We start from the raw sequence: 72,089 nt of genomic DNA on the forward strand, positions 1-72,089 counted from the left end.
TTCCAATTACATGCCGGAGCCATTGTTGGAGAAAGCTTGTCTAGAGAGTGTTAGTCTTCTTTTAGCTTTTTTCAGTGGCTTTCCATTAACTGGAGTGCTTGGGGGTAGATATTTACACTCCAATGTTCTGGACTCAACTGCATTGGCATTCTTCCAAATCGATTTACGTCTTTAACCCACTGACTATTCTTGTTTTTCGCCGTTTTATCAAAATTTGCCAATTCTGAAGGTGTGTTAACATGTTTCAAACATAAACATTTCTGTTCTGAACACGGCACACAGTCTTTGCTTAATTTGACAGCACTGTTTGGGAAACCGTGGCTGTTCCATGTGAGTTTTATTTTAGACTGCGTCATTGAGTTATAGAATCAAAGAAAATGGACACAGACCCTTTGGTCCAACTCATCCATGTGTCCCAAACTGAAAAAGTCCCATTTACTTGCATTTGGCACGTACCCCTCTAAACCTTTCCTGTTCATATATCTGTCCCTGCTTCTACCATTTCTTCTGGCAGGTCATTCCACATATGAGCCATCCTCTGTGTGAAAGTGTTGACAAGATGCTGTCAGCACTCGGTACAACTTGTCACAGACTGTAAGGATTAATGTGGTGACTGTCAACATCCAGTTAATTATTAGTGAAACCATCAGAGTTAGGTAAGGCTCACTATTTAATTTTAAACCAAAGCTTAATTTTGAGCAGGTTGTGCCTGGCTCATCTACACACTGAGCAGACAGTTTTAACAGACAAGTCTGAAGTGGGTCAATAATTTTCATCGCTATATTAAAAAAGAAGCCTATTGTTGTCTCAGGGAGCCACTAGGGTAATCTAAAACGAAATAGCCCTAATGAATGCAGCAAAAGCCCTGTCACTCACACAAGATAGGCATAGTTTAAAGTCTGATTTGATGGTACTGAAGACATTAGAAGTTCTTGTCCTTTTTTTGTACCTTGTTGCTTTCATTTCAAGTTACTTAGTTTTTTTTTGATCTGAAGTAAACTCTCACCAAATGAACAAGTAAACCAGACGACAAATAACAAACTGTGCCCATCAGGAACAGAGTGACAATAACCAAAACGGGTGAAAATAAGGTGGGGTGGTAGGGTGAACTAAAGAGTGTTGGAGGGTGAGGTAGCACAGACCAGCCCACAAGGTGCCCACCTATTGTTGAAAAGCTTTAAGATAATTGACATCATTGTGTACAACCTGTTCCAAAGGATGACTGGGCACACAAGAAACACAGCAAAAAAACTTTATGCCTTAGTCATTAGAAAAGTACCAACATGTAGGTGAATGCTCGCAAATGATTGCAGGCATTTGAATACACATTTACAGGCAGTTAAAAATTACAACCCCACCACTGCCCAAGGCCTACACCTAACGATTTGATGGTTTTTTTAGGTAGGCCCTGGAACAGGCCCATAAGGAGGTCATAGAGTCATACAACACAGAAACAGGCACTTCAATCCAACTGGTCCATGCTGACCTTAATCTCAAACTGAGCTAGCCCCACCTGCTTGTTCTTGGCCCATATCCCTCCAAACATTTCTTATCTAACTTTCTTTTAAATGTTGCAACTGTACTCACATCCACTACTTCCTCAATTCATACATGAACCATACTCTGTGTAAGATAAAGGCTGTATGCTATTTTTAAATCTTTCTTCTCCCACCTTAAAAATATGCTCCGTAGCTTTGAACTCGCCCACTCTAGGGAAAATATCTTCGCTATTCACCTTAGCTGTGCCATTCACGATTCTATAAGCCTCTATAAGGTCACCCTCAACTCCCTACACTCCAGTGAAAAAAGTCCTAACCCATTTTTATCACTCAAACCCTCCATTCATGGCAACATCCTGGTAAATCTCTTCTGGACCATCCCCAGCTTAATAATATCCTTCATGTAACAGGGTGACGAGAACTAGGCGCAGTACCCCAGCAGAGGTCTCACCAATGTCCTGTGCAACCTCAACAGATGTCCCGACTCCAATACTCAAAGGTCTGAACAATGAAGGCATGCATGCCGAAGGCCCTCTGATTTTCCCACTCTCCTCTGCACCACCAAAGATCAGTGAAACTTGGCTGAGGTGGTGTAAGCAAAGGATAACAATAGGCTCCTGATCTAAGAAAACCGAGGGTGTAACTTCCATTGACCGACGTACGTTGGCCTCCAGCAGAACAAAGAAAGTTGATCTGAGTGCGCATGAACGGGTTTAGCAGCAATGCCCAGCCTAGGCCTCTGCCACCTAGTTGGACGAGGTGTGGATTCATGAGCAATTGTTCGCTGATAAAAAAAAACTATTCCTGATATTAGGAAGGTCCAGAATGAGTCAGCCATGTTCAAGACATTGATCAAGTTCTGGTGAAAGACAGGCAGCATCCTAAGGGAGACCTGAAGGACTGTCCCCAGGGGGAGCTGTGTCTTGTCATTCACATCATGCATCCAGTCCACCATCCAGTAAAGGCATTGCCGCAGGGTCTGAAAGGGAAATGCTATCACCTGGGTGGGGAAGTACATCAACGACTGACCAGCAACCAACACTGCCCCCCCCCCCCCCCGCCTTCAATGGGGAGGCTCAGAACCTCATGGTGACCCAGCGCATCTTCATTGCAGAACAGCACCATCTTATGCATTTTCTGTGACAAAGTTCAGGAGGAAAGTTCAAAGGGACCAGCGGGTACTGCAACCATCAGCCGATTTCTGACCAGAGCTTGACTCCTGCAAGATATCACTCAGAGCCGCCCTTTCCAAGCCAAGACTGTGGCTTCCAGCTCCAGCCTGACCAAGGTAGATCCCTGGATACAGGAGATGTGTGTTGATCCAGGAAAACACTGTAACTCTACCAGCGAGGAATCCACATGCAGTAGGTTGGCCAGGAGTCCAGTTGATCCAGGTGAAAGGTTCAGCCCAGTGCACTTCCTGTCCTTTGTGCTTCCTAGTCAGGTCAGCTAAATGAGTGAATGTGAGGAGCACATCATTGCCTTAAGCTAAAAAGACTGTCCTCGCACCCGCAAAAAGAGAGCCCATCCCCCATCCCCAAAGGTTGCAGGAAAGGCTTTTTTCACTCAGAATGTAGTAGAGCCGACACAGGCCTTCCCCAGTGCATTCCGCTCCCAAAGGGAATGGGCACTATTGGGGCCCGTTAACTTTAATAATGGAATCTGAGGTTGTGTGCAGAAGTCAGATCTGGGCAACAGACTGTACCTGAATCAGTCCTGTCTAAAACCTTCTCCTGATTAAGGGGAATGAAGGCTCTAGATACCCCAATCCTTCAGGGAACTTGGGTTAGGCCCCGATCAGATGGTGGTGAGGTTGAGTTTTTTCCAGCCTTGGATCAGCTAGGACTGTTTAGGATGGATAGAAACATTAAAAAAAATAGGATCGGGAGTAGGCCATTTAGCCCTGTGAGCACACTGTCATTCAATGTGGTTATGACTGATTTTCTAATGATTCCCTTTGCTCGATTTCTCCCCATTTCATTTGATCCATTTAGCCCTAAATACACCTCTTGCAAACATTCAATGTTTTGGCCTCAACCACGTTCTGTGTCAGAGACTTCCATACATTTATCACTCTCTGGGTGAAGAAATTTCTCCTCACCTTAGTCTTAAATCACCTACCTCATATCCTTATCCTATCATTACATGGCCCAGCATGAATCCAAGGTGGGATGGCGACATGATAATTAATATAAATAAAAACTGCAGATGTTGGGGATCTGACACACAAAAAAACAAAAATTGCTGGAGAAACTCAGCAGGACTGGCAGCAAATGTGGGGAAAACAAAAAACGGAGTTAACGTTTCGAGTCTGGTGAAGTAACTGGATCCAAAATATTGTCTCTGCTTTCCTCCCATAGATGATGCCAGACCTGCAGAATTTCTCCAGGAATTTCTGTTTTTGTTTGTGTGGGACGCCCAACACCTTGGCAAAGGTTTCCTACAAATTACTGAGGAGGTAGATCAGATGCCAACTCTTTAACACGTGAAATATTCTGGTTGTGGAAGTAGCAGGATGATGCCTGCCCTGCACAACAAAGGGACATCTACCTAGCCATGAAATATTCCCCAGGAACACCGTGCATAGTCAGTCCTCAAGACTTCCCAGAAAGGCCTGACAAACTCTACAGTCATCCCCAGGAATTGCCCCTTGAGAGTTGGGTGAGAGAACTAGTCAGGTCTTCAAAGATTATCTGGGCTGACTTTTAGCAGGCCCTCCCCTGGAGTTCATGAACTCCCTACAGTGTGGAAACAGGCCCTTCAGCCCAACAAGTTCACACTGACCCTGAGCGCATCCTACCCAGACCCGTCTTCCCGTAATCCACACACCCCTGAACACTACAGGCAATTTAGCATGACCAATCAACCTAGGCTGCACATCTTTGGACAGTGGGAGGAAACTGGAACACCAGGAGGAAACCCACGCAGGCTCGGGGAGAACATGCAAACTCCACACAGACGGTTGCCCGTGGGTGGAATCGAAATCAGGTTCCTGATGCTGCGCTAACCTGAGCACCAACCGCTGAGCCAGTGTGCCACAGGTATCCTCAGTGGATGTTTCCAGAGAGAACAGGGTTGTGTAATAGGCTGAAGGCTGAGGACTGATACACTCCAGATAATGGGCCAAATCATGGCAAACACACACAGAGCAGTTACTGATATATTCATTGAAGCATTCCTGTAATATTGCCAACCCCTAAACATCAGCTGCCTCCCCATTGCTCAGTTTTTCAGTATGTTGTAGAAGTCACAAAAATTATGTTCCAGCACTGGCTATAAACCTGCCAGCATAGATGAGAATTCAGCTTCTTCAGGAATTAACTGCAATACCTGGGAGCATTCACTGATCCAGGTCCTCTAATCTCAGAGGCTGCTACATGAGACCCCTCGCTAGGGAACACAGACTGTATCCCTTGCACCATTTCCACAGGTGAAAACAGAAGTATTCTCAGCCCAGCTGTGCCAGCACGAAATTTGCTTGCTCAAGACCAATTAGCTTATGGGATAGTGCCACTGAATATCAAGTCTAGATTCATCCACTGGAACACTAGGGATTAGCCGCGAACTAAGCTGCTGGTAAAAAAACAAAAAACAGATGCCTACTTGCCCTTGGATCACAGATGCCTTTCCCAAAATATTGGCAGGAATCAGATGCTGCCCACAACAATAATAAAATAAACAGAACAACATTTGGCACTGAGCATGTATTAGTGCCACAAATGTGTAGAATGAAATCCCGACACCCTTCACATGTAATAAATGGAAGGCATGATTTTCTACAACTTTGTTCCCAGGAAGCACTTGCAATTCAGTTCAACAAGTCTGGGGAGTCAGAACTTTGTCTTTATCAGTACAAGCTTAAAGCAAAGCTACTGGGGCAGGACCCTGAGGTGTGAAATCTCTCACTGCATACAGATGTTTGAGTATATATTCAATGTCGGAATCTTCTCCCCTAGGACGTAAACAGCTGCTGTAATAAACACTGTGGGGAATGAGACTGGTGGGGAAATGATGATATTGCTGGATTAATAATCCAGGAACTGTCATTAATCCTCTGGAGATATCATAGCAACCGATAGATTTTATGTCAAGTAATACTCTCTCACCACGAAAAATCTCCTTAACACGTCAATCATGTGGATCTTGGGAAATCAGTTTCATAAATGTGTTAAGATCAGCAAAAATGAGAGTGTTGATGTCAAGGAAAATCAAGTTTGATACTGGAATTATGCTTTAAAATTTGAGGCAAAAATGTCATGAGTGAGTGGCAATGGAGCTATTAGGAAGTCATTAGTACCTCATTGATATGCAATTTCATTTGTCCAACACACCAGAGAGAAACGAGACGGTGGCAATTCCTGACATGGAAATCAGAGTGAGAAATTCCAGCTAACTGCCTGCCCCTCCTGGTCTCCATCTTGGACACCAGTTACCAACTCAGGCCACACTCCATGAGCAGTGGCCACCCACATCTCCTTCTCCACTGAAGGTTGGCATCAGGTATGTGCCAAACTCCCTGCATCATTGTGACTCATCTCCAACCCACTAACGATAAAGTTCTACACTTCAGTCCTGCACATTGGATTTCATTGGAACCTTTCATTGTAACGTTGCTGCCAGAACACATTGTGTAGGTTCAAATACCCATGTTTGGGTTTGAAGGAGGGTGTATCTCAGGGTACCTATCTCATTATTTCAGTACTCAATGAATTTTCACCTATATAAATGTGCATAATATCTCTGCCTTGCCTTTTTGTGCTTTCCTCCATCACCCAGAACTTAAAGGTTCACAATGTTTCTCTGTTGCCTTGCCTTTTAGAACAGATGAAAGGCAAAGCAACTTGTCACGGTTGTCTGTAGAAACCACTCAATGGGAGGTCATGTTACTGTCCGGTGTCATGCTCCATCAATGTTACATTTGTATAATGTGCCAGTATAAATGGTCAGAACGCTGCACAAGCATCAACCAATCGATCATGTCTTAACCAATAATGGGAGTAGTCCTCAGTCCGGGCAAAGGAGGCAGTCTTCAGTTAGGAGGGGTCATGGCACAGCAAATCAAGGGCAGTGTACGATACTAGTCCAGGAACTTGGATACAGTAAGTCAGCTGCTCAGAGCACTCAGTTTCTTGGGATCCCTACCTCTGCAGTCGGGGATTGGGTATGGTCAGTTCTGCAATTCAGTTCAACAAGTCTGGGGAGTCAGAACTTTGTATTTATCAGTCAGGGATCTGATCATTTATCAGCTGAGACTGCCTCTCAAAGTTGGTCAGGGTGAGTAACCTACAGTTAATCTTGGAAGACTGTCCACTGAATGTCAATGCAAGATTATCATGGGTTAGGAAGACTGGCTGAGTCAGTTGTAAGGACGGAAGGGAGCATGCTGGGATGTGGAGGAAATAATAATTGTCAAGGAGAAAAACTCAACATATAAGGGGGTGGAAACAATACAGTTTGGGAGGGAAAGGGGTTCCAGAGAGGGTCATTAACAATCAGCACCAGCCTGCCTTCAATGGTTGATTACTATGTCTGACATGATTACATAGTATGCCTGGAATAAATCAGGGGAAGGAACAGTTAAATAAATTTAAACCAAAGCAGAAAAAGCTGGAGAAACTCAGCAGATGCTCAAAGCATATGTGAAGAGGAATCAGAGTTGATGTTTTGAGTCTGATTACCCTTCCTCAGAAACTTTCACTGCACTTGAAATGTTAACTCTTTTTATCTCTTCACAGATGCTGCCAGACCTACTGAGAGTTTCTCCAGCACTTCCTGGTTTTGTTTCAGATCTCTAGCATCTACCTTTTTCATTTTAGTTAACAGGGTTGGGTAAAAACGTGGATCAAAACTGGTGGAGTTGGTCAGGAATGTGAGAAGGAAGGGGATGTGGAGATTTGTGGGTGTCACCTAGACTGAGAAGCTGATCCTGTGACTCACTCTGTAATACATGGCCGCTGTTACTCTACATTGTCATCCAAAGTACTGGCACAATGGGAATAAAATTTGCCTCCACCATGCCAGGAGTAGGCAGAGTAAATGTTGGATTCTGTGAGGGAGTTGAAACAATGTTCATATGATGGGAAGCCTTTCAAAGGACAAATGCATTAAACAGGCACCCCCACAGTATTGGTGAAAACCATTTGTGATCACAAAGTACTGCATGTAAAGTTTACACATTGACTGATAGTCAACTAAAATTCCTGATCTGGTTTGCTCTCAACCACATTTTAAATCAATCCCACTAACTTTTATGAGGCACAAGCAATGTATGACAGCCTGGATAGATTCACCTTGTTGTTAAAGCAGCAATTACCTTCCAAGGTTCCATAGCCTGCATAAAATACGAGAGCTATTCGCTTCACACTTTGGATCATAAGACATTCAGATCTTTATCCCATTTGCAATGCTGCTTTTCCTGGATAATGTTGGGGTTGGAGGTGGAGGGAGTGGCTCCTCATTATATATAGAATCCCCAACAGTACTTGCACCAAGAATTAACAGAAGTTAGGAACAGAATCTGGGCCATGATATGTCATCACCACTTGGAAGCATCCGACTGACCACCTTGTCAAGGAGCTCCAAATCTCCAGCATTTAGAGGACACTGGTGAAATGTTATTTCGGTGTGACTGTATCTGTTGAATGGTCACATTATTGGGGAGCTACTTTGTTTTGGATATCGCCCAGACGGGCTCATTGGAACCATTCCTAATGGATTCAGGCACAGAAGCTGTGGTCACCTCTGTGTCTGTTGAACTAAGAGCTGCCACACACAAGGATGAGGGACACATGCATCTACAAGCCGAGCTGACCAGAATCAACTTCCAGCTGATGTTCAATTGGCCCCTACCGTGGGCCTTCCAGCCCTTGCAATATAGTAAAGATAACGGAAAACCACGTTCAATAGAATGCAATGTGGATGAGATAGAGGAATAGTGGAATTTTACTCTGCCTCGAGTTGGAGGCCAGAACACCAGATCATAAAACATAGCGCATAGAACAGTACAGCATAGGAAACTATCCTTTTGCCCCCTATGTCTGAGCCAACTGTGATGCCATTCTAAAACTAATCCTATCTGCCTGCACAGGGCCTATATTCATCATGTTGTCCAGTGTATCTGCAAAGCAACACTCTCTTCCACTGGGACCACACAGACCCATAGCATGGCCCTTCCACATCAGGTTCCCACTAAAGTTATATCTGGGGCTTCATTCTAATGGATGACATTGACCCTTGGAATCTCTGTCCCTAACATCTGGAAGATGATGGGTTAAACAACGGAGATTGTTGAGAGCCACAGCATTGTGATGATTAGAAGATTTTTCAGGTGGAATAATACCTTCAGCATTCCATAGAATTGCAGTATTGGCCAAAGCAATGCAGGGCTCTTTGTGGGATGTGATTCAATGCTTTAATGCTGCTGAGGCCAGCATCCCCTATATAATCCCAACTGCAAATGCAACTTAACAGTTTGATCTTTCCATGTGGTTCATATGCTGTTCAATAAAATTTGAGGTTACAAATGGATAGAAGCATGATGCTAAGGATGTCTCAACTCTCCACCTACATTTTTGCATTGTGGCTAAAGTGATGCCCTCTCACACAGTTCATGATCTAAAGTATACAGACATTTACAAGTGTAATAATGTGTTTATAACAAAGCATGATTTGTGATACCTATCTTCCCTCAGATGCTCTTCCCATCCTTTTCCTTCCATCACATCTCAGTGCTGTCCTGGCATCTGCAATTGGAGTAGAGGAAGCCTGACCTATAATGGAGCTTTGGGTGGGGGCATTGCAGCTAAAGGGTTCAAGCATGCAGAATGTGTCCTGCTCAGATGATGGCCCATTCTCCTCAATTTGAACTGGTGCAGGGTTGAGGGTGATGGAAGTGGATTCCTGGGTACCTCAGAAGAAATATTTCTAGGGGAGGGCTGGGTGAGGTTCTTCCTCCCGCTGGATTCCAACAGGCACCACTCAGTCGCCTTGTGAGGACAGAATTGCTGGAATATGGTCATGGTCCCTCGAGCCCTGTTGCCTTACAGTTGATCCTAGGCACTAATGGCTAGAGTGATAGAGTACAGTCCTGTGCACACATCCAGTGGGTTCAGAGTGTTCTGGACCTGGCACTCCATGGCAGCTACCAACCTGTCCATGGAAGAATGGGAAAAGCAGAATTGGTAGAGTCTTACCGCTTCACATCATTTTGCCCAGTGCCTCTGAGAAATCTTTCTTTGCCTGTCCGTGCATTTGGATGGAGTTGTTAGTGGCAGAGACCAGAGAATTATCTCCTGCCTGGGGTTGAGCAGGTACCAGGTCTCTGGCAGTCCTCCAAGTGCCAACAATTAGGGTTCTCTCTCCCTCAAACAGCTGCAGAGACATGGCGTTGACTCTACACTTGCGCCCACTAAGGCATCAGAATGTGAGCTGGGGGAGGGTGCAGGAGGCAGCACTGATGAATCTGCGGCTTTCCCCTCTGTGATATTGAAGGAGATGTCTGGCGAGACTGCCCTCTTGTGGGGGGACACTGTGCAAACACCCTTCATACTTGCAGGACATACAAGGGAGAATGACTTGTGAAATAGGAGTAGATGGTCATGTTAACAGTGCTTTCACAGTGGCATTCATGCGACGGCAACCCATCAGTAGTCAATCATTGTTATTTAGTAGCTTGGACATGATGATTTCAGCATCACCATGAGTCGTCTTCTCCTGCTGAAACAAGGATGCAGTTCTCATAGGGAGTGAGTTGGTATCCATGACTTATGTTGGTTCTTTCCGCCCTTTTCTCACAGAATCAAACAAAGAGAGGGATTGAATGAGGTGAAAGTTAGCGTTGGCCCAGGTACGCTGCCCCAAGAGAGCGGGTAGGCTATACAAAGAGCATCTAGAGCTAGGAGTCTGGGGTGGGTGAGAGCAGGTGAGGGAGCAAATTGCATGTATTACTGAGAGTGGTAAACCATGAGCCTTGGTGGACGGTGGGCAGCAGAGATAGAGTGAGTGTGAGGGTGCAGAGAGAAGATGGTGACAGGCACCCTGGCAGAATGCAGAAATTTCCCTTGGCATTCATCCAGACTGTGTAATGGCATTACTGTATGTGACAACCTGGGACCATTTTGGCAGGATTGGGTGGTGTGCTATCCTCCGACAGCCAGAGGGAAGAGGAAGACCTTCCTTTATATTCACTTGATGAGGGTCTTGGGTTTTCTCTCGGCATATTGGAGAGCTGACTTGCTGATGTCTGACATCTCCAGGGAGATTCTTGACAAACAGGAACGATGTTCTTCAGCTCTGGGCCAACAGTGCTTGTCCTGGTGTGCAACTGCATTTTACATATGGCACTGATGCCAGGCATCTCTGGCGGTGCTGGAAGTGATGGATTCTCCTGCTGCCTGTGAGCAGAATGTAGCTCAATCAGGGCAGGATGGATAGCTATTGTTACCAGCTGCAGAGAATGGCAGAATAAAGGGACAGAAATAGCCCCCACGAAACTCATCGATATTGACATTGAGCCAATATCTTGACAAATTCACCACATACTTTTGGTTATGGTGACTACCAAATTAATGACAATAGTTGCAAAAATCCAAACTAGCCTGCTCATTTTTTTTAGCGAGAAAAACCTGTCACCCTTACCCACTCTAGACTACATGTGACTCTAGTCCCACGGCAGAGTGTTGACTCTTATCTGCTCTTTAAATGACCAAGAAACCCATTCAGTTTGGAAGAAACAGATGCTGACATTTTTGGTGATACCCACACTCCATTGAAGAATAATGCAAAACTAATACCCTCCGTTTTTAAAATTTAATGTTCCCAATGGCACTGGGTAGCTCAGTGGTTAGCACTGCAGCCTCACAGCGCCAGGGACCCGGGTTTGATTCCACCCTCAGGTGTCTGTGTGTGTGGAGTTTGCACATTCGCCCCATGTCTGTGTGGGTTTCCTCCGGGTGCTCCAGTTTCCTCCGACAGTCCAAAGATGTGCAGGCTCGGGGGATTGGCCATGCTAAGTTGCCCGTAGTGTTCAGGGATGTGAGAATTAGGTGGGTGAGACATGGGGAAATGCTGAGATAGGGGAATGAGCCAGGGTGTGATGCTCTTTGGAGGGGCAGTGTGGAATTGTTGAGTTGATGTCCCTATAATTACCAGCCTTTACTGCTCATAGCTAACCATCTGGGCACAAACTTCTGACAATGAGTATAAAATAGACTCAAAACATCAAACTACCATTTTTGCTTGGGGGTCACTAGACCTACTGGTGGAATTGAAGATTGATGGTTGTTTTCAAGCCCTGTCTTTTTGCAACCCAATCCTGTTGAATGGTTAGTTAGAGGAATGTTGGGATTAAAGGCTGGTGAACCAAAATGAGGCAAGTTAAGATCAGGCCAGGGAAATTTACTATTTACCCCAACAAGTTGAACTAAATTCACAAAAAACTACTGAATTTGATGACTTAGGAGTAAATTGGTAATTGCATAAAGATAGCTGCGCCATCACGATGGCTAGTGTTCGGTCCACAGAATCCAACTGCTCCAGGCCAGCTACATCTTTCGCTCTTTCTACTTTACCGTATTTTTCTTTCTCTTTTTTTCTTTTCTTCATCTTCTGACATTGTGGGAGAAGCCAGGATGGTGCTCAGCAGATCATCATCTGTGGCATTAGTGGTGCGCAGAGCAGAAATTTTTAGCAGTGTGGTCTTGGATTGCTGAATGCTTGAAGCATAGACTCATGCAAGGGTTGTTGTTGCTATATCCAGAGTGGAGACTCCCTGAGTCCTGGATCACCTTGTGGAGACCCTGCAGATGTCCTGGAGCTGTTTGAAGACTCTTTGTACAGAGGATAAACTCCATGTCATTTCTTTTTATTCTTTTTATAAGTCCGAATGGCCCTGGATCATGGTGACAAAACACTTGCCCTGTGTGTTTCCAGATGTATATGACAATAAATAACTCATGACTCATAAATTATAACTCATAACTCAAAATTGGATTTTATTTTCCTCTATGTTAATCCACCTCCCTTTATCCTGTTTTTGATCCTGAATTTCCATATTATTTATGCCAAGGAATATATGTAACCAGGGTGGCAATCAAATACATAGTGTGAACAATCACAGAATTTTGGGACGTTTAGTTATCCGTGGCCAAATCCCCTTGGTTATTTATTGAAATTACTTGCATCATCATATCTTCATATCTTAAAATTGACATCATTCCAAACTAACAAATCTCACTGAACCAGTGCAATTGCAGGACAGAGACCAGCCTCAAAACGCAAGCAGATATTAAAACACAACAGGAAACAAAGCACTTATTGTGCAATTACAATGGCATTTACCATTCCCTTCAAAGAAAGATGCACATAAATAGCTAGCAACCTTGTCTAGAATTTCCTTTCTTTTCTTACGTTAGTTTGAAATTGTGCCAAAACATCCAGTTATTTGCTACGTAGCCAATCAGGTTGAATTATTCTCACTGGCAGCAGGATGAAATACTGATGATCCTTCCGTTTCAGTAAATTCTGCAGTGTGAAATAAATGATTGGGACATAGACTTTAGATTAATATAGAAGTTAAAAAAGCATAAACCTTTATTTTAAAACTATGGATTTCTTTTGTTACTATGGAAAAATTTGTTATTTCACGAACTTAATTTTATTTTAGGACCAGTGAGGTCATTTATCAACAGTGATATACCTAGTATATCATTGAAAAACTTATTATTCCCCAGTCAGTGAAGTGTAACTCTAGCAAGGATATTTGCTGTGAGATTAATAGTGTAAAAGGACATTAATTTAGTGATTTGCATTTGATTTCACAGAAAGAGTCTTCAACAGCAGAGCCTACAGTGAAATGCGAGATTATTGACAGCAGCTGCTCCCTTCTGCATTCCCATGTTTAACTGTGCATGTACGTTCCCAATTTCAGAGGCACAGCAGCGAATGCTCTCAACTTTGCCAAAATTGCAGTGCAAATCCACATAAAAGTATTTTTCTATGGGCTTTGATTTATATTCTTGACAGCCTTTTTTTACAACTTTATCCTTATTGGTGGTTGCTCTGTATCTCCTGCTTCCTTGAATTTATCTTTATGGAACAATCATGTTTAAAAAATGGAACTGCTTCGTCCCTTGCAAGTTCTTAAGCATTCTGCAATTAAATCATGGCTTTGTATTCAAACTTACGGGGAAATGTATGCTGTGAATTTGGTGCTTTTCTTTGGGGCTGAGATGGAGGGAATTCTCAATCATAAGCTTCATGACAATCATTTGGATGAAATATGCTCAGACAGTTCACCACGCTACCCATGACTTTGTGAAATAAATACTTCCTGCAGCTAGAACTGCAAAGAATAAGGCTGGATACTTCACAGCAAGATTAATGGAAAGACAATAAAAAAACCAAAGACAGGGAAAATCCCATTAAATAAGACAAAATTCAAAACTGCTTCAGAAATGACAAGCTACATTTAGATACAAATGTGCTCCTAAAGGATAAGCATGCATTTAAACATTAGCCTCTGAAAAGGGTAATCTTCGCACTAAATAAACTCTGCATTTGAAAGGCCTCTCATGATCCAGGCTCACCACAAAAAGGCATCTGGTTCCAGCAGGATATTTCTTGACATTTTCTTCCACACATTAGTTTTAAGAAAAGTGTTTACTAACAGTGCCTTTATGAATTCATTAAAAGCAATGCACCGGGGGCTATCTTGGGATGTATTCCACAAGAACAGTACACTGTAGAACATCTCATGTTCAATTCTGGCTTGTAAACTGATGCCCAGTCCTTTGTTATTCATCAGCATGTTCTAATGTGGTATCCTGCAACAACAAATCATTGTCAATAATCTTCCATCAGAGGGCTATCAAAATTTTAACGTGTCAGATTAATATAAATAGTTTAAACTTTATTTATCAGTTATCAGTACATTTATGCCCACAGTTGGTGCCAGGGTGGTTACCTCAGCATTGGTATCAATTTATTCATGAATGGCCTGGAGTTCAATGGAAAAATTACACACAGGTTTAAGTTGACATGATTTACCAAGAGCTTGCACTGACTACATATGACATGCAGCTACAGTAATCAGGTATATCTATAACATACCAAAACATTCCTTATATAAAGTAATAAGATCAAAATTGCCAGTTAAACTCTTCAATGTGGTGCAGATATGAAATTATTTTATTCTTCTGTTCATTCTGCTTTTGTACACTTCTATGCCAATGCCTTTGTAATAAAGGCTAACATATTGTTACAGTCCCTGTAGAGAAGGTTAACCTTTAAAAAGAACTTCAAACACTAAGCAATTTCCTGTAAGAAAGAAGCCTCAAGATTCCATAGTCTGGAACAAATGAATTTTAAAGCAAACTAGTAAAGCAAGCAATGGTAAGTACAGGAACAAGTACAGAAATGGTAAGTTGCAGGAACAGCAACTCATATTCCGCCTGGGAACCCTGCAGCCATATGGTATCAATGTGGACTTCACCAGTTTCAAAATCTCCCCTTCCCCCACTGCATCCCTAAACCAGCCCAGTTCATCCCCTCCCCCCACTGCACCACACAACCAGCCCAGCTCTTCCCCCCCACCCACTGCATCCCAAAACCAGTCCAACCTGTCTCTGCCTCCCTAACCGGTTCTTCCTCTCACCCATCCCTTCCTCCCACCCCAAGCCGCACCCCCAGCTACCTACTAACCTCATCCCACCTCCTTGACCTGTCCGTCTTCCCTGGACTGACCTATCCCCTCCCTACCTCCCCACCCACACCTTCTCCACCTATCTTCTTTACTCTCCATCTTCGGTCCGCCTCCCCCTCTCTCCCTATTTATTCCAGTTCCCTCCCCCCATCCCCCTCTCTGATGAAGGGTCTAGGCCCGAAACGTCAGCTTTTGTGCTCCTGAGATGCTGCTTGGCCTGCTGTGTTCATCCAGCCTCACATTTTATTATCTTGGAATCTCCAGCATCTGCAGTTCCCATTATCTCCAATGGTAAGTACAAGCTGGTTGGGATTTTAAAAGCCCCCGAACAATGCAATAATGCTGAATCAGTTGGCAAAATGTAGCAGGATCGGAAAGATGAGCTTCTGGATGTTGAGTAGATGATTGTGATTTTCTGCCCAAGGTTTGAACAGTGAGATGAGAATCTCACTCGAAAACCATGAGATGCTGATAACCTCACATCATTTGTGTGCAGTTTCCACTTCTCTAATGGACGAGGTGGTGATAATTCCTGAGTTAAAAGACAGAGTGAGTACCTGGGGACTGCAGCTTGCTGCCTGCTCCACCAGACCTCCATCGCAGATGGCTGTCATTAACATCTCAGGGCAATGTCCATGGGCCCAGGGAGGCTGACATCAGACATGCACAAGCCCCACTACATCATCAGCGTGCATCCCCTACTCACTTGGTTCTCCACTACAACTCCGCACATTGGAGTGCACTGACTTTATAGAATCCCTACAGTGTGGAAGCGCCACACCAACTCTCTGAACAGCATCCCACCCAGACACACCCCGCTGCCTCCCCCAACCCTACCCCCGTAAGCCTGCATTTCCCATACCAGTCCACCAAACCTTCATATCTTTGCACTGTAACAGGAAACCAGAGCTGGCAGAGAACATAGGGAGAATGTGCAAACTCCACACAGTCACCCAAGGCTGGAATGGGACCCTGGTCCCTGGTGCTGTAAGGCAGCAGTGCTAAACACTTGACTGAGCCACCGTGCCACCCATTTCTCATTATACTGTTCCTCCAGGCCACTTTTATCACAGGGACATGCACTAATCTCATGGATTCACCCAGAGCACACCTCAGGGCTCCTCAGTTGCTCTCTCAGTGCTCACTCTCTTTGTGCTTCTTTGGATGATTACAGCATTTTGACCTTTTTGCATTTTGCCCCCTCAATCTGCTTGTAACTGCTCAGAGCACTTCTGCATTGCCTTGCCATTCATCATATACAGAAAGCCAGACAGATTGACATGGCTGTCAGAAGTAATTATTTAAGGGAATGCACTTGTTACTGTACAGTCCTGTGCCACGTCAAATATGCACCGACAACATATGCCAGCAGCTTAACCCTGTTGTGCACTGTATGTGCTTCAACCAAATAGCCAGGTCTTATATGTAGCCCTCAGTCAGGTTAAGTGGGGGCGGGGGGGGTCCAACCATAATCTACAAAGGCAGCTGTTGATTGCTGCCTTGGGGTGTGGACATAATCAGTTGGTCATTAGGGACAGTCAGTATCACAGCAGTTTGTTAAAAGGGCCGCAGTCAGGCCAGTAGGTCCAGTGCAACCAGCAGGAATTGGCAGTAAGTCAGTGAGGGAGCTGCAGTCAGCGAGTAGACTACGGCCAGTTCTGGGGTGTCTACTCTATGAAAGGCAAAGTGAGTTATGAGAGGCTACTGCTATGCTGAGGAAGCTGGAGAATTATGGGGATTGGAGGCAGGGTGCTGAGACACAAAGAGGACAATGATTGTGAGTGGGGAATCTCATCCTATGTGGGTAAGAGACAATGATAGATTGGAGGAGATGGATTAGTGCAGGACAGAAGCCACTACTCATCACAAGCAGCCTGCTTTTGACAGTAGGGCAGTGCAGCACAGCAGTTGGAAAGATTAATATAGAGCGAGGCTCAGGAGGTAATGTTGGGAGAGGAAGCCTTAAATAAAGAGTTGGTGGGAATTTGTGGGATCTCATTATGATGGGACCAACATGGAGTGCAAGGAGAAAAGGAACTTGAAGGTTTGGCAGGGAGACCTTGATGACCATGTTCAGCCTGTGAATCATCCTGCTAAGCATTACCAATGCTGCCTTTCAGCTTCATTTAAATCACAAATGTTCATGGAAATGGAAATTGTGATCAATCCCCTTCTTTCTTTCTGAACATGTAGTCTCTGCGCATGAACAATGTAAAGCCCTTCTAAGTGCAATTGCATAATCAGATAGTTACACAATATAATTCAAAGGTATCGCTAAGCATAGTATCCTGCATCGATCCTGGTTCGAGGCAGCTTGATCATGTCATTGATCATTGATCATCTGTACAAAACAGAAGCAATCAGAGAATAAAATAGCTCCTGCCGGTCATAAAACACAAAGATGACCCAAAACCTCACACGTTAAGCAAAGGCACAGAGCTGCTTTCCTCTCACTTGTAACTCTAAGAATCTGACAATGTGCTCTTATTTGTCTTGCTGCCTTTCCTGGATGATGTAGGGTTGGAGTTGAGAGCAGAAAGTTCCACTAATCCTGCCTTACTTAAAATTTACCACTCTAGTTTCATGATATGACCTCTTCTGCATGCATCAGAATAAGGTTCTTTATGTCAAAGGTCCACATTGAGGCATTCCATGGCCCTCCTTGTCAGAGGCCTTAAAGTTCCACTGCTGTGACCCCATCGTCCAAACATGTATGAAAGAGCTGAGTTCCAGATTTAGGATGTGAATGACTGCCCTTGACATCAAGGTCACATTTGAATGACTGTGGCATGAAAGAGCCCCAGTAAAACTGGAATCAATGGAAATCAGGGGGAAAGTCCTCAGCTGGGTGGAGTCATATGCCACATAGGAAGACGGCAGTGATTGTCAAAGGTCAATCACCTCAGCTCCAGGGCATCTCGACAGGAGTTCCTCAGAGTAGAGACCTAGGCCCTACCACCTTCATTTGCCTCATCAATGCCGCACTTCCACCATAAGCTTGGAAGTGGGGATGTTCACTGATGATTGTACAACGTTCAGCGTTGGTCATGACTATTCAGAAAGCAAGTCAGTTTATGTTCAAATGTAGCCAAAACTGGAGAATATCCTGTTGTAGCTCCAACAGCGTTTGAGAAGTGTGGCAGCATCCAAGACAAATCAGACCACATGATTGGTATCACATCCACAAATATCCACTCCCTTCACCACTGACACTCAGTAGCAGCAGTGTGTACTATATGCAAGATGTACTACAGAAATCCACTAAAGATCCTCAGAAAGCACCTTCCAAACCCACGACCTTTGCCATCCGGAAGGGCAAGTGCAGCAAATACATAGAACTCTACCACCTGCAAGTTCATCTTCAAGCCATACATCGTTGTCATTTGGAATTATCTCTTTGCTTTTCAATGTTGCTGGGTCAAAATCTTGGAGTGCATCTGTAATAATAGTGGGGATATTAACGCCAAATGGACTGCAATAGTTTGAGAAATCAGATCTCCATCACCAGGGAAAAATTAGAGATATAAAAATTGACCTAACTCCTGGCTAATTTAATTAATAAATTTTCTTTTATTCTTTCAAAGGGTGTAAACACCCTTGACTGGGCCAACAATTACTCTCCATTGTCTCTTACCCACATAGGATGAGATTCTCCATTCACAATCATTGTCCTCTTACAAGGGTGACTAGTGATAGTTGGAGAGTAATTGCTGGCCCAGTCAAGGGTGTTTACACCCTTTGAAAGAATAAAAGAAAATGTAATAATTAAATTAGCCAGGAGTTAGGTCAATTTTTATATCTCTAATTTTTCCTGACTAACTATTACATATAAACTTTTTGGAACCATCAAAAGTCTGCAGCCTGAAGTCAGGGTGGGGGATTTTTTCAAAGGGCTCTAGAATCTGGTTAATTGCCCATCAGAAGATTCAATTGATGGGCAATTTAATGGAGTTATTTTTTTTAGATCTTTGGACAAATCCACACATGCAACTCCAGTCTACCCAGTTGAAATAACTAAGCTCTTATTCGAAGATTTAAGTCAGATGTTTGGATTTTCAGAAGGCAAGCAAAAGGTCACTACTCAACATTAAGGCTCATTACATTTGGGATTATAGACATAACATTCAAGATGAGCACTTGAAGTGTTACAATATTCTAGGCAATGGGCCTAGTGTGGGAAAGTGGGACTAGCTTGGCATGCAGTGTATTTTGACAGTACAGACTCAAAGTGCCTCTTCTGTTCTGTATAAGGGCTTTGCCATTTAGGACTGAAATTAAAAAAAAACTTCACCCAGCATATTGTGAATCTTTTGTATTCACTATGCCAGAATGTTGTTAATATGCAATAACTGAGTATATTCAAGAATGAGATCAAAACAATTGTGTAAAATAATGACTAGAAAGTGAAATTCAGCTATAATCTTATTGATTGAAAGCATTGGCTTTAAGGGTCATATGGTCTCTTACTGTTCCTATGTGTTCCATCGTTAATTTTGCCGTCAGGACCCAATAGCCAGTTGGCAAGTTGTCTAATCAATTTTCACACTTGCCACCTCTGGTAAAATGAGATCAAAATCTGCTCCATTGATTTTAAGTGAATAAAATCTACCTGTCATTTACCTCCATTCAAAACATATTTATTGAGAATAAAGGTAATTGTGTTACGACATTATGGGGAGTGGTATCTCACCAACAAATCTGAGACATAATCAAAAGAAGAGTGAAGTATATGGCTTATAGGAACATTAAGCTGAATTAAAAGTGAGCTTTAAAGTTGGCAGCAAGATTACTTTGAGTTAAAACGCGTGAGTACTTTGGGAAAGAAAATTTCAAACTGAAAATTCAGTCTGGATACAGACAAGATACAGATCCAACAAGATAAAATTGGTCAAACCTTCAGGCACATGCCTAAATTGGAAAACAGCCCAAAACCTGTATTGACTTTTTTTTATAATCCCTAAAGTGTGGAAGTAGGCCATTCAGCCCAACAAGTCCACACTGCACCTTCGACGAGATCCCATCCAGACCCATTCCCTTCATTTCCCCATGTCTAACCCACCTAACCTAAACATCCCTGGGCACCAAGGGCAATTTAACATAGCCAACCCACCTAACCTGCACATATTTTCACTGTGGGAGGAAACCCACGCAGACACAGGGAGATTGTGCAAACTCCACATAGACAGTCACCCGAGGCTGGAATTGAAACCGAGTAGCTGACTTGAAAGCAATTAAAATGTGACTGAACAAATAGACCTTGCAGGTAGACAGGGCGCTGAAGAAGGCATTTAGCATGCTTGCCTTCATTGGTCAGAGCACTGAGTATAGGAGTTAGGATGTCATGTTGTGACTGTACCAGACTTTGGTGAGACCCACTTTTGGAATATTGCAAAATATTCTGGTCGCCTTTCTATAGGGACAATGTTGTTTAACTTGAGAGGGTGCAGAAAAAATGTATAAGGATGTTGCCAGGATTTGTGGTGGGGGGGTGTGTTTGAGTTATTGGGAGAGGCTGAATAGGCTAGGACTTTTCTCATTGGCATATCAGAGGCTTACACAGATTTGTAACATCATGAGGGGCATAGATAGGGTGAATAGCCAAGGTCTTTTTCCTAGGATTGGGGAATCCTAAACTAGAAGGCATTGGTTTAAGGTAAAAGGTGAAAGGTATAAAAAGGACCTGAAGAGTAACGTTTTAACGCAGAGTATGGCGTATGTAAGGAATGAGGTGACAGAAGAGGTGATGGAGGTAGGTACAACATTTAAAAGGCATCGAGATGGCTATGAAAATTGGAAGGATTTAAAGGGATATGGGCCAAACACTGGCAAATGGGATGAGGTCAGATTGGGACGTCTGGTCAGCACAGACAAGTTGACTGAAGGGTCTGTTTCCATGTTGTTTAACTTAAGGACATAATTGAGTGTGCGCAAATTCCTCTCCTAGCTGCACACCACCTTTACTTGGAACTATACCACTATTCCTTCACTGTTGCTGGGTCAAAATCCTGAAAATCCCTTCCCACAGCAATGTGGAAGTATCAACAAACCTGAATGTTGCAGCAGTTCAAATAGGCAGTCCATCGCCATCTTCACAAAGGCCGTTAAGGACAGGCAATAAAGACTGACCTTGCCAGTGAGGCTCAACATTAGTCAATGTATTTTTTAAAATATGCTAGGAAAGGCAAAGGCTGAGATCAGAGCAGAGCACTAAATATGGAAAAGTTTGTTTAACTGTTCAATGTGTTGCCTCGAGAATAAGAATCTTTAATAGTAAAGTTACCGAATAGTCATTAAGGTGATAATCAGTGGGTGGAACTTTCCTCCCCTCAGAGGTGGCAGGAATGAGGAAAGCTATAAATGCTGGAAATAATAAGCAAATCAGACGCATGTTTGGGGATAGATAGAATTAAAGTTTCATGTTGTGCTGACCTTGCATCAGAACTGAAGTGGAAATGTGATAGGTCTTGTGTTGGTGAAAGGTGGAAGTCTCATAGAGTGGATAGCAGCAAAGATTAGTAACGGTAGATAAAGTAAACTCCAATTTTACCCACAGATGCTGCCTGACCTGTTGAGTAATACTAGCTTTTTAAAAATTTGATTTGATTTCCTTCACTCACAATAGTTTGCTTTCACACTTGCATTTATGAAATACAGTCCATAGCCTCAGGATATTATGTGTGTACTTTTGCAGGGTAATCATTACTGAATCTTAGGAAACGTAGCAGTCACATTGTGTAAAACGTTATGCATACAGCAGCATCTGGATAAAATGTTTTCTTTCTGTTGTGGAGTTAATATTAGCCATGACAATTGACAGAACTCTCCTCTTCTATAGTACAGTTGGATGATATCTTCTACATCCTAAGAAAGTGGAGAGGGCTTTGATTTAATTTCTCAGATGAAAGGTAGCATGTCTGTCAACACAACTTGCTCACTTGGATCATCAGACCATACTTTGTGCTCAAGGCTCGAAAGTGGAATTTGAACCCATCACCAATCAGCCATAAAAGAAGAGAACTTGCAACTAAGCCATACAGCACAAAGATTACAAAACAGGAACTAACCCAGTAATGGCTCATACTTTATTTCATCCACATTGTTCTACCCTGTTCCACTCATTTTCCAAAAGACCACAACAGCAGCTCAAAAATAAACCAACAGCTAAACAGAATTATTTAAGAATTGTAAAGGAACAAAGAAAAAGAAATTCTTACTCATACAAAAGAAAACCAAACTGATATTCAATGATGTGTAAAATCATAATAGCAATTTGTTGACAGTAGCTGATTGGAGGTTGCATAAGCAAAAAGCTTATTTGCTTATATATTAAACAGGGGAACTGTTTAATAGAAACTAGCTGCTTTAATTTAGAAATTTTGGAAATGATCAGGAGTACGTTGACCATGACACCTCCTGACAAGTCAGGTCTCAAATGGATTATAAATCTAATTAAAATCCATCAGGCACCTAATAGGACATGTTTGTCACCAGTGACATTGTCAATAGAGGATTCTGTTATTGACTTCATTGTCCAAAGTTTACCTGCAAGGCATCTTGGAGAATATTGTGTGAAGGTCCCTGTGCTGACCGTCTCTAGGAATTGTCACTCCGATAAAATTGAGTCAGTTATTGTGTAGTTAGTTCTATAAATGCAAGAGGAACTCTGAGAAAGTAAGGGAGCATCTTCCTGAAATTTTCAGAACAAGTATTCCACTGTGAGATAGTAAGAGCTGCCAATGATGGAGTCTGAGATAATATAGTGTAGAGCTGGAGGAACACAGCAGGCCAGGCAGCATCTGAGAAGCAGAAAAGCTGACGTTTCGGAACTAGTCCGGACCCGAAACGTCAGTTTTGCTGCTCCTGTAATGCTGCCTGGTCTGCTGTGATCCTGTAGCTCCACACTGTGTTATCTAAATGTGAATTGGCCATCCGTCAAGCATCAAAAGTCAGGAAAAGATTTGAACCAATTTTTATATAAGAGGCAGATGTTTATTTCGTGCCACTGATGCCATCATAACAGACACTATGTATGGAATAAAATTAATGGAAATTTATAAAATAGAAGGTGACCATTAAGTTTATCACGCTGAAGCTGGCTTTTTGAAAGACAATATCTGACTAATCTAATTTCTCACTTCCACATTTTTGTCAGGTCCTCTTTTATTTTGACTCTCAAGTATTCATCCAATTCCTTTTAAAAAATTTACTATTTAACCCATCCAGCAATTCACTGTATAGAAAAAAACCTCCTTATCTCTCTGTTTTGTTGTTTTGATAAGAATCTTAAGTTTTGCCCTCTGTGCATTGAACCTTCTGCCAGAGGAAATGGTTTCCTATTACTTATGCTTTCAAAACTACTCATAGTTTTGATCACCTCTTAATGAACCTCCCCCTATACCTTTTCTGTTCAAAAGAGAGCATTGCTAGTTTATTTAGTCTCTCTGCCTATCTGAGGTCTTTTAAGCCCTAGATCCAATTCATCAGCATTAGGCCGATATCCTTGTGTTTTATGAACTTTTATTACAGGGTAGGGAAAAGTTCTACATGAGTTTATCCATTTGAAAATGTTGCTCGTGTTTATTCATGTCACCCGTGAGACTATGCAAGATCGGTACCGTACTGAGCTACATATGGTGTTAAATAGAAAATAAATAATAGACTGAATGGCCTTATCTAAGCACATACTCATTCCCATTCTAATACCCTGAAGGCTTAACTGTGTTTTATAAAAGCATCAAGTGTTTAATAATGAAGACCACAGCAGTATTTTCATGGAACATATCAGTCACTGGATAATAATGACAGTCCTTGTCTTAATGTAGCGGAAGGAATTTCTCAATTCTCAAAGTATGTTAGGGAGTACAGTTCAACTTCTCAATTGAAAAGATACATTTCAGAATTGAACCTTAGCCAAGAGCACAGTGTTAGCTTATTTATTCAAGTACTTGAAGAAATTTGTGGATGACAAACCCAAAAATAATCTTTGTCGGTTATACCTTTCATAGTGAATGGAAGATTGCCAATGTCATCGCACTTCTAAACTTAGACATCAAAATTAAGACAATCTGCTACAGTCCAGTTCCTGGATCAGATGTTTGCACGTACAAGTTGATGAGAAAATTGGCTGCACTTCTGCAGTGGCTTAACACTGTGTCATTGACAACACTAACACCATGGGGAAAGGGGTAATGGAGACGAATATAAATTCTGATTGCTATTCCTATCTTAAACCGAAGAGAGTGAGTTATCACTTGATTTGCTGCTTTCACTTTTTACTCATGTCCTTACCAGGTAAGATAAAGCCTGTCTCCATACCCCGTTTTCTTCACATATTTTAAACTTCAAACATTTTATTTTTACGATTAAATCAAAGAGGGAGGGTTTATTTAACAAAACATGCAAAACATTGGAAGTTATTTCATGATTTCATTTATCCACAAGCAAACAGGGTCGAAAGAAAGAGAAAGGGAATGAAGGAGTCAGTCACAGCTTGTGAATTTCACAAAAAAGTACAAAAATGTTGGGAGGTGTATATATGACTGAGAATCCAGTGAGTCACTGTCTAATTGGAAGTCTGTCAGCTAGCAATTTTATGCCCATTCTTTGCCTGGGAGCTGGAATGCAGGTGGATGGCTGTCAAAGGTGCAACAGTATTCCATGTATTCAGGAAGCTAGTCCTGTTTGACAGGCAAAGTCTAAAATTCTTTCTGAACATAAGCCTTCTAAGTGAGAGAGAAAGAGATGGTGGGCCGTGGGGTGCAGGGCTTAAGGGGTCAGGTTTTCGAACTGCTGAGGCCTGGAGCTGCTTTAGTCATGATGTTAAGACAGCAACTGATCTCTGAAGTCAAAACTGTATGTCTCAACAATTCAATAAGTGTCTGGCTTCTCCTGGGCTATCAGGAGAAGCAAGGTACTTTGAACGCCCTGATCAAAATGGGCATTGTGAGGTGAAGAGAGTTGATGGTTTTGGTGGTTAATTGGAACACCGTTATCATCTTCGTATTACACAATAATAAACTGCAATGAAAGCAAAAATTGCTGGAGAAGCTCAGCAGGCCTGGAAGTATCCATGGAGAGAAGGCAGAGTTTTGAATCCTTTGAACAGACAGCAGCTAGGAAAACACATGTTTGCAGACGGGGTGTTGGAGAGAAAGGGACTGAATGACTAGGTAGACATGGTGCCCAAGGGAGAGAAAGATAGTTAGGCAGACAAAGGAAAGGTTGATAGTAAGCCAGGGAACGAGAAAAGCTGATAATGGGAACAATGAGTAGGTGAAAATGAGTTGGCTGTGCTGATGGCAGTCCATGTCATGACAGGACCTGGGCTGTGGTGCTGGCTAACGGACATGGAAGGAGGTGTTCAGGCTCTAAATTATTGAATTTGATATTGAAGGTTGCAGGGTCCCCAAGTGGGAAATGAGATGCTGTTCTTCCAGTTTGCGCTGAGCCTCGCTGGAGCATTGCAGCAGGCCCAAGACAGAAATGTTGGCCGGGGAACATAGTGGGATTGAAGTTGCAGGCAACTGGAAGCTTGGGGCCACTCTGTCCATGATAGCAGAACTGCCGAGTTTTTCCAGCAAAGTCTGTCTTTATTTAAGATCTTCAGTGCCTGTAGTTCTTTGTTCTATAACAGTAACTTTCAATTTCATTTTGTCATGGTTTCCAAGACAGCCACAACATCTCTGGACAGCTTACGTTTACAATAATGTTCAGGCTGTTGTGGTGTAGTGAGTGTTAGCATCCCTACCTCTGGGTCAAAAGGCCTGGGTTTAAGTCCCAGCTGCTCTGGAGACGCAGTATGACATATCTGAGCAGGCTGATTAAACCGACCCATAATCACAATAGGTAGCAAAGCAAGATTTCAGGAACTAAAGGCGATGTTAATAGACTAGCTGTCTCAGACTTGCACAAAGTTCTAGCTAATCTGTCCAATGACTATAGCAGCTATCTTAAAAATCCAAACAGGAATGACTACCTACTTTTTAAAGAAAAGGTTTAAACAGGAGAACATGGAACGTTTTATGCACAGGTTTCCACTTCTGAAGAATTAATGACAAAGGCAAGCAGGGGAAGTGGAAAACAGTTGCGCCTTCAAGAGGTTCCCCTTAATTGTTCACATAAATCAATTACTATTTTGTGTATTGAATCGCCAAAATGTTGAGAAATGGTCACATGATCAGAGTTCCATGGAAGTGCAGTGTGTACTGCCATCCATCATCCAACTTCTAAATGTTATTTTTATTTAGGGGCCCATGTAATTGATGTTTCAGGGATTTACATGATCTGATTTTTTTGAAGCTTACATGATGCTATCTTTAGGGTCTATGTGGCCACCTTCTGCTATAATGAGAAGAGTCTTGGAGAGTAAAACAAGATGTAGTTTATAGTATCTCTGCAACCACTGAGTAGATGGTTGCTTATAAGAGCAGCTCTACATTATTGCAGAGTCTGTTGGGCAGACACTTGCCTTAGGTTTGTCTCCCGTGGCAACCTACCTTATTCTCCCACCAAGATTTCACAGCATTATCATAAGGAGAGGCTTACATTGCACTATCCTTTCAGATCTATATACAACAGGTAGGGCAAAGAAAATGCTCTCACGCTCTCAAGATTCCCTTTGTAAGTCGTAGATTTAGCATTAGTGACTGGCAAGGCCTTGCTAAAAATCATTCAGATTGCTGCTACCTTGTCCAAATGTATCAATGATGAGGGAGAGTGATGGCAGAGAATAAAGGAAAAAGAAGCAAATTTTGCACTCTGGATCCCACTACTTTATCGAAAGCCCTACCCATATGCCCAAAGGTCAGCAGATCAAGAATCGGCCTGTTCGGTCACACACAAAAGCACACGACAAAAATTCACGACCCAGAGCAGACATCATCTCAAATCAAGGGACACCACCGGAGCATTTGAAATTCACAGCTGATTTTCAGCGATATTTGTTGCTGAAAACATTGTGATGCTAGGGTCAACAGGAAGGACTGGGCTTTGTTACAGCGAAAGGGAGTAGAAAATCTGAAAATTATCTGGATGAGATTTGAGAATCACATTGCTAGAAGAGTTCTAGGACTCAATCAACAACCCTAAAATGATTGTGAATCACATAGTTTGGAAAATAGGAAATAACTCTAGGGATAAAAGAGGCCTTCAGACAAATGTTATGGAAAAGACCAGACCTCTCAAAACTGTTTTAAGGAAGTAGCCTAGACCTTAATTATTTTCTTATTTTAAAGGTAGATTTGAAGTACCTATTCCAGATGTGATGCAACTGGTCAAACTATTCTAAGTTAAATAAAACACGATTTATTTAAACACTATAGTTAAAGTATAAACAAAAACAAGAGTTATTTAGAATACTTTAACTGTTGGAAAACTTAACCAAACAACAGATATAGTATGTTTTACTAATTAACTGCTCCGTGATAGTAACCATCCCATAAACACAACACTTGGCATAAAGGTGAATTCAGACACAGATTCTTACATGCAGTTCTCTAATCCAGGAGGAAACAACATCAAGAGGGATTTCTGAGAAAATAGCAGCTAGGAATCATTTACTGAAGCTCCAAATCTTGGTGTTCCCAAACAGCTTCTGATTGCAAAAGCTAAAACAAAATTAGAAAGCCTGGTCTGTGAGAGCTGGCCACTCCCCTTCCATTGTTACAACTGTTTTAACAAAAGACGTAAAGCCCTCCTCCATTATTTACTTAAGCTGTTTTCGTGGCCAGTTCAACACCTCTGCCTTTGCAACCTCTTTTCAAAAAATCCCAGGACAAAATAATTTTTTTAAAGTAACAGCATTGTCACACAAAACACATGGTAAGGAATGTTATAAAGAATTCAAAAGATTTTGTTGGAGGTCTTAACATTATCTCCACTTAGAAATTACATGTTCAATAGGCTCACTGAAGTTCTCAGCATAGAATGAGGCCATTCAGTCTACTGTGTTCACTGTTGTCACATTGTCAATGGACTGAATATCTCTCCAAGTTTTAAATACAGGGCTGTCTATTTCTAGACCAACTATCAACAGAGACTTGAGAAATGGGAGTATTTGGAAATAGTAACATCACTCGCCTTGCAAAGTGATTGGACCGAAATTTATTTCCTTGCTCGAAAAGGTAATTTGGTAATTTCTAAGACTTAGGTTTGTAAACAGGGATCTCTTTCAAAAACTATTGCAAAACAATCTGCTCTGTGCAAATGATTACACATCACATTCTGGTTCAAGGCGCTGCTACTGAACTTTTAAATTGATTTGTGGAATTGTTTTATTCGATATATAACACTGTGCAGCAAACATAATTATAAACCAGAAGCAAAACAAAATTCTTTTCTTTACCTGTGATAAGCAGAAAACAGTGCTCTTCTAATAACAACTGAAACATCTACCAAGCTATGCGCTTACAATGGATCATTCACAACATGTCATGAGATTAAAGAAACACCACAGGAAACATGAGCAACAGTTTCCCAATTATTGAGACACATACTGTTCATTTTTTCTTTAGGTTTGGAGAGTTGTTTCTCCAGATGCATATTTTAATGAAACAATACTTGTACGGGCTGACAAGTAATTATCAATATGCTTCACAATGCTGGCCCCTAAATTATTTGTAGAGAACTGACCTCCAAATTTCAAAGATTCAGTTCAATTTCAAATGGAGATGATAATGAGGGCTTACAAAAATATATACTTTGGGAAAGGATAATCTTGATTATGCTCAGACTAGAAGCATCTCTATTCTAGTTGTGGATAAAATGGTGCAAATAGTTCAATAAAATAAATGCACTTTAGTGGCCTATAAAAAGCAAGTTACCAATTAGTACAGTAACACAGATATTGCATGCTGTGCTGGAAGCTACGGCAACAATATACGTTGCTAGAATTATTTAAGTAAGTTTTAACGTTCATACAGCTATTCCTCTTTCATTCATCATAACAACTTAAGTTACTGGCAAAGCTATTTTTTTATTATTGAGGTGGCCTCTTACTAAACCTGCTTTCAACATGCATTTCAGAATCTAAAACTACATTGCAGGTCCCTGATATTAACATCCACTTCAGGCTTCCTAACAGCTCGACAGTTAGACAGCTGGACTCCAAGGAGTGCAAATATTCCTGATGTCCTCCTGTTCCTTTAGGATTTCTGTTACTCGCCAAGTGGAATTATGGTTGGAGCTTATTCCGGCTCTACTAATGTTCTTTTTGTTTTACTTATTCATGGGATGTGGGCCTCACTGGCTAGGCCAGCAATTATTACCCATCCCTAATTACCCAGAGGGCATTTAAGTATCAAACACATTACTGTGGGCCTGGAGTCATGTGTATGTCATACTAGGTAAGGATGATAGTTTCCTTCCCGAAAGAATATTAGTGAACCAGATTGCTTTCGCCCCCAATTAACAATGGCTTCATGGCCTTCATTAGACTTTTAATTCCGATATTTATTGAATTCAACTTCCATCATCTGGATTTGAACCCAAGCCCCCAGAGCATTATCTCCAAGCTAATAGCCTAGTGATAATACCACTAGGCCATCACCTCAAACCCAGCAACAGGGAAGAGGTCTGCAGTGATTGTAATGAGGTCAGCTGGGTGGACCTCATACAGTATGAACTTCCTGATTGGGGTTGTTAACCTGGTCCAGTCAGGGAGCCCTGGCTGACAGACATAAACAGGAGTTCAGGGATTTTGTCCGCTGTAGGACCCAGCTTTGTGCTAGCTGGGCCACTGTCATGTACTATGCACATGCAAATAAAGGGTGATTTGGTGATGGGATACTGGCCTTCATGGAGTTATTTCAAGGCCAAAAAATGAGACCTTTCAGTTCAGAACGAAGCATGGCTGCTTTTAGGGGCCACCCCACAGCTGAATGGTAATGTGTAAAATACAGCTGATTTTTTTTTTGTTCTAGATTCCTAGTCCAGCAGACTGTTTTTTTTACCAGAGTTTCCAGAATCTTGAAGCAACTCATTGGTGAAGTATGTGGAAAGATTGTTCAGCCATGAAGCAGTTAGCAAGTAGATAGTTAATGGGACTAATGGGATTTAACTGGGGAAAGAAGGTGATCAATTCAGGAGAAATGAAAGGCTGAGCGTAGACATTGCATTTGTGATCAGAGTCCGGGCACTGTAACAGCTGACAGCAGCGCGTGCATGTGACTATCAAGGGTCTCATTTGCTTCACTGACTCCGCATTTGGAAAAGCACATCGTGGAAACAAATAGTATCAGAGATAATGGGAACTGCAGATGCTGGAGAATTCCAAGATAATCAAATGTGAGGCTGGATGAACACAGCAGGCCAAGCAGCATCTCAGGAGCACAAAAGCTGACGTTTCGGGCCGAGACCCTTCATCAGAGAGGGGGATGGAGAGAGGGAGCTGGAATAAATAGGGAGAGAGGGGGAGGCGGACCGAAGATGGAGAGTAAAGAAGATAGGTGGAGAGAGTATAGGTGGGGAGGTAGGGAGGGGATAGGTCAGTCCAGGGAAGACGGACAGGTCAAGGAGGTGGGATGAGGTTAGTAGGTAGCTGGGGGTGCGGCTTGGTGTGGGAGGAAGGGATGGGTGAGAGGAAGAACCGGTTAGGGAGGCAGAGAACAGGTTGGACTGGTTTTGGGATGCAGTGGGTGGGGGGGAAGAGCTGGGCTGGTTGTGTGGTGCAGTGGGGGGAGGGGAAGAACTAGGCTGGTTGAGGGATGCAGTAGGGGAAGGGGAGATTTTGAAACTGGTGAAGTCCACATTGATACCATATGGCTGCAGGGTTCCCAGGCGGAATATGAGTTGCTGTTCCTGCAACCTTCGGGTGGCATCATTGTGGCAGTGCAGGAGGCCTCCTGCACTGCCACAATGATGCCACCCGAAGGTTGCAGGAACAGCAACTCATATTCCGCCTGGGAACCCTGCAACCATATGGTATCAATGTGGACTTCACCAGCTTCAAAATCTCCCCTTCCCCTACTGCATCCCTCAACCAGCCTAGTTCTTCCCCTCCCCCCACTGCACCACACAACCAGCCCAGCTCTTCCCCCACACCCACTGCATCCCAAAACCAGTCCAACCTGTCTCTGCCTCCCTAACCGGTTCTTCCTCTCACCCATCCCTTCCTCCCACACCAAGCCGCACCCCCAGCTACCTACTAACCTCATCCCACCTCCTTGACCTGTCCGTCTTCCCTGGACTGACCTATCCCCTCCCTACCTCCCCACCTATACTCTCTCCACCTATCTTCTTTACTCTCCATCTTCGGTCCGCCTCCCCCTCTCTCCCTATTTATTCCAGCTCCCTCTCCCCATCCCGCTCTCTGATGAAGGGTCTAGGCCCGAAACGTCAGCTTTTGTGCTCCTGAGATGCTGCTTGGCCTGCTGTGTTCATCCAGCCTCACATTTGATTATCGTGGAAACAAATATTGCTTTATCAGCATTTTATCGGCTCACTGTCAAGAAAACACAGAACTGGCACAAGCTTTCTCAAGCATAACAAAGCTACAGAGGGCACCCAAACTGGCACCCAGTGCCTAATGTCTGCTTCTAATACGGCCAACAGAAGCGGTTTATTGTGGGCATTACAGGATGGTGGGCAGTACACCACTGACTCATAAAGAGCATGCAGTTCTCATTCGCTGTACACCTAGGTTGAAGTGTTTGAAAGTCCAGTCCTGTTAAATAAGCTTGACTGCAATCAGAGACCATGTGAAGGCGATCCTGTCTCCCAGTATCAAGATTGTCTTCCCAGATCAATCATATTAGCCATCTTGGGGGGAAGATCAGGTCCAAAGGGCAGGAGCCCAGATCTTCTGTGCTCATTTATCTCTTCCAACAAATAGAAATGTATGTATGGTTTAGCTCAATCAACTTCAGAGTGATAGGATGGCAAAGTTAATTCCAATAGAGAGATCGAGAGCTACAATGGCAAAAGAAGAGAGAGAAACAGATAACTGTTCTCGAACTGACAGGCAATCAATGTCTGCAGATAGCTTGGTTGTCAAACAAGAAACTTGACTGGGACTTGATAGCTGACGTGGAAACAAGAAGCCTTGCCGAATGCAGCGATAGGAGACTGCTCGTCTCAGTTTCTTCTCTTCTGTCCACTTTCATCTCAAATTGAGGGGACTACAAACCCCAATCAGTAAACATACCTGTGCATATAACCCAGATGCACTTTTGAGAGTAAAACTTCTTCATCTCTGTTTGCCAGTACAATGCAGCAGAGGTAGAAAATTCGGTGGGGCTTTTTTGAAATTTTGCAATTGAGTTCCCAGGACTGCATCAACTTGTACCCCAAGGTCTCTTTGTTTGGCCATACTCCGCAAGACCCTACCATTAAGTGTATAAGTCCTACACTGATTTGCCTTTCAAAAAGTCTTTGTAAATATGACCACCTCCTGTGAGAAAGATTACTCAAAATACATCTAGATGTGAGGGCTTACTTATCTGATATGTTTCCCTTAATCTCAGTCGAGGAACATTGAGTGTTGGTAATGCGTCGGTGGTGGAGGGATTGGATGCTTATGGATGTAGTGACAGTGAAGCAGGTTGCTTTAGCCTGGATGGCATCAAGTTCCTTGAGTGTTGTCAGAGCTGCACCTATCCAGGCAAGTGGAGAATATTCCATCACACTCCTGACTTGTGCCTTAAAGGTGATCCTCCGCAAGGTTCCGCGTGGTAGACTAGTTGATAAGATTAGACCCAGGGAGGTGTAACCGGCTGGGTACAAAATTGGCTGATGGTAGGAGATAGAGGCAGTGGAGGGATGTTACTCAAACTGAAGCCGGTGACCAACAGTATGCTGCAAGGGTCAGTGCTTGTTCCACTGCTGTTTGCCATTTATATAAACAATTTGAATGAGAATATAGGAGGAATAGTTAGTACGTTTGTGGATGAAAATGAAGAACTGTGGAGAATGAATGAAAGAAGTCAAAGTCACATGACACCATGTTATAGTCCAACAGGTTTATTTGAAAGTAAGATAATAAAATGTGAGGCTGGATGAACACAGCAGGCCAAGCAGCATCTCAGGAGCACAAAAGCTGACGTTTCGGGCCTAGACCCTTCATCAGAGAGGGGGATGGGGAGAGGGAACTGGAATAAATAGGGAGAGAGGGGGAGGCGGACCGAAGATGGAGAGAAAAGAAGATAGTTGGAGAGGAGTGTATAGGCGGGGAGGTAGGGAGGGGATAGGTCAGTCCAGGGAAGACGGACAGGTCAAGGAGGTGGGATGAGGTTAGTAGGTAGGAGATGGAGGTGCGGCTTGGGGTGGGAGAAAGGGATGGGTGAGAGGAAGAACAGGTTAGGGAGGCAGAGACAGGTTGGACTGGTTTTGGGATGCAGTGGGTGGAGGGGAAGAGCTGGGCTGGTTGTTTGGTGCAGTGGGGGGAGGGTATGAACTGGGCTGGTTTTGGGATATGGTGGGGGTAGGGGAGATTTTGAAGCTGGTGTAGTCCACATTGATACCATATGGCTGCAGGGTTCCCAAGCAGAATATGAGTTGCTGTTCTTGCAACCTTCGGGTGGCATCATTGTGGCACTGCAGGAGGCCCGTGATGGACATGTCATCTAAAGAATGGGAGGGGGAGTGGAAATGGTTTGCGACTGGGAGGTGTAGTTGTTTATTGCGAACTGAGCAGAGGTGTTCTGCAAAGCGATCCCCAAGCCTCCGCTTGGTTTCCCCAATGTAGAGGAAGCCATACCGGGTACAGTGGATGCAGTATACCACATTGGCAGATGTGCAGGTGAACCTCTGCTTAATGTGGAAAGTCATCTTGGGGCCTGGGATAGGGGTGAGGGAGGAGGTGTGGGGGCAAGTGTAGCATTTCCTGCAGTTGCAGGGGAAGGTGCCGGGTGTGGTGGGGTTGGAGAGCAGTGTGGAGCAAACAAGAGAGTCACGGAGAGAATGGTCTCTCCGGAAAGCAGACAAGGGTGGGGATGGAAAAATGGCTTGGGTGGTGGGGTCGGATTGTAGATGACGGAAGTGTCGGAGGATGATGCGTTGTATCCGGAGGTTGGTGGGGTGGTGTGTGAGAACGAGGGGGATCCTCTTTGGGCGGTTGTGGCGGGGGCAGGGTGTGAGGGATGTGTTGCGGGAAATGCAGGAGATGCGGTCAAGGGCGTTCTCGACAACTGTCGGGGGAAAGTTGCGGTCCTTGAAGAACTTGGACATCTGGGATGTGTGGGAGTAGAATGCCTCATCGTGGGAGCAGATGCGGCGGAGGCGGAGGAATTGGGAATAGGGGATGGAATTTTTGCAGGAGGGTGGGTGGGAGGAGGTGTATTCTAGGTAGCTGTGGGAGTCGGTGGGCTTGAAATGGACATCAGTTACAAGCTGGTTGCCTGAGATGGAGACTGAGAGGTCCAGGAAGGTGAGGGATGTGCTGGAGATGGCCCAGGTGAACTGAAGGTTGGGGTGGAATGTGTTGGTGAAGTGGATGAACTGTTCGAGCTCCTCTGGGGAGCAAGAGGCGGCGCCGATAGAGTCATCAACGTAACGGAGGAAGAGGTGGGGTTTGGGGCCTGTGTAGGTGCGGAAAAGGGACTGAAAGTACAAACTTTCATAGCATTGCTCATGTGAAGTCACCTGACAAAGGGGCAGTGCTTAGAAAGCTTGTGATTTCAAATAAACCTGTTGGTCTAAAACAAAGGAACGATGTTACTGATGACTGGGGAACTCATAACCACAATGACTCTTACCAATGTTAATAAATGCACCATAGACAGCATCCTGTCTGGATGCACCACAGCATGGTATGGCAGCTTCTGCGCTCAAGATCACAAAAAATTACAGACAGCTGTGAACACAGCCCATTCCATCATGAAAACCAGCTTTCCTTCCATTGACTCCGTCTATACTTCCCACTGCCTTCCGAAAGCAACATAATCAAGGACCCCTCCCACCCTGGTTATACTCTCTTCCAGCCTCTTCTATCAGGCAGAAGACACATACTTTTGAAAATATGTACCGACAGATTAAAGAACAGTTTCTTCCCTGCTGTTATCAGACTTATGAGTTGACCTCTCATATATTAGAGCTGATCTTTCTCTGCACCTTCTCTGTAGCTGTAACACTATATTATGAATTCTGTTCTATTACCCTGGCATACTCGTGTAAGATATGATTTGTCTGGTTGGCATGCAATACAATATTTTACACTGTATCTCGATACACGTGGTAATAATAAATCAAACCAAGTCAAACCACAGTCATAGCCTAAGGGTATGGGGTAGGGCATTTAGGACTGAAACGAAGGGAACCTGTGGCAGTCTCTACCACAGAAAGTAGTTGAGGCCAAAACATTGAACGTTTTCAAGGATGTAGACATTGCTCTTAAGGCTGAAGGGACCAAAGGGAAAGGGGAGAAATTGGGAACGTGGCACTGAGTTGGATGATAATCCATGATCAAACTAAATGCTCAAGTAGACTCGAAGACCCTAGTCTTGTTCCTGTTTCTTAAGTTTGTATGACTCTTCTTTAAAACTTTTAATTTGTCTCACCTAATTTTGTTTGCTGTCAAAATATCACATTCTCTGAATTTGGTATTATAGGAACATATAAGGTGAAGGAGCAACTCAGATTTATACAATGGGCAGAGTGAGCATGTCAAAGATTTTCTGAAACATTTGTTTTAGGTTAGGAACTGGGCAGTATGGACTAGGGCTCAGGTTATCTTTTGAGAACCTTTCAAAATAAGCCTGGAGACTGGAGTAATGGCTTGAGTGTTAATGTCAGTGGGTGAGTGGGATTGAGGAACTTGTATCATGCTGGGGTGTCATTTTTATTTAATTATCTCTATTACCAATTCTAAATAATATTATTCTCCTAGGCACTATAGGGAACTTACCATGGGCAATCGGCCTACGCTGCATACCTTTAAACTGTGGGAGAAAACCGATGAAGAGACAAACAGTATGCAAACGCCAGAGCAAAAACAAAGTTGCTGGAAAAGCTCAGCAGGCCTGGCGGCATCTATCCTGAGGAAGGGTCATCGGACCTGAAATGTTAACTCTGTTTTCTCCTCCACAGATGCTGCCAGACCTGCTGTGCTTTTCCAGCAACTTTGTTTTTTGTTCCTGATTGATAGCATCACAGTTCATTTGGATTTTATTTAGCATGCAAACTCCACACAGATCGCTGCCCCAGACAGAATTGAACCCAGGTCCCTAGCACTGTGAGGCAGTTATGTTAACCATTGAGCCACTGTGGCAACCCATAGGCTGGATAGGCTGGGGCTTTTTTCCTTGGAGCGTAGAAAGCTGGGGGTGACGTTATAGAGGTTTATAAAAAAACTGAAGGCATATAGGGTGAATAGCCAAGGCCTGTTTACCATGGTAGGGGAGTCCAAATCTAGACAGCACAGGTTTAAAGTGAGAGGGAAAAGATTTAAAAGGGACTGGAGGGGTAACTTTTCCACACAGAAGGTGGTGTATATATAGAATGAGCTTGAAGTAGTGAAGGCAAATACAATGTCATTTGAAAGACATTTGGACAGATATATGGACAGGAAATGTTTAGGGAGATAGGGGCCAAATGCAGGCCACTGGCACTAGTTCAACACATTGGTTGGTATGGGCGAGTTGGCTCAAAGGGTCCGTCTCTGTGCTATATGACCCTATGACAATCTTTGGTGTGTCAAGAAGTGAGTTATTTGCTCCAGTATGCCTGGCCTCTGACCTGCTCTTGTAACTATTGGATTTATGTGGCAAGTTCAGTCCGCATTTGTGGCCAACAGTAACGCCAGGATGTTGATATTGTTTATAATCTAAAGATTAAACTGTCCAGGTGAATCAACTCCTAAGGTTAAAGGTAGCTACAAGTAACATTGCAACTCAAACAGCATAAAAGAGATTGAAATATACATATAGTTCGTAATTGGCAATCTTCACTTTTGAGTCTGCATGCATGCCTGAACTGCAAAATTCCTGTGGCAACTGGTAAACTTTGATTAGTTCGCTGCAAGTAACTGTTTCAAGGACAAATCATTACCAACCGACCAGTCAAGGAATGTCTGGCCTTGGAGGCCCAACAGAATAAAGCATCTATTGAGATCATCAATGTGCCAGTAAATAATTGTTTCATCATGTCAACAGGGAGAAAGGTAGTGATTTTGCATGACTGTTGGAAATGTTTCCCATTGCTATCCTATTGAAGAACATTTCAATAATTTGTCTTTGACAGCAGAATTCTTATCACAGTGACAAGGACAATGTTGAATGAACAGCAATATCCCAGCAACAGATCTAAGACTGTCAAACTATCTCAATGCCTTGTATACTAGAAAGACATCCACAGAGGGCAAGTTTAGATGTCCAACCCAAATCAACACATTGAAGTAAGGAGCTTATATAACACACTTAAGATGTACCAGGAAAATCAAATTGAGGATTTTGCTTAAACAAATTGGAGGTGAGCTGCTTACAACTCTAAGGAATGCAGGCCAAAGTTCATAATCCAGCACATGGTCAAAAAGAAGAAATCCAACATCTAGGCACCAAAAAAGCTATTGCCTGATCAAGAAATCCTACTCCAAGGGAGAAAGTATTTGTTTGACGAGAGCAACCACCTTCAAAAACAGACATTCATGAGTATAAGTGTTTCCCAGATAAGTTTAAGGGAGTGATTGCCTGAATTAGAAAGGAAGAGTTTACCTGTGAATGAAATTTGGGAGATTAAGTGTCCTCCAGATATGGGACTGGACCAAATGTCAGGCTGAGTATGGAAAACATCCTTCGTGATGACATCCAAGGGATTAAAAAAATTTCCACCAGCGGAGAATGTTTTACAGCTAGTATAAAACAAGATAATCGTTCTTAAGATACAAGCTCAACAGTTTTCCATCTCAGAAGGGATGCAGTCTGGAAGAATTGTGAGAACTCTAGACTGCCTGTAATTGTGATAGCAGAGACTTGGTAGAAAATAGAGACGTGGTAAATATAAAAGCAGTTATATATGTGAATGCATAGTTGTTAACTATATGAAAAATTGGTGGGTAGCATTGTGGAAATGTTCTACAACATAATGTCTTTAATATTGAAGTTCCTTTCACTCTCTCCAACCTGATGATGCCACACAGACTTTGTTTGGACAAATAGGCAGTCTTGCACAAGATCCTGATAGAAACTGACTTGATCTATCTGACTTCTAATAATTTTAATTATGTTTAACAAATTATTATTAGTAACATAAATTGTTATCATGCAAACAACTGCACTTTGTTAAGGAAGTAACAAGTATTTCTTCTTGCTAAGACTTATGAGTAGTCTATTCTCCAGCACTGATAATTGGACAAACCCTTAGACTCAGAATAGTTTGGAGCATTATTGGCAAAGAATTACTCCAACCACCAGTCATTAGGTTCATACCAGAGCCCAAAAGGATGTAATGCAGATTTCATTGATTCTGTCTCAGATTGTTCCTTTCAGTTTCGGGGTCAGTAAATGGTTCAGTGATCGCATTCTAAAATCTCGGGCATTTATAGTGAGACCGTTGGAAAGAAAATATGGCTAACCATCTGTTCAAACTAATTTATGGAGTGCCAAGGATGGACCATGGAAGATATGAGGAGGCATGGGGTAAATGGTGGGTTGATGGAATAGGAGGGGTGAGATCTAGAGCATCTAATAACTGTGAATATGACTAAATCATATCTCAGTAAATTAAAGCATGACTTCTAACCTGAAGACCTTGCTATATGTCTGTCTCTGTTGCCACCTTCGGCTTGCATCTGGAGGTAGAGAGCCCATCTCCAGCCTACACCCAACTCGCAGTATCAAGATAGGGTGAGTAGGATCCTCCAGAATTAGAAAACCATTATGAGGTGAGAAAAATGGGCAACTCCCAATATCTACCTCTTTGATTAAAATCTGGAGCTCAGTCTGTCCTCTCATTATTTCACAGAAGAGCAAAAAATTCTGTTCAGTGTCTGACCAACACTTATTTCTCAATCAACATCAATGAAACAGATTATTAAAACATCCCAAAGCATTTCACTGAGATGTGGTAAAATCAATATTTGTTGCTCTAAATTTAGGAAGCGTCACATTGTATTTTTATATTTAAAGGCTGCCTATGAAGTGAATGGCAATTATCTGGCAATTACTCCCTTCTCTAGTTCCCACAACAACAGGCTGTTCATGTTTAATTAGCCCTTGGATATGTGGGACATGATTCAGATGCTGTCACCCATCATTGTGTCTGGTCATCCTCTGCATCAGCTGTGAGGTGGGAGCCCCCCCTGCTGACCAAAAACATGTTACAGCCTCATTTCAAATGACGAGGAATGTTCGTTCCGTATCTTACTGAGAAAATAGCAGTGGCTTCTAGAGCAAATTTACACACGAGCCCAGCATAACAGGACGGATACATCCTCATAACATTTACATCTGTTGTGTAGGTTTTATTGGACTGCTGTTGTGTGATTGTCATAGAGCTGAGTGCTTCGAGACATGACTTATTTGAGAAACAGTCTTCTTTTGCCTTCTTTATTCAATATACTGTTCTTCTTGAGGCCTTTAAGTTCTTAAGGGATTAATAAACGACAAATATATGATTGCTGATTTACCTAAACTATTGAGAAAAAAATACCGTAACTGAAAATGTTTGAAGCAATGTTTTGAAGACTTTTTTCAAGGTCTTCCATTCTCTAACAACCTGTAAAACAGAAGGATGTCGAAGTTAAAGATTCCAGTTATGCTGGTAATACAGAGAAAGATTACATGAATGCCTTTGCTTCTTTTGTCAAAACCATTGAGAGTTTCATGGATGCATTTCTTCACCTTGTTTGTTGAAGCTATTGTATTCAGTTGTCAAAATTTGTTTTCCAAACCAATGACTCAAACTCTCCCCATCTAAGCCTGACTAAATATAATGTTTCCAACCTCTAGGCCATCAAAGACATCTCCATGATATCCAAGGCAATATCATACACCTCTTCACTGCCTAACTCTGGACCACAAGACAAATGAAAATTCTGTGGGCATTATCCATTGCTCAGGCAGTGTTTTCTAACCATATAAAAGGGCTATTGCTGCAGTGTCTTTAAAACAAATACTATTTTAACCTTGCTAACAAAGTGTGTGGCTGGATGAACACAGCAGGTCAAGCAGCATCTCAGGAGCACAAAAGCTGATGTTTCGGGCCTACACCCTTCATCAGAGAGGGGGATGGGAGAGGGCTCTGAAATAAATAGGGAGAGAGGGGGAGGCGGATCGAATATGGAGAGAAAAGAAGATAGGTGGAGAGGAGAGTATAGGTGGGGAGGTAGGGAGGGGATAGGTCAGTCCAGGGAAGACGGACAGGCCAAGGAGGTGGGGTGAGGTTAGTAGGTAGGAAATTGAGGTGCAGCTTGAGGTGGGAGGAAGGGATGGGTGAGAGGAAGAACAGGTTAGGGAGGTGGAGACAGGCTGGGCTGGTTTTGGGATGCAGTGGGTGGAGGGGAGATTTTGAAGCTGATGAAGTCCAAATTGATACCATTGGGCTCCAGGGTTCCCAAGCAGAATATGAGTTGCTGTTCCTGCAACCTTCGGGTGGCATCATTGTGGCACTGCAGGAGGCCCATGATGGACATGTCGTCTGAGAAATGGGAGGGGTAGTTAAAATGGTTCGCACTGGGAGGTGCTGTTGTTTATTGCGAACCGAGCGGAGGTGTTCTGCAAAGTGGTCCTCAAGCCTCCGCTTGGTTTCCCCAATGTAGAGGAAGCCACACCGGGTACAGTGGATACAGTGTACCACATTGGCAGATGTGCAGGTGAACATCTGTTGAATGTGGAAAGTCATCTTGGGGCTTGGGATGGGGGTGAGGCAGGAGGTGTGGGGGCAAGTGTAGCACTTCCTGCAGTTGCAGGGGAAGGTGCCGGGTGTGGTGGGGTTGGAGGGGAGTGTGGAGCGGACAAGGGAGTCAAGGAGAGAGTGGTCTCTCCAGAAGACAGACATGGGTGGGGATGGAAAAATGTCTTGGGTGGTGGGGTTGGATTGTAGATGGTGGAAGTGTCGGAGGATGTTGCGTTGTATCCAGAGGTTGGTGGGGTGGTATATGCGAACGCGGGGGATCCACTTGGGGCGGCTGTGGCGGGGGCGGGGTGTGAGGGATGTATCTCCCGCATTTCCCGCAACACATACCTCACACCCCCCTCCCGCCACAATTGCCCCAAGACAATCCCATCTAGAATCCGACCCCACCTCCCAAGACATTTTTCCATCCCACCCTTGTCTGCCTTCCGGAGAGCCCACTCTCTCCTTGATTCCCTTGTCCGCTCCACACTCCCCTCCAACCCCACCACACCCGGCACCTTCCCCTGCAACCGCAGGAAGTGCTACACTTGCCCCCACACCTCCTCCCTCACCCCCATCCCAGGCCCCAAGATGACTTTCCACATTCAGCAGATGTTCACCTGCACATCTGCCAATGTGATATACTGTATCCACTGGACCCGGTGTGGCTCCCTCTACATTGGGGAAACCAAGCGGAGGCTTGAGGACCGCTTTGCAGAACACCTCCACTCGGTTCGTAATAAACAACTGCACCTCCCAGTCGCGAACCATTTTAACTACCCCTCCCATTCCTCAGACGACATGTCCATCCTGGGCCTCCTGCAGTGCCACAATGATGCCACCCAAAGGTTGCAGGAACAGCAACTCATATTCCGCTTGGGAACCCTACAGCCCAATGGTATCAATGTGGACTTCACAAGCTTCAAACTCTCCCCTTCCCCCACTGCATCCCAAAACCAGCCCAGCTCGTCCCCTCCCACCACTGCATCCCAAAACCAGCCCAGCCTGTCCCCGCCTCCCTAACCTGTTCTTCCTCTCACCTATCACTTCCTCCCACCTCAAGCTGCACCTCAATTTTCTACATACTAACCTCACCCCGCCTCCTTGGCCTGTCCGTCTTCCCTGGACTGACCTATCCCCTCCCTACCTCCGCACCTATGCTCTCCTCTCCACCTATCTACTTTTCTCTCCATCTTCGGTCCGCCTCCCCCTCTCTCCCTATTTATTCCAGAACCCTCACCCCATCCCCCTCTCTGATGAAGGGTCTAGGCCCGAAACGTCAGCTTTTGTGCTCCTGAGATGCACCCTGGCCTGCTGTGTTCATCCAGCTTCACCCTTTGTTATCTTGGATTCTCCAGCATCTGCAGTTCCCATTATTTCTATTTTAACCTTAATATCTTTCTCACTTAGAGAGCCTTCAAAGCACCACGTTGTACTATTTTGTTAATTCACCATCATACCTAATTGAATATCTGTAAAATAATTGATGGTTATGGGCAATGCTTTATACTGCAAGCTAACCCAATTTGACTGCTCAATACAACCTTAAACATCTGTGATCAACAAAATGCTTTGATACCACTGTTAATCACTAGTTTTACAACCACCAGCACTAATCCAATCAATACCTCCCAAGCACTGGCTTCTCTTACCACTCATATAGATTCACCCCCTTCTTATTTTTATTTGATTATTACTTGAATGGTAAAAAGTTGCAGCCTGATGCTATGCAGAGGGACCTGGGTGTCCTTGTGCAGGAACCACAGAAGGTTGGTCTGCAGGCACAACAAGTAATTAGGATACCAAATGGAATTTTTTCCTTCATTGCTAAAGGGATTGAGTTTAGAAGCAGACAGGTCATGTTGCAGCTGTGCAAGGTGCTGGTGAGGCCATATCTGGAGTACTGTGTGCAGTTTTGGACTCCTTACTTGAGGAAGGATGTACTGGCACTGGAGGGGGTGCAGAGGAGGTTCATTAGGTTGATTCCGGAGTTGAGGGAGATGGCTTATGAGGAGAGACTGAGTAAATTCGGATTCTCGTCAATGGAATTCAGAAGATTGAGAGGGGATCTTGTGGAAACGTATAAAATTATGGAAGGAATAGATAAGATAGAAGTAGAAAGAAGGTTCCCACTGGCAGGTGAAGCTAGGACAAGAGGGCCCTGCCTCAAGATTAGAGGGAGCAGATTTAGGACTGAATTGAGAAAGAACTTATTCACTCAGAGAGTTGTTAATCTATGGAATTCCTTGCCTGGTGAAGTAGTTGACGTTACTTCAGTAAACGATTTTAAAGCTATGGTAGATTTTTTTTGAACAATAAGGGAATTAAGGGATATGGTGAGAATGTGGGTAAGTAGATCTGAGCCCACGAAAAGATCAGCCATGATATTATTGAATGATGGAGCAGGCTCAAAGGGCCGAATGGCCTACTCCTGTTCTTAGTTCTTATGCTTAATATATATACTCTGGGGACATCACCCAAGGTCACAAGGCACAGGGTCAGTCTTTTTAGAAATCAACATGATAAATTGCCTTATGCCAAATAATAATGCTTAATGTACAAACTGGAAACTGGAACAGAACTTTTAATCATGGACCTACTTTAAAAAAAAACACTTAAAAATGAACAAGATGATCAGCTCATTGCCATTTGTGGTACTCATCTGTGTATAAATTGATTCCCTTTAATTTCCAGCTTATCAGTACTGAATGCACTTCAAAAGCAATTCATTTTTGGTAAAGTCATCAAGTGATACTTGGTTTTGCAGCTCAGTAACAGGCCATTCAGGCCCATATATAGATGCTAATATTAATCTTCTACATGAACTTGCCTTTTACCTCTGCTTCATTGAGCTATTCATGTGCTCCCCTGTAGCTTTACTTTCAATGGATCTGTAAATTTATCAACTGCTCCTTGTGGTAGCATATTCTGCATTTGAACTTCTGTCTCTTTATAGAGTTTGGTCCTGAATTCATACTAATTAATCTACCCATTTTGTGTGTTTCTCCACATTTGGACATGTTGTCCCTCGACAATCTATATGATTGAACTCATTTCTTGATCACCATCTTATATTCTATTCTCAGGTCAAAACCCCCTCAGCCTTCTCTTTGTGGCCCGGTCTGCCAAATCCTCCTGGATGGTTATGATTTCTTACTTCTGGTATCAGTGATTTAACCTACCATGTCCACTCCTTCTACGTGGAGTGGAATGACTAAATTGTTCACTTCCAGTATCGAACAGTTTATTGATGTTACATTGAAAGGAAGAAACCTCATAGGGTCCAGTAACTTCTTTTCTGTACAAAGGAAAGACATAAAAGCTTTATGTATCTCTTTTCAGCCTGCCTTAGCAATAACAAACCAATTGCAAAACAGTCATGTTATTGATTGATTACATGTACATTCAAACAGGTCATATGACTACATGATCAGTTGATGGACAGTTATACTTCTTCTCTTGGATACAATGAGCTGAATGGCCTGTAGGGAGTCTGTGATTAATTAATGCAAGTCAACCTTTGCCCATTCTATCACATATTAAAAGGCAAACTTTGAATTAGCTTCCAAGAGGAGCTTCTATCTGTTCTTCTCATGGATGCCCCTCATCAAAACTGTCTCTGTGTAAGCAATAGCTGCATTCTTATTTCTTCTTAATAAGGTCTTGTTGTGTGATTTTTACAAGATACTTTATATCTTATGAATGCCATGAGTACAAAGGCCAGGATTCTGACCTTAAATTGCTGCTTCAGCTAACAATTTTCTTTGGCCACTTCCACGTCAACTCAAAACTGTAGGCAGCCATTTTTGGTTAACTAATAACTATGGGCAGCACTAACAATTGTAACAAAAAGAATAAGAGGGTCACTAAAGAGGGAGATGTTTTTGTCTGTGGTGGAATGTAAGGTGTGGCTCTAAACTTTCAGAATGACAGCAATCTCCTCATTTAAGTCTATTCTTCATAGTTTTTAATTTGGTTTTTACCCTTAGATTCTATACACGCTCAAGTGGGTTCTATTATCAGTGTGTTGTCCTCCCGTTCTGATTTACCTCCATGGGATAATAAGCCGTAGATAGTACAGACGAATATATTCTCTCTAATCATAGTATTACAAAATTGTAATGGGCAGCAGGAAACCATTCTGCCCATCAGGAGCTTAGCTGCTCTCTGAGCATTTTGATTTAGCACCAAGCTCTGCTTTCAAATCAATTAAACTTTTTCCTGATTGAATTTTATAAAAGCATTCATTCCTGTTTGCCTGCTGGAATTAGTCTAAGGCTCACATTTTTTTTGCTGAGCACCCACTAAAAAAATAAGTTTAGAGCCTTTAGTGTCAGTGTTTATTTAGTTTGTGGAAACATTGAATCAATATTAATCATTGAACAATTTCAAACAGTGCTGACTATTTACTGCAACTGCAGTTGAACTCCCCATAATCTGCTGTCATTCAACCAGTCAGTTATGCTCAATGCTCAGCATTCTAACCTACTGATGGAGCTTTCCTTCCACAGCAAACATATTACTTAAAAATAATCCCAGTTACTTTTCTGTTTCACAATTTTATAATGCAATGTTTTCCTAACACTCCTGTGGTCAGTGTTCTGGAAAAGTACAGCGAAAGTCACTCAGGCTGTCATTCTTTCTTTGGCTATTATTTCCTCAATGATGTAAGTTGCTGAATAGAAATTTAACACCGTTTAGGTCTTGCTGCAATCTGATGAACAGACCATTGTTACACAGTTATAGAGTCACACAGCGTGGAAACAGTCCCTTTGGTCCCACTTGTCAACACCGACCAGATATCCTAGATTAATCTAGTCCCATTTGCCAGCATTTGGCCCATATCGCTCTGAATCTTTCCTATTCATATACCCATCCAGATACCTTTTATGTGTTGTAATTGTACCTGCTTCAATCATCTCTTCTGGTAGCTCGCTCCATACATGCGCCAGCCTCTGCATGGAAAAAAATTAACCCTCAGCTCCTTTTTAAATCATTCCCTTCTCACCTCAAACCTATGCCCTTTAGGTTTGCCCTGGGAAAAAAAGATCTTGGCTATTCATCCGATCCATGTCCCTCAAGATTTTACATACCTCTATGAGGTAAGCCCTCAGCTCCACAGAGATGTTGCCCTGGTCTGATCGTTTTACCCAGTGGTTCAAAGCTCATGCCTCCGCCCACCCTGCCACCATTGAAATATCTACAATGCATACACACCTCCTTCTCTACCATCTACACCCCAAACTCTGTCCATCTAACCTCTCCTATCTTTGTAATCCCTGTCTTGCCCCAGCAACCCCCTTCCACCATGTTTGAGATCTACCATGTCCCTCAGGCCTCCTTGTTGCCCAATCTCCCCCACCCCCAACACTGATTACACCTCACGGCCTCCTTCCTACCCTCAATTTCCCTATACCCGCTGTGCAAATAGCTGCCTTTCAACTCCCAAATGATAGAGTGAATGGAGTAAAGAGCAACAAAAGATAAGCTTTGGAGGAATGAAGGGCTCTGCATCTTTCGACTGTGTGCCTTGTCCTATTGTGCTGGGAGAGAGAGAAAACAATGTCGGGTGATGTGCCTGTCACAGTTGAATATCTGGAGGTGTGTCGTCATAACGAGTTGTTGTTGTGATGCCAAGCAGCATTTGACATGAAAGAGATGAAGTTGAATTATTTGGGCATTAGGCATATGGCTGATTTCCAGGGATGGCTGAAAGGTAAGTGACGTTGCTGGGATATATTGAACAGTATGGGAGGCTAGTCGAATAGTGAGTAGGGAATGTCATATGAAGATGTGTTTGCCCATGTAAGGTCAGCAGATGAGTTAGGGTTTGAGTTCATCAGGCCTAGAAGCTTGAATTGAACCTCTGATCAGTTGATCTCAATCTCATCCCAGAGTGATCTTTAACGACTCCTTGTGTCCCCCTGCAAAACCACGACACCCCTTTTCCTGTAGACCTTTTACTTCAAGGCCTCTCCTATTCCAACAATGGCTCTGGGGCTATTCCTTTTGTCTTCTATTTTCCCTGATTAGAATTGCAACAATTGTACTCAGCAGCAATATCCACTAATTCATTGCAACTTCCCTTTAAGGGCAGACTGCCTTTAAGAACAGGAAGTTGATGCGATGGGTGAAAGGCACACATTGCAAGCATGGAAATGTGGGGACAGTGCAAATTTGTAAGATAATTTTATCTCCTACAGTCTCTGCTGGCTGGTCAGGAATCATGATTCCAAACAGTCATGCACATCAATATTTAATAATTTCATCTGCAGAGAATCTCATCACAGAAGCAACTGAGACAATCATAAATGTTAAGCCTTGGGGCCAACAATAACAATGAAACAAATGCTTTGTTAATCTATTTTGGCCCTATTGGCCGGGGGAATAATCTCCTTCAAAATATATTGTAGACATATCAATAATATTTGGATGAAGCTGTGAATTAACACCTCATCATAACAATGCCAACTCGAGTGGTGGAACGGCAATTGAAACTAACATTTCCAGTACAGAGTGAAAATGGTAAATGAGATGGATCCAAGATTATATATCTAAAGAAGAGCCCATCCAACAGATAATGAAAGAGGCAAGCGAAAGTCTGATTAATAATGGAAAAATTCCTCACATAATTTCACTGACTGTTTTACCATTCTGCATGGTACATGTCACAATACTGTGGTCTGCCTATGATTTTCTTACTAATGTTTCTCTGTCATAATGCTGGCTAAATGTTCAATGGGGGAGATTGGTAATGTGCCAATACTTTACCTTTACTCCAAAAGGGAATGAGACAATAGAGAAGTGGGTGACTGTTGGCCACTTAGTTTAACATCTATCATTGGGAAACATTAGATTCTATTATAAAGGCTGCAGTAACAGACTACCTAGGAATACATATTAAAATCATACGAGTCAGCTAGGTTTGATTCAGATTATTCTTTGACAAAGAATACACGATGGATAAAAGGGAGCCAGTAGATGTAATATATTTGGATTCCTAGAAGCTCCTTCAAAAGGAGATAGACACAAGTCTACATAATAAGAAAAGAGCTGAAAATGTTGGGAGTAGTATTTTAACATGGATAGCGAATTGGCTAACAAGTCGGGATAGAGAGATCACCAGAAAGGAGCATTTTCGGGATGTGACCTGTAGCCAATGGAAAGCCGCAGTTATCAGTGCTGGAACCATTATTATTCATAACATATATTAATGACTTAATGACTGAAGTGAATGCACTGTCACCAACTTTGCGCATGACAAAAATAATAACGGAGAGCAAGTCATGAGGATAGCAAAAAGACTCCGCTGATGTAGACAGACAGGTCATGTGACGGAGCAAAAGAAAACTTGGCAAATAGAATACAATGTGGGAAAATTTGAGGTTATACGCTACGGCAGGGAGAGGAACTAATTAATTAAATGAGGAAAGACTGCAGAATTCTGCAGTACGGAGAGATTTGGGAATCCTCGCACATGAATTATAAAGCCTCCAAGTGCAGCAGGCAAAAGGGAAGGGAAATAGCCTGTTGGCCTTTAATCAAAGGGCATGGAGTACAAAAGTAGGAAATACAACAATGCAAGACATTAGTCAGACCACACCTAGCATGTTGTGAACAGTTTTGGGCCTGTTATCTACGGAAAGATATATAGACATTACAGACAGCACAATAACAGTTCACTAGGCTGGTTCCAGTTCTAGAGGGATTTTCTTATGTTGATAGATTAAGTATGTTGGATTTTGGAAGAATAAAGGGAGACCTTATTAAAACACATACAAACCTGCAGGCCTTAATATAGAGAGGTTGCTTCACCTTTATTTGAGGGTTTTGGACCAGTGGGCTCAACTGTCGAGTATGGGGTTGCTCATTTAAGACTGAGATGAGGAGGAATATTTTCTCTTAGATGATAGTGAATCTGTGAATTCTTTAGTGATGTCAAGGTTGGCTTGTTAAGTATATTCAAGGCTGCAGTAGACAAATTTTTAATCAGTAAGGGAATCACGGGCAGAGGTAAAAGCTGGAAAGTGGTGCTGAGCATCATCAGATCAGTGATGATCTGAAAGAATGCTAGAGCAAAGTTAATGGGCCAAATGGCTTTCTTCTCCCCCTAAATGTTATGACCAATCACATACCTGTAATTTTATTTCACAAAGATCAGTGAATTAAATAAAATTAAAAATGTGAAATTTCTGCTCGTTAATTGCATTAAATGAATGACATCCTTTTCAAGTTCAGAATGAATCAATGTTATTTCAATTGTAACTGCCTCTGTTCTCATGAATCAGATGAAAGAAATAGGTTATATGCTCCTTGTAAATTGTAAATCCTGGATAGGGCATTTCAACATAGAATATTTCTTATTACTGGTCATTGAAATTCACCTCAGAAGAGGAATTATTCCTGTGAATTTCTTCAGTATGTCATTCCAGCTGTAAATATCACGCTGTCAGACTGATCAAGATCAATTAATTCTTTCCTAATTTCAGATATCATTTCAGCTTTGGTGGGTCTGAATGCAAATGGCGATACTCCCACGCAATAACTTCTGGTGAGATTATCATCTTTCCATCAAATGAAAGAAAAATTAAACTCATTACCATACTGGCTATGCAGTGCAACATTTCATCTATTTTACTGGCATTGGTCCTCTCGGGCTTTCAACTTCATGAACAATGTGGGCATTTCAGTGACAATTCCTGTATATTGCAGATTCTAATGCCATTGCTTTGAATAGTGACTGCAAAAATGATGACTGATGTCAATCAAATAACGTCACAATAATATCAAAAGTGTGACACCATGTAGAAAATTAGCAGCAAGCAAAAGGAAAATCAAAGGCTAATTTTGACCTTCACGGCTAAGAGTAGTATTTCTGTGCCAATATCATAAACCAATTCAGATATAGGTGTGCATCTCAGGAGCACAAAAGCTGACGTTTCGGGCCTAGACCCTTCATCAGATTTTCCTTTTTGCCTAATGCCGTTCAAACCTGACTTTTTATAACGTATTAGTCACCTGCTCTAATTTTTGGTTTGATTTAAATTTATATCTGAGTATGCTCCAGAAAAGCTTTCGGATTATCTATGACATTAATTTTCGCTGAACCTTAGCAAAGTACGAACCATGGTGTTGCTGTTTTACCATTATTTATAGCTCTTGCCTTGGAAAAATCAGTGAACCTCCCCAATAGAAACAAAAATTGCTGACAATTATGAAAAATATACTTTGCTTTCTCTCCACAGATGCTGCCAGACCTGCTGAGCTTTCCCAGTGATTTCTATTCTTGTTTCAGAATTCCAACAGCTCCTTGTTTTTTAACTTATTGAACCTCCCTTTCTTTGTTAACTGTGGTGCTCAACTTCCACACAACATAAACCATCCTGGTTTAGTGCAGCAAACTATGGCCTTTAAAGCATCATATATATATTTGCCTTTGAAATCATGGATATCAACAAGTCATCGCTGGCCTTTTGATGGTCATCAGTAACAATTCTCGTTTTTTTTTAAGAATTAAAGCTAAAGCCAGAATAATTTTAAACAAGCATTGAAGGCCCTAATGTACAGAGCAGATGTTTACATTTGCAGCGAAATATGAACAGTGAACTATGCATCAGTGGGGCCGAACAGCAACACCACAATAATTCCATCAAAAATGCCCCACTGCACCTTTCTGATTCAACATGTTGACTATCAAACAAATGTTAGAGTTTTTCTTGAAGCAAGCTCCACAAGGGTTCCGTTAAAACTCCCACAAAATCAACTTTGATGGTCTGTACACTGTTGTTTCAGGAAAGTCAAAAGCCACGTCTTCTACTGGGTCTTGTTTCCCCAACTCTCAAACAGCTGATGTTCCAGGGGACGATGAAGAAAATGCTTCAAAACACTCTGAAGTTCTCCTTGAACCACAACAACTTTCACATTAATAGCTGAGAGGAGTTTCCTACCAATGAGGACAACTTGTCCATCCAAATCCAACATGCTTGAATTACAACATCTTAATGAAACAATGAATAAGAAGCAGGAGTAAACCATTCAACCCCCGAGCCTGCTCTGCCATTTGATAGAATCACGGTAAATGTGATTATGACCCCAAATCCCTCATTCTCATCAATCACTGATATCCTTTCATGGCCTTATTTAACAAAAATCTAGCTACCTCAGCCTTAAAAATATTCAAGGATTCTGCTTCCACCACCATTTCAGAAGAGTCCAAAAGACACTTAATCCCCTTGGAGCAAGTAAAATATCATATCTCTGTTTTAAAAGGGAGGCCCGAGTTTTATCAGTGACACCTAGTTCTAGATTCCCCAAAAAGTGGAAACATCCTTCCCACATCTACCTTAGCAAGGCCCATCAGACTCTAAATGTCTGATCAATTTGCCTCTTTCTCCTCTAAATTCAAGAGTTATAAGCTTAAACTGTGTAATCTTTCCTCATAAGTAAAATCCAGGTATTAATTGAGTTATCCTTCTCTGAATGCATCTAATGCATTTACATCCATCCTTAAGTTAGTGATTCTTACTATTCACGGTACTCCAGATACAGTCTTACAAAATCCCCAATATAACTGAAGTATACACTTCCTATTTTTGCATTAATCGTCCTAGTGATAAATGATAACATTCTTTCTAAACAAATGAAGATGACAAAGCTTTCTTCATTATTAGCTGTGTCTCTATTATCATCTGACATGGTCTGTAGGAATGCCTGTGATCTAATTGAATGGTGGAGCAGGCAATGGATATATTAAATAAGGTTAATTGTGTGAGAATTGGTTGTGTATGAGGAGTTAGTAATCAATGATATGTGAGTTTCATGGATTAATGGTATGAAGCTCACATCAAAAGTGTGGACTTAGACTCTGTTGAAAAACATATACCTTTCAGTGTATAACTATGGTCACAGAGGACGTTTAACTCAAAACTTGAGTTTTCAGTCTATGATGACTATGTTCTGATAACGTACCTTAGAACATAGAACATAGAACAGTACAGCACAGAACAGGCCCTTCAGCCCACAATGTTGTGCCGACCATTGATCCTCATGGATGCACCCTCAAATTTCTGTGACCATATGCATGTCCAGCAGTCTCTTAAATGACCCCAATGACCTTGCTTCCACAACTGCTGCTGGCAACGCATTCCATGCTCTCACAACTCTCTGCGTAAAGAACCTGCCTCTGACATCCCCTCTATACTTTCCACCAACCAGCTTAAAACTATGACCCCTCGTGCTAGCCATTTCTGCCCTGGGAAATAGTCTCTGGCTATCGACTCTATCTATGCCTCTCATTATCTTGTATACCTCAATTAGGTCCTCTCTCCTCCTCCTTTTCTCCAATGAAAAGAGACCGAGCTCAGTCAACCTCTCTTCATAAGATAAGCCCTCCAGTCCAGGCAGCATCCTGGTAAACCTCCTCTGAACCCTCTCCAAAGCATCCACATCTTTCCTATAATAGGGCGCCCAGAACTGGACGCAGTATTCCAAGTGCGGTCTAACCAAAGTTTTATAGAGCTGCAACAAGATCTCACGACTCTTAAACTCAATCCCCCTGTTAATGAAAGCCAAAACACCATATGCTTTCTTAACAACCCTGTCCACTTGGGTGGCCATTTTAAGGGATCTATGTATCTGCACACCAAGATCCCTCTGTTCCTCCACGCTGCCAAGAATCCTATCCTTAATCCTGTACTCAGTTTTCAAATTCGACCTTCCAAAATGCATCACCTCGCATTTATCCAGGTTGAACTCCATCTGCCACCTCTCAGCCCATCTCTGCATCCTGTCAATGTCCCGCTGCAGCCTACAACAGCCCTCTACACTGTCAACGACACCTCCGACCTTTGTGTCGTCTGCAAACTTGCTGACCCATCCTTCAATTCCCTCGTCCAAGTCATTAATAAAAATTACAAACAGTAGAGGCCCAAGGACAGAGCCCTGTGGAACCCCACTCACCACTGACTTCCAGGCAGAATATTTTCCTTCTACTACCACTCGCTGTCTTCTGTTGGCCAGCCAATTCTGTATCCAAGCAGCTAAGTTCCCCTGTATCCCATTCCTCCTGACCTTCTGAATGAGCCTTCCATGGGGAACCTTATCAAATGCCTTACTGAAGTCCATATACACCACATCCACAGCTTGACCCTCATCAACCTTACTAGTCACATCCTCAAAAAACTCGATAAGGTTTGTAAGGCATGACCTACCCCTCACAAAGCCGTGTTGACTGTATTTGATCAAGCCATGCTCTTCCAGATGGTCATAAATCTTATCCCTCAGAATCCTTTCTAACACCTTGCAGACGACAGACGTGAGACTTACCGGTCTATAATTGCCGGGGATTTCCCTATTTCCTTTCTTGAAGAGAGGAATTACATTTGCCTCTCTCCAGTCCTCAGGTACGACTCCAGTGGAGAGCGAGGATGCAAAGATCTTCGCAAGTGGCGAAGCAATTGCATTTCTCGCTTCCCAAAGCAGCCGAGGACAAATCTGATCCGGGCCTGGCGACTTGTCAATCTTAATGTTTGACAAAATTTTCAGTACATCAGCTTCCTCTATCTCTATCCATTCCAGCATGCACACCTGCTCTTCAAAGGTTTCATTCACTACACAGGTCGTTTCTTTCGTAAAGACAGAAGCAAAAAACTCATTTAGGGCTTCCCCTACCTCCTCAGGCTCCACACACAAGTTCCCTATGCTATCCCTGATCGGCCCTACTCTTTCTTTGACCATTCTCTTATTCCTCACGTAAGTGTAAAATGCCTTTGTGTTTTCCCGGATTCCTTCTGCCAAGCCTTTCTCGTGCCCCCTCCTGGCTCTCCTCAGACCATTTTTGAGCTCCTTCCTTGCCTGCATGTAATCCTCTCTAGCTGAACTTGACCCTAGCTTCCTCCACCTTATGTAAGCTACCTTCTTCCTTTTCACTAGAAGCTCCACCGCTCTCGTCATCCAAGGTTCCTTTATCTTACCCCGTCTTGCCTGTCTCAGAGGGACATATTTACTCATCACTCCCAACAACTGTTCCTTAAACCATCTCCACATGTCTATAGTTCCCTTACCATGGAACAACTGCTCCCAGTCCATGCTTCCTAACTCGTGTCTAATCGCATCATAGTTTCCTCTTCCCCAATTAAATATCCTCCCATTCTGCCTAATCCTCTCCTTCTCCATAGCTATGTAGAATGAGAGAGTGTTATGGTCACTATCACCAAAATGCTCTCCCACCACAAGATCTGATACCTGCCCCGGCTCGTTTCCGAGCACCAAGTCTAGAATGGCCTCTCCCCTCGTCGGCCTGTCAACGTACTGCGTTAGGAAACCCTCCTGAACACACCTTACAAAAACAGCTCCATTCAAATCTTCTGCTCGAAGGAGGTTCCAATCAATATTAGGAAAGTTAAAGTCACCCATTACAACAACCCTACTGCGTCCACACTTTTCCAAAATCTGTCGACCTATGCTTTCTACAATCTCCCTGCTGCTATTGGGGGGCCTGTAGTAAACCCCTAACGAGGTGACTACTCCCTTGCTGTTCCTAATTTCCACCCATACTGACTCAGTAGGCAGATCTTCCTCGACAATGGAAGCTTCTGTAGCTGTGATACCCTCTCTGATTAGTAGTGCTACACCCCCTCCTCTTTTTCCCCCCTCCCTATTCTTTTTAAATGTTCTAAACCCTGGAATATCCAGCAACCATTCCAGCCCATGAGAAACCCATGTCTCTGTTATGGCCACAACATCATAGCACCAGGTACTGATCCATGCTCTAAGTTCATCACTTTTATTCCTGATACTCCTTGCATTAAAGCAAACACACTTTAACCGATCCCTTGGTTCCTTCCCAGGAAAATCCTTCCCACTAGCTGGTCTACCTCTTGCTACTGCCTCACCTGCATCAACGCTCACCTCTGGTATACAGCTCAGGTTCCCACCCCCCTGCCATACTAGTTTAAACCCTCTCGAACTACTCGAGCAAACCTTCCACCCAGGACATTGGTCCCCTTCCAGTTCAGATGCAACCCATCCTTCTTGTACAGGTCCCACCTTCCCCAGAAGGCATCCCAATTATCAACATATCTGAAACCCTCCCTCCTACACCAGCTGCGTAGCCACGTGTTCAGCTGCGCCCGCTCCCTGTTCCTCACCTCGCTATCTCGTGGCACCGGTAGTAAACCAGAGAACACTACTCTGTTCGTCCTGCTCTGCAGCTTCCATCCTAACTCCCTGAAATCACTTTTTATATCCTCAAACCTATTTCTGGCTATATCATTTGTGCCAATATGTAACACGATTTCTGGCTGTTCACCCTCCCCTTTCAGAACTTTATACACCCGATCGGAGACGTCCCGGACCCTGGCACCAGGGAGGCAACATACCTTCCGGGAATCCCGATCTTGCCCACAAAATCTCCTGTCGATTCCCCTAACTATCGAGTCCCCTACCACGAGTACTTTTCTATTCTGCCCCCTTCCCTTCTTTGCCACAGTGTCAGGCTCAGTGCCAGAGAACTGACTACTATGGCTTTCCTCTGGTAGGTCAACCCCCCCAGCAGTATCCAAAACGGTATACTTATTGCTGAGGGGAATGCCCACAGGGGATCTCTGCACTGTCTGTCTGTCCCCTTTCCTCCCCCTAACTGTAACCCATCTATCCTCGTCCTGAGCCTTAGGAGTGACCAACTCCCGATAACTCCTCTCAATTACCCCCTCTGCCTCCCGAATGATCCGTAGTTCATCCAGCTCCAGCTCCATTTCCCTAACACGGTTTTCAAGGAGCTGTAGCTGGGTGCACTTCCCGCAGATGTAGCCAGCGGAGACGTGTGCCACATCTCCCAACTGCCACATTTTGCAGGAGGAGCAAGCAACTGCCCTAGCATCCATACCCCACTTATCTGAACACCCACTCAATACTAAAGCCACCTTGCTGATATATATGGTCACTGCTTTCCTTCCTGGCTGCCCCTCTGGTCCTCGTCACTTCCTCTGATGCTCCCGCTCCTTCTCTGAAAGAGGAAAAAAAAACACCGCTGCCCGCTACCGGTAAGTAATTTTAAAAATAAACTGCTTTACCTTAGCTGCAGTCTTCCGGGTCCGTCTTGCCTCCGCTGCTGCTCGCACTTATGACCAGTGGAAAAATGAAATTACAATGAGAAACTAGTTTACTCTTTTACCAAAAAAAGAAACAAAGTATGGCCTTAGTACTTTCATTATCACACAGAAACAGGATAAGAAACAACGATTTTGGAATTGGAGTCTGATTATTTGAACACAAAGAATGGTTTGGACAGATTGTTAACTGTCATTTATAAAAGTGTCTAAAAGCTAATTTATTGACTTTGAGGTATGATCAGCTTTTATTTAAGGTAGACAGACTGATTATATTATCATGAGCAATTGTCAACAGTGCAAAAGGAGAACTGTTACTAAGAGAAATAAGAATTGAATTTGAGCACTGAAGAGAATTTGGGATTTATAATCAGGGAATGAATGCAATTTGCAACAAGTGAAACGCACAAGTTACAGTCCAACAATGTTTCAGGTGAAATTCAAAGTGCTATTCCATTATGAACTGTCTAAATCGTATAATAGAGTATTGGAAATTAAACATTAAATGGAAGATTATGAGGAAAAAGATGGAGGTACAACTCAGAGAGGGTGCCCTGACAGTCACAAGATGTTTCAGCCTAGTGATGAATACACTAGTTGCAGAATCTTTCAACTGTCCAGTATTAGACTGTGGATGCATGATTATTGTGTGTGGAAGAAGCTGGTAAAATGAAGCTGAGTCTGTCTGGGTAGAAGAGGTTCAGGTAAATTTAAGGAATTTGAGAGTCCCACCAGTTTCAGATTTGCATTGATTATGCACTTAAACCTTTGTAAAAGAGTTGCCATCCTTTGTAAAGTAGTCAGAATCAGTCATTCTATTAGCCTGAATGTATGGTCCAGTGAAACAGCCTTGTCATTAAGTAGGTCATTGATGAAAAAAGCACAAATGAAACAAGATGTGAAAAATGACAGCTATTTGGTTTGTAATTTACACATCAGGAAATTATACTATCCTTTTCATGGAATATTTACTTTTCGTTCAGTGTTATAGAAGTTAGAAGTATTATTGACAGCAGGGTAGAAATGCAAAGACATGAACCTTCTTGTTGTTAGCAATGCTTTTTATGCAAACCTCTGTGATGCATTCTCAAGTGCAGAAGGTTTCATTTATTTGGTAGGAATAGAAGGTAAGTAAGATCTTTAGTTTGAAAACTAAAATATTAGAAAAACAGTAAAATGTACTTTAGCAACAGAAACTCTTACTTTTGCTGAGGTGGTAGATATTACTTTTTTTGTGAATGTATTGGAAAATAATCTAAAAAGGGATTCATGTGCAATACACAATGAGTGTAACATCAATGTTAAGTCATTTTGTGAACATACACTTATTGAAATGTGTGAATGAAAAATGGCTGAGGGATAATATCACAATTTTAAAACAGAAGCGGCAGAACAAATAAACCTCCAAATTTAAATAGGTAGATAGTAACAGTCAACTCTCTGTTTTACAAAGAAATGAGCAAGCTCTGGGAAACTGATGGACATAGTGGGAAAAAGGATGTTTGGAACTTCAATGTGCAAAGATAACAAAAACAGGAATATAATGGTTTGATATTTTACATATTTTGTTTAATTTGTTTTCGATATATATTATTTTATGGAAAAAAAGACAAAATAGAATTTATTGGCATTTAATAAGATCTGAAGGGATGCCTGAGCTGCAAAGAAATGATGGAACAGGGGATGGGTATATTCATGAAGTGTTAATTGAATAGGAGTTATTTACATAAGTATTGGAAGCTAGCAATCACTGGATTGTGAGTTTTATGGAGAATGGTTAACTAAAATATTACTCTCACTAAATGTGTGCACTTGGACTCTCTTCAAAAACTTTTATCTTCAGGTACATATCAACCTTTTGCAATTCATGCAATAACACACTTTAATCCCTCTGAACCTCAAAAGTCTGCAATTTCTCATTCTTATTTTGTTTTTCCTGCCAAAAAATGGATAGTTTTACATTTTCCCATATAATCTGGCACATTTTTCCCCATTAACTTAGTCTATCAATTTCTTTTTGAAATCTTCTTGTGTCATCTTCACAATCGCCTTTCAGGCCTATCTTTGTGTTGTCAGCAAATTGGGAAATCATATTTTCTGTTGTCCATAAAGCCACAAGAAATTGGAAAAGCAATATGCAGTTTGGCTTCTCATGCTTGTTCCACCACATATTAGGATCATGGCTGATCTGACATTCCTCACATCCGTTTTCATATCTTTTCCATAAAAATCTCAATTCACCTACTGATCAAGAATCTATCTTACCCTCAAACACACACAAAGACTCTGACACTTCGCCCCCAGCTCTCCGTGACAAGGAATGGGAAGCAATGGCCTAGTGGTATTGTCACTGGACAGTTAATCCAGAGATCTGGTTAATGTTCCGGGGACCTGGGTTCAAATCTCACTATGGCTGATGGTGGAATTTGAATTCAATAAAATATCTGGAATTAAGAATTTAGTGATGACGATTGTTGGGGAAAAAACCCACCTGGTTCACTAATGCCCTTTAGGGAAGTGAAACTGCTGTCATTATCTGGTCTGGCGTACATGTGCCTCCAGACTTACAGTAATGTGGCTGACTCTGAACTGCAGTCTGGACAATTAGGGATGGATATGAAATGCTGCCTGGCCAGTGATGCCCTCATCCAATTAATGAATAAAGACTAAAATTCCAAAGGCTCAAACTTCTGAAGAAAGAAATTCCTCCTCATCTCAGTCTTAAATTGGCATCCCTTTATTCTGAAACTATGCCCTCTGGTCCTAGACACTCCCATGAGAGGAAACATCCTCTCAGCATTTACCCTGTCCAGCTTCTGAAGAATCCTATACAATTCAATGAGATCACCTCTCATTCTTCTAGATTCCCAACCAGTTTAACCTGAACTCTTAAGACAATCCCTCCACACTCAGGATCATCCTAGTGAGCTCTCCCTAAACCTCCTCCTACGAACATATATCTTCTTGAAGAAGGGGGATCAAAATTACTCACAGTACTCCGATGGTGTCCCTTCAACTAAGACAGAAAGTCTTGCATTGATCCACGTGCCAGTCAGTCATTGCATCCTGCCAACCTGAAAAGACCAATTTACACCTATTTTCTGCTTCCCATTCATTAACCAACATCTATCAATGCTACTATGCTACCCAAGATAGTGACAGCAGAGAAGGAATGTTAACAAAGCAATCCTGCTCTCCAAATCTCACAGGTTGTCCTTCTATGTGCCCAAAGATCCGTGGGTTGAGAATCAGACCATTCAGTCAAATGAACATCCAGGACAGAGACTCATAGCCATGCGTAAGTGCCTTTCTTGAGTCAAGGAACAGCTTGCTAGGATGCATAATCTCGTTTCAACATCCTTTGGTGAATTGCATTCAGCAAAGATGCAATAACAGTTGAGTGATTGAAAGATCAACTCTCAGCCCTCTATTGATCATCTCACTGAGTTCTGTGTAATTTTGTCATTGCCTCATTTACACAAATGTCTCCTTTTTAACTCCACACCATCACTTGTTGCTACAGCACCATCTTGTTTTGCTGGTTTCGAACAGGCTAAAATTACATTTCCTGATGTCAACATTGTTCTGGTTGGAAAGCTTAAAAACTGTGTCACCAAAAAAAAAAGTCTCTTCCTTGTAGCATCTGAGTTCTTTCCAGTCATTGGATTGAGAAGTAGAATTGTGAATATATTGTATATTGTTAATACTGAGGCTGGAACAGTGCAGTGTCTCTAAATGGTCTGATAACTCCAACATAGATTTAAAAGATTTATCCAATTGCGAATATGACTAATTGCATAATTTCTCTATATTAGGTTCAGAATAAAAAAGCAAACAATTTTCCTTAATAATGTAATAAAGGAATTCTAATAATAGAATGATCAAATTATAATAAAACAAGACTTACAGTTCATCCAGGAATTACTGGGAAGAACTCTTCCAGACATTTCTCAGGAGGACAGCAGAATCAGGATTACGCATTGAACTTGCAACAAGGATTTCCTCGGAAAGGCAGACTTTGAGCTGGTTACCACCATTCTCTCAGCTCTGAACACCTTTCAGTTCAAAGCCATAAACACCAGGCAGCTGCTTTTGCAAAAATCCAGACGTTAACTGAAAACAGGCATCTTCCCATGAACCCAGCAGCTCCCACAACTTTAGTTGTTTTGCCAGCTTGAAACATTGGATTACTAACTAGTGATTTTGAAAAAAGAAGTGTCCGCTGTCTTTTCCATGGCCTGCAAAAAAATGTACTCAAGTGTCCAAATTCACCACTGTCCACAATCTTTTCACAGGGATCCTCATGCAAGATAATAGTGCATCTTTGTAACAAAACTTAAACACAATAGGATTCATAACTGGTTAATTTTGAAAGGAAAAAAAAGTCATACCTCCATTCTTTAATATTCCTAGTTATCTATCTTATTAAAACTGATGAATAAGTAACAGTTAGTGACGTGGGTGAGAATTACTTTGTGTTAATGATGCCTTGCCCACAGCATCGCCAAGGGCACCTCACCACAGGAAATGAACGTAATTTCAGCAAATCCAATCGACACTCATGAGCCACAGATCAAAGCGTATCTCTTTACCTCAAAAATGTTAGCTTCTGAGACGGAAACTTATTTTCTATTCCACAGATTTACTCATACATATTCACTCCATAAAAGACCACTAAAGCAATGATGAAAATCTATGAGTCACATGAAAAATGTCGCTGCTCACTGCACCAATTGAAGAAAACTAACAATGATTTTCTGGCATTATTTTTAGCAAGATGTCATTGCAGTCTCAGACTTTGCTTTTCTTGTCAGGATATTTTAATCGCTGGAGGAGACCAATTTTGCCCACAGCAGGCACACAGTTTTCTTTCTTTCCTCACAGCTTACTCCTCTTGACCTGTCTTGATTATTGTCTCCTTGCTGCAAAACAACCCATTGTATATGCTGCCGGGCATGGCAGGAAAGGTGTTAAGATGTAAAGATGCCAATAATATTCCACCCTGCAGCTTCTGTGGCATTCATGTGCCCTTTTTAAGTCTTGCCTGGTTAGTTAGACAGGGGCATAAACTGATTTTTCCAATTTATAATCAGGTGCATTGATCAGTCACTACACATAAGAAACATTGAGATCAACTGCATTGGGTGGTTTTACCTGTTATGAACGCGCGCACACACTCGCGCACACGCACATAATTGTAAAAATGAGAACCATGCCTTCACCTAGACATCATGTTGTGAGAATCCAGCATGAGTGCTTGATGTTTTATTGAGATATCATTGGGCCAAATGTGTCATTACCCTGCTGTGATCAGGCTACTCAATGCAGGCTGAAGATTCAATCCGAAATCTTCATTATCTGTCTTCAGCTACTTACTGAGCCAGCAAGGAGCCATCCATCGCAGTTCTGAAGGGAAAGGAACTCACAGTTGGATTGCTTTTCATATTTATCTTACTGTCTTTGACTGCTATTTGAAAAAAAAATTAATTGCCATTGAAATCATTCTGAGAGACAATGCACTTTTCTTGAGAAAAAGACAGGACTTAGAGCTTATAATTTTATAATCTATTTGTTACCTATGGTCCAAAAGTTCAATTAAAGTTACAAATGTGTGCAGATTTCCTCTGAATTACATTGTCGTACACGTATTTATAAACCAATTTGCTGTCAATCTATCAAGAGATGTTCTATATGTGTGAAGCAGTCGAATCAATGGACTAACGCACAATTCCCAAGTTAAAAAGTGTACTTGGAGTGAATCAGAATTTTCTCATTCCTTACAATTCAAATTTCGTCTCTAATAATTTATTGTAAATGTAAGATAAATTCATAAGCTCTGAACCTTCTGTTAGGGTTCTTCTAGTGCAATTGTAGCATCCCAGCCTCCGAGCCAGAAGACCCAGGTTCAATTCCCACTGACATAGAGGTGTATCATAACTCACCTGAACTTTTTGATTAAAAATATCTGTAACCTTCTTTTAAGCCTAAATATTAAGTGAAATTGAGTCAGCCGAATAAATAAACAAATATTTGATTTCCATTTAAATTGCTAAGGCTTCAGTACTGGTCTACAAATCTATTCACCAGACAAGATACATGAAGCTAGAATTCAGAGCAGATCCAGTTCTACCAGAAGGTGGAGGCCTAAGGCTGGAGTCTCAGTAAGCTGGAGAAAGCAATTGGAATGCCGGAGACCGCTGTCTGGATTCTGGCACGTGTTCAGCAACTGTCAGGTTGGTCCTAGGAATTCTGAGTTGGGAAGAGGAACAATAGTGTTGCAAGCTTACAGGAGAGCTCCTGTTTCAGATTGGGAGTGATGGAATTGGGAAAAGTATATTCTGGCGGTGTTCAGAATTTGAAGAATTGAGGCTTGTTGACTTATTCCAAGCTCTGTCACTTTTCTGAGAAGGGTTTTTGGCATTAAGCCCAACATTAGTTTACACAGTAAGTGACCGGATACCTGAATCAGCAGGACTCGGGGAGGTGTGGGCCATCCACACAGGCTCTCAGCATTTCCTCGAGTTAACTTGAAAAACAATCAGAAATTCTACCTGAGGGTTTGGCACATAATTAGCCCACATCTGTTCAGTGCGTTGCAGGCTGTGTGGTAATTTCAAGCTGCCTACTGTTTAACAAGATTGTTGTGTTTAACCTGCACTCCCCAGGCTTGTCAGGTTGCATCCTGGTTTCAAGAAGTAGTGGAGATCCTTTGTGCAATGAATCCATGCTGTGCTATAACGTTGAAAGGCTGAAAGTGACAGAGGCAAATATGGGAAAGATCCAAAAACACAAAGTTGCACCAGCAAACTGAAAACATATCCAGCAAACCTACCTGCAAGCACCTCATTATCAGATTGTGTGGCTCTGCTGGGCTGCCTTTATTTTCATTTTTCTAATCAATCTGTTTAGAGATGTTACCACACGTCATGTGGGACTTGGACCCAGGGCTCCTGGCTTAGAGTTTGGAAAACATTTCCACTGCAACACAAGTGCCTACTGGTGGGTAGACATTCATTCCATTTAACATGGTGTTCAGTTGTATGAAATTATGATGTTGACATTGGGTAAGCTGATGCATTGGACAGAAGTTAAATGATCTGAAAACTAATTGATTAGATCCAAACTCCACAGGCCTGCCACATCCAGCCAAGAACGGTGCTATACAAGTAAACGACTCACTGCAGGAACAGACTCCAAGTACTAGCTTCAATTCTGGAAGAGGCTCGCACATCGATGTAGAAGGTTGAAATATTTGCAACCCTGGCTAGCCCAATGTGCTGGGTGAATGATCCATCTCAGCCTTCCTCTATGACCCTCAGCATCACAGTTGCCAGTCTCAGCCAATGTGGTCCATTCCAGATGATACAAGAAATGACAGAAGGATCTGGATACTGCATATTCTACAGGTCCTTAGGATCGTAATATGTGGGAATAGAAGAAGTAAGCCATTCAGCCCTTCAGGTCTGCTCCAGGATCACGGCTGATCTGATCATCCTTAACTCCACTTGCTGGCTTTTTACCCACAGTCCTTGATTCTCTTACTGATTAAAAATCTGTACATCTCAGCCTTGAATGTTCTTAATGACCCAACCCTCTCACAGTGGTCTGCAGTAAAGAATTCCACAAATTCATTACTGTCTGGGAGAAATGAAATCTTCCTTATCTCCATCTCAATCCCTTACTCTGAGACAGGCCCTCTGGTTCTAGACTTTTCCACAAATGACAACAACCTCTCCATATCTACCCTGCCAAACTCCATAAGGGTCTATTTGTTTCAATAATGTCTCCTCTCATTTTTCTAACATCCAATGAGGACCAACCCTACCTATGCAATCTCCCTCTATCAACTTTACAAACCTTCTCTGAACTGCCTGCTTTGCTAATATATCTTACCTTGGATAAGGGGCCGGGATAACATTTCAGCAATAGTATTGAAGGCTTATGATTCCAAACTAGCTGTGCCCTTAACCAAGTTGCCCCAGTATAACAGGCATTACCCACAATATGGAAAATTGCACAGATATGTCCTGAACACAAAAAGCAGACCATTAACTGTCCCTATATTCCACTCTCAATCATCAGTAAGAATATGGAAGGATTTGTCAATAGTGCTGTCAAGCAATACTTACTTAGCACATTGATGCCCACTGATGCTTAGTTTAGATCCTTTCTGTTCATTACAGCCTTTGGAAGAAAAGACCTGAGCTCAAGGAGTGAGGTGAGAGTGATAGACCATGATGTCAACACCAACATCATTGAAGGAGTTCCTCAGGGTGGTGTTCTGTTCCAAACCGGTTTAACTGTTCCACCAATGACTTTTTCTCCATCATAAGGTCCAAAGTGTGGATTTTTGCTGATGATTGCACAATGTTCAATATTATTTGCCACATCTCAGCTACTGAACCAGACACAGCCCATCTAGGTCAAATGTCCTGGAATTCCCTTCCCAAAAACTATCCCTGGATGAGAATCATTACCCAAAGTACTAAGTATGGTGGGTGTGTTCATGGCAACTGATTCTCCACACCCATAAATAAAGAAGTTCACTGGCTTGAGTTCCAATCATGTAGATCTAATTGATTAACTTCTTGGCAAATCAAAGGACTCAATGCTGAAGACATGATTCATCGGAAGCTGCCAACCAAATTGGAGCTGAGATTGTTGTTGGAGTTGTAGCAGTGTTCCAGATATAAGACAATATTCCCATATTTCTAAAGATAAGATCAGATCCCCAACAAATATTCTTGGAAATGAAGAGGCATGAATGGCCCATTTGATAATTATACAAACAGGGAAAGCAAACTTTACAAAATTAAAACTCAAGCTTCAAAATTACACTTTGAAGATTTGACAACTCATCCTGACCTAATGACTGTGTACTCATGGAGACGTATGTTTTGTTCTTTATTGTACTTGTTTGACAATTTGGTTATCTTGCTGCTGGTTGATGTCATTCAACATCACAGTGCAATCATCATCACTCAGAGTTTCCTTCATCACTTTCTCTGCCTGCTTGTCTTGTTATACATTGGTCTCAGTTGTCTTTATTTTTAATTATTCTTTCATGGGATGTAAGCATCTTTAGCAAGCCCAGCATGTGGTGCCCATTCCCAATTACCATTGAACTGAATGGTCTGCTGGTCCTCTTCGGAGGGCAGTTAACAGCCAACTACATTGTTGTGAGACTACAGTTCCATATAGGCTAGACTGAGCATGGCATGGCACATTTTATCCGCCAAAGATCATTCACAAACCTGATGTAGCATCATAATCAATAATGACTTCTTACAATGTGGGCTGGTTTATGTATTCTAGAAATCACTGACGGTATTAAGCTAACAAAGTGTGAAGCTGGATGAACACAGCAGGCCAAGCAGCATCTCAGGAGCACGAAAGCTGATGTTTCGGGCCTAGGCCCTTCATCAGAGAGGGGGATGGGAGAGGGCTCTGAAATAAATAGGGAGGGAGGGGGAGGCAGACCAAAGATGGTTAGAGGAGAAGATAGGTGGGGAGGTGGGGAGGGGATAGGTCAGTTTGGGGAGAATGGACAGGTCAAGGAGGTGGGATGATGTTAGTAGGTGAGAAATGGAGGTGCAGCTTGAGGTGGGAGGAGGAGATAGGTGAGAGAAAGAACAGGCTAGGGAGGCAGGGACGAGCTGGGCTGGTTTTGGGATGCAGTGGGGGAAGGGGAGATTTTGAAGCTTGTGAAGTCCACATTGATACCATTGGACTGCAGGGTTCCCAAGCGGAATATGAGTTGCTCTTCCTGCAACCTTCAGGTGGCATCATTGTGGCACTGCAGGAGGCCCAGGATGGATGTGCCATCTAAGGAACAGGAGGGGGAGTTAAAATGGTTCGTGACTGGATACTTGTATTTAGATAGCTTCTTTCTGCTGAGTGTTACATTTTGCCCTCTCTCTAACTGCTTGGTCATGTCTATCTCTTCCTTTCTCTTCTGTCTTTGAGGAAGATCCTGACCTCAGAATGATTAGTCATTTTGTTGCTGGGTAAGATCACTCAAACTTGCCTTCTGATCATACGTTGTACTGGGGATGATAATCCTTCCCAATTGGTGTCACATCAAAAGAAGAAATATGGAAATTTTCTTTTTAAACTCGATACGCAATGACAATTGATATGATAATCTGTATCAGATGCACGGCTGGACAATTTGCTGGATAATGGGTGATAGTATGATAGGGGTCACTTCCCAGTTAGTGCACATTTCTTGAAACAGTTTATCAGTTTACTGCAGTCCCTTGTCAGACACAATCTGTTCCTGAATATTGAAGGAATTGAAAATAGCACTCAGTGTGTCAGCGATTGCTACGTCTCCAAACAATGGGGAATTAATCTGCCCCAAGGATGTATTCTTAAAAATAGGTCTACCTCTGTCCAAGGAGTGAATGGAGCATCATGGAATGTAACAGTTTCTCTGCTGGGGGAGACAATGGTCGTGCCTTACATGCGTTCATAAGATATTGAATATCCTGTTTCGACCCTAGCCAGCACCCAGATTCACCTGCTACCCTTCTTCTGCATTCAATACCCATGTGCCCCTGGTGTAAGTCAGATGTGATTCTTTGCTGTCATGCTTTTGATTTTAGGACTGGTTTACTTTGAAAGTGACACGTCCTGTTATTCGAAATCCATTTTTGCACGACCAAAACCTATGAATGTTCATTGGCATGTCTTTAATACTGTCAGGCTATCCCTGGATAATGACCTTTTGCAGTTCATGTTGTTGCTCTTCTTTGGCAGATGCCGATTATTCTGTCCAAAGTGCTACAGACCAACTTTGAGAATATCTTCAACTTTAAATGATTCAAACAATTTGCACTTTGTCAGTTCCACTACAATTCGTTCAGGTTAAGTCTCATGAACTGAGCCAACATCTGTGCATGCTGGTAGCCATAGAGCCATAGAGCTGCACAGCACAGAAACAGACTCTTTGGTCCAACTTGTCCACGCGGACCAGACATCCCAAATTAATCTAATTGCACTTGCCAGCATTTGGTCCATATCACTCTAAACCCTCCCTATTCATTTACTCATTCAGATGGCTTTGAAATGTTGTTATTGTACCTGTCTTCACCGCTTCCTCTGGCAGCTCATTCCATACACACACCACCCTCTTCATGATAAAGTTGCTTCTCAGGCCCCTTTTAAATCTTATAGAGATTCTGCCACTACTGAATAATTACTTCTCAGGAAAAATTTTCAGGGAATTGTGATGAACTTGCATAATGGCACTGTGGTGTGATTCCAACAATGCATGGACTGTCACTCATAAGCAGAAACATGTATTGTAACTTACTGAGGTCCATGACTTTCAGGACATACAATGATATTACACTGGCATGAGATTCTGTGTTGATTTTCATTTTTGGGTGTGTCACATGTTTTTTCAGGGCATATGATTTCAATGATTGTTCAAGTTTCTGATAACCTTCTACCGCTGGCCTTGTGTGTGAGGTTAACAATCTGGAAAGCTCAATCATCTGTAATACATACTGCCCTTCCATATTAAAACTGTCTTCGCTTACAGGATCCATACCCCTCTATTACCTCCCTATTCATGTATTCATCCAGATGCTTCTTGAATGCTGCTACTGTGTTTGCTTTCACCATCTCCACTGGCAGCATGTTCCAGGCAATCATCATCCTTTGTATGAAAAACCTGCCTCGCACATCTTTTTTAAAACTTCCCCCCACCCCCACGCCTTGAACCTGTGTCCACACGCAATTGATGTCCTCACCCTGGGAATAAAACCTCATACTTTCCACTCTGCTCACACTATTCACCATCTTATAAATTTTTATATGGTCGCCCCTCAATGTCTTGCTTTCCTGTGAAAACAAACCCATTTCATCCAACCTTTCTTCATCGCTAAAATCTCCCACAGCAAGACACTGAAAGCCTAAATCCTTCTGCAATTCAGGCCGCTTGATTAGATTTTCAAATTACCCACCAGTGGAATTTTGAGTCCACTTCACAAGTGGCTGTTGCTATTTATCATGATGCATCTTTTGCTTCCAGCACGATATTTGTAGTTGATGTAGCAATGCCCATGTTATTCCCTATAGCATGTAAACTAGACAGAGTAACATGGTATTGAAAGATTTAACAGACATTGATTACAGGTCATTAATTAATATGAATTTTATATTCGTGGATACTTCAGTATCTGGGGTGAATATTGAGATTTGTAGATACAAATAGTGGTATGCTCCCGTCAGTATGTCATGTTGAAAGTTGCCTTAATTTGATAGAGTCTGACATCTTTATGCCCTGAGATCACATGCTAAGACACTGTAATGATATCATAAGCATAGTACTTAAAGGAACACTTCACTGATGTAAAAGCTGTGAAATAGAACACAACTGGTAATACAAAATGGAGAAGTAAATATTTCAAAACATTTGCATATTGCAATGTCACTTATACATCTTAACAATGCTTTAAAATATAATGTTTCATTATGTTTCTGATGGGGTTATTCCTTACCATTTCTTCCTTATCCTAGACGAGAAATTCCTAGTGGTGATATTGACAATCACTTAACACATTGATACAACATTCCTCTGTCCATTACTTTAATAAAGGTATAAATCATTGTTGAATGCGGATGCACGTTTGAATGATTTAAATTAGGTTAAAGATTTGCACTATGATGCGTGGCTGATGTGAATTGGGGAGAGAGGCTATGATTAATAGGAACTGTCCTTCAGAGTAAAGTGTCTTTAGGTACTTATTGATTCTCAAGATATATAATTCGGCACTGATAGATTTGCTTAAAGGAGTGATCTAATAAATTGAACAATTACCTTCTCACCTGACTCTCCAAAATAATTGGCTGGAGCTGTGTCGTATTATCTTGTTAAATTCCTCAGAACAGCGATGAACTTGAGACAGCTACAATCTTCACACTTTGCAAATAGTGAATGTATGCTCAGTGTCTGGGTCAAACCAGCCCATTCCCTGTTTAATCATCTTAACTAAGCATGAAAGTTCATCACCATCGTCCCAATCGCTCTGCCAAGAAAATAAAAATCTCTGTCAGTCCATTTATAAGTGAGCAATGAAGAAAACTGAAGAGTCTTAGAATGAAATGAGGTTTCATGAGATGAAGTAAAATGCTCTGTGAACCTTTTACAAATAGATACTACCTAACTGTCAGCAGGTTAAAAATTGAGAGAAATTGAATAGGATGGTGTAAGTAAAGTAAAATTGTAAAATAGTGCTGCTTTAAAATATGAAAATTCTGCACCTTCCAAATCCGTGATCACTTTCATTTAGGAGAACGAGTGCAGCATATGTGAGGGACTCCTATCACCGGCTGGTTTCCCTCCAAGCCAATCACCATCCTCCCTGAATTGAAACATTGCCGTTCCTTCAATGTTGCTGGGTCAAAATCCTGGAATTTCTTCGATATCAGCTTTGTGTGTGCAACCACACCAAATAGATTGCATCAACTCGAGAAGGCAGCTTACCACCACCTTCTAAAGGGCAACTAGGGATGGGCAATAAAAGCTGGTCCATCCAGCGATGCCCATATCTCATGACTGAATTAAAAATGAAACGTAATGTAGAAAATTGGTGTTCTTTAACTTAATGAGGCAGGTTATACTTTGCCTTAATGTGTAGGCTCTGTGCAGGCTATTGATTTCTATACCTAATGCTGCCTTTGACACAACACATTTGTGGGTATCATTCAGGATTGCTGCAAAACTGTTAGAAAATTACTAATAATTTCTTGACCCACTTCTTATAGGAAGAAGAGGAACTGCCGGTATATGTGAATTAATGAGATGTTTGGATTAATGATCATGGATCCAGCAGAAATTCATGACCACACTATGTATGGGTAAACACAATAGTTCAGACAGGCAGCATGACTTCATCCAAATTCGTAAGGCGATAAAGACGTTAATCCTTTCACCTTAGTCCTCAATACACATTTTAAACATATCTTAGAGATAAGCAAAGCACAATATACCAAGCTACTTAATCCACACAATAGTCACACTGATCTCCAATAACTCAACATTTATCCCAATGTAATCTTTTGACCTTCAATTCAGGATACGATTTAAAAGCACTAAGGTTCACTTAAAGAAATCCACACTAAAGTGATTACAATCATTGTAGCACCTGTCCACACACATTTATTTTCTATATCCTCAAACTCAAGGGATGGATGGAGATGATTTTATATCCCTATTAGGAGAAGGGTTTATTTTATGAAGTTATTCTTTTGCAACTTCTTTTTTTCAGTCTGCCCCAAATTCTGAACTGAAAGTAAGCTCTTCAACTGACACTGAGAATTTTCATTCTGTCAATAGTTTGGCTGTCAGAGTTGTGTCAAGCGAAGTCAAAAGAAATTGCGAGTAATTTTGAGTTATAGATGCACTTTCACTTCTAATGCTTTCAGGGAATATTGTGATTTGGTGTAGGAATGCATGCCTTCATTTTCCAACTATGAGCTGGCAAAGATGTCAAGTAACCATCCTACACTGAGGCCAACTGAGCCTGTGAACTATCCAAGGCCTTCTTCCTCAGCCAATTGGCTGGATAAGTAGGGGAGGCTTCCAATACAGGAGATCTTTAGCCCACAGAGCAACCAATCACTAGTAATCACCCTCACTGGCAGCAGCAAAGCCTCCCCTCACCAACCCAACCTCCAGCCATGCCAATAGCCCGTCCAACCCACACCCCCACCCCAAACTGCCTCAAAGCTGTATTTAACTGTTAGGGCAGATCCTGTCTTTCTCTTCTTCCAGGTGCAGACCCAGCAACAGCTGCTGCCATATATGTTAATGGGTCTGAAAGAGTTAGAGCAAAAGTTGTTTTAAGCTTCACCTATGGTGTCACATGGTTTCAGGTAGAGAATTGGACTATCTATCAAGATGTCCCAATAGAGACAGATCTTTCACTTCTAATAGTTTTAATTAATTATACTTAATTAGAATGTGCACTATCAGGCAATAAACTGCCCTTTGCTGTGAAAGATAAGTGAAAGAAAGATTTGCTGTGTTTCGTTAATTACCCTGGCATTTACCCTCAGCATTGAAAGGAGGATTGGTGGAACCACTGTAATGACCCCGAGCTACCAGTAGTTGGTAACTCAGGCTGTAATATAACAGCGTGATCAGTGATGGACGTCATTGCTGAAATACCTTAAGGCAATAATGTACAGAAAATTCATTCGACTAGGGTGGCTCAGTGATTGGCACTGCTGCCTCACAATGCTAGGGACCCAGGTTCAATTCCACCCTCGGATGACTGTCTGTGTGGAGTTGGCACATTCTCCATGTGTCTGTGTGGGTTTCCTTTGGGTGGTCCGGTTTCCTCCCACAGTCCAAAAATGTGCAGCTTAGCTGGATTGCCCATGGTAAATTGCCCATAGTGTTCAGGGATGTATAGATTAGGTGGATGGGTCTATGAGGGATGCTCTGTGGGTCAGTGTGGACTTGTTGGGTCGAAGGACCTGTTTCCACACTGTAGGGATTCTATGATTTATGACTTTACTATAGGAAACACCTTTTGAATACAAGAGTCAATACAGTGTGGAGCTGAATGAACACAGCAGGTCAGGCAGCATCAGAGGAGCAGGAAAGCGACATTTCAGGATCCTTCTTCAGGACCTTTGGAAGACAAGTTTGTTTACCACTTTAAGCACATTATATTAAGAAGACGAAGACAGCCAGTCAGCAGATGAAATGCATAAACCAATGCACAGTAAGCAGCATACAAGGGCCCTCTTGTGCTGCAGCGGTAGTATACCTACCCATGGACTGGAAGGCCCATGCTTAAGTCTCACCTGATCCAGAGGTGTGTAGTAACCTCTCTGAACAGGTTAATTAGAAAAATAGGACACAAAAACAGCACACAAGATTAATAGATGAAAAAGAAGACATGGTGATTTGGGAAAATAAAACTTGCGACTTTGTGTAAGAGCAATTCTGAATATGCGAAAAAGGCAGCACACCTGAGGGTTCGCTTGGTACACTGGTAGCGT

This window comes from Stegostoma tigrinum, chromosome 11 (assembly GCF_030684315.1).
Source record: "Stegostoma tigrinum isolate sSteTig4 chromosome 11, sSteTig4.hap1, whole genome shotgun sequence".
NCBI classification, from domain to species: domain Eukaryota; kingdom Metazoa; phylum Chordata; class Chondrichthyes; order Orectolobiformes; family Stegostomatidae; genus Stegostoma; species Stegostoma tigrinum.